This window comes from Lepisosteus oculatus, chromosome 14, assembly GCF_040954835.1.
Source record: "Lepisosteus oculatus isolate fLepOcu1 chromosome 14, fLepOcu1.hap2, whole genome shotgun sequence".
Taxonomy (NCBI): domain Eukaryota; kingdom Metazoa; phylum Chordata; class Actinopteri; order Semionotiformes; family Lepisosteidae; genus Lepisosteus; species Lepisosteus oculatus.
Window position 1 is genome coordinate 40,721,979 of NC_090709.1, and position 69,969 is coordinate 40,791,947.

General features: G+C 53.9%; 3 protein-coding genes across 5 annotated transcripts; 2 read left to right on the top strand and 1 right to left on the bottom strand.

Annotated features, from left to right (window-relative positions):
- Positions 1-24,318: 24,318 nt before the first annotated feature.
- Positions 24,319-29,199, top strand: LOC138242436 (macrophage mannose receptor 1-like). Of its 2 annotated transcripts, XM_069197932.1 has the most exons (7): positions 24,319-24,409; positions 24,733-25,077; positions 25,226-25,579; positions 25,825-26,157; positions 26,491-26,826; positions 27,347-27,700; positions 28,465-29,199. In XM_069197932.1, the coding sequence occupies exons 1-7, from the start codon at positions 24,367-24,369 to the stop codon at positions 28,467-28,469; spliced, it is 1,770 nt and encodes a 589-aa protein (XP_069054033.1). In that variant the 5' UTR covers positions 24,319-24,366; the 3' UTR covers positions 28,470-29,199. The 2 variants fall into 2 exon arrangements, with proteins under 2 accessions (XP_069054033.1, XP_069054032.1); XM_069197931.1 differs by lacking the exon at positions 28,465-29,199 and having other exon boundaries at positions 27,347-27,918.
- A 5,567-nt stretch (positions 29,200-34,766) lies between these two features.
- Positions 34,767-40,157, top strand: LOC138242445 (V-type proton ATPase subunit G 2-like). Of its 2 annotated transcripts, none has more exons than XM_069197979.1 (4): positions 34,767-35,105; positions 35,977-36,077; positions 37,178-37,374; positions 37,520-40,157. In XM_069197979.1, the coding sequence occupies exons 1-3, from the start codon at positions 35,024-35,026 to the stop codon at positions 37,349-37,351; spliced, it is 357 nt and encodes a 118-aa protein (XP_069054080.1). In that variant the 5' UTR covers positions 34,767-35,023; the 3' UTR covers positions 37,352-37,374; positions 37,520-40,157. The 2 variants fall into 2 exon arrangements, 1 of the variants encoding a protein (XP_069054080.1); XR_011191572.1 differs by having other exon boundaries at positions 34,768-35,105; positions 37,178-37,503; positions 37,612-40,157.
- Positions 40,158-40,164: 7 nt separating this feature from the next.
- Positions 40,165-49,151, bottom strand: LOC102691581 (sialidase-1-like). Its single transcript, XM_069197954.1, has 6 exons — positions 48,896-49,151; positions 47,644-47,833; positions 45,699-45,961; positions 43,836-44,018; positions 42,584-42,803; positions 40,165-41,657 (listed from the first exon to the last, which is right to left on the bottom strand). The coding sequence occupies exons 1-6, from the start codon at positions 48,998-49,000 to the stop codon at positions 41,440-41,442; spliced, it is 1,179 nt and encodes a 392-aa protein (XP_069054055.1). The 5' UTR covers positions 49,001-49,151; the 3' UTR covers positions 40,165-41,439.
- Positions 49,152-69,969: the final 20,818 nt, after the last annotated feature.

Below are 69,969 nucleotides of genomic sequence, written 5' to 3' on the forward strand. Positions count from 1 at the left end.
CTGCAGTTAGAGGACAAGGGGCTGTGCTTGACTGGTCAGCGCAGGAGGGGACAGGGGACCCCATCAGCACCACAGGTGAGGGCAGACCAGGTGAGTCTCTCCTTCACTGGCTGTCCCTCGCTGGTCTGTGGTTGGTCTCGTCAGTCCAGTGTCAAACCCAGGACTGGAGTCCAGAACCATACTGGTGAGAGGGGAGCGCTGGTAGTATTTTATCACTGTTGATATCGCTACTTGACGAAGCATGGTTATTGTTTTATTAACAGTTACTATAAGTAGATAGTTATGATATTAGCAGCTCTAGCATTAGATGCAGTCGTGTTATTTTCAGCTGCAGGACTGGAATTGTTAATATACAGTAAGTAGGAGCAGTCGTACCCAAAGTAACTTTGTTCTTATCGGTACTAAATATGTGCAAACCACCATCAGGAGTGTAAGAGAGCATTCGGACGTCTCTGCTTTGTCAGCTGTGAAAGAATCGACACAGCTCCTCTGTGCCGAGTGATGATATAGTTATTCTCAGTTGTAATAGTTATCGTACAGTTTAAATCGTTGTGGCCATTTTCTCTCTCAAAAATGTGAGCAACCTCACAGTCTTTAATAGACGAGTGAAGATGGGGTTCAGTCTCAGACAAGGTGCAGAGATGAGTCAGAGGCAGACTGCAGTCTTCAGGCTCAGGAGACAGTTGAGCTGTGCACAGTGGCTGACAGTGGTGTAGGAGCCAAGAGATTCGAGCCTGAGGTGTCCGTTCGTCAAGCCAAGCTGTATTGTAGGCGTACAAGGGACCACACATTTCAGGCTTGTTGTTGTATTGCTCAGAGGGGACGTGGCTCTACATCGCTTATATATACATGTTTCTCTACACCCTCCCCCTCCTGTCTTTGAGGTAGCTTTCTCAGGACACTCCAGGACTCGGGAAGCACTTGAAACACTCCTTCCTTATCAGGGAGTTTGGTATAAACATTCCCTCACTGTCAGGGCGTTCGGTACAGAGGATGGCAGTTCAGTCCAGGGAGGGAGGAGCGTCTGAGCTCAAGCCAGCGTGGAGGTTAGTTTAGCATGTGGATGTGCTCCTACACCACTACACACACGTGTAAGCCGAAACTGTACTGTCCCCTCGATAGCCCAGTAAAACTGTACCGGTCGTAATAATATTTAATATTTATTAACCATACTATTTTTGCACTGTTCCAAGAATTACCTTACACTGTTTCTGTCCTGTTGTATTTTCTCTGTTTGTGGAATTTTGCACAGTTTTGATGACTTTATAACATGTTATTACATGTTACCGTTATTGCTATTGTGTTACTGTCTATTGTCTTATCTTCTGTCCTATTTATATACTGCACCTGAGTGACTCATGAGAAACACTTTTCATTATACTATGCACCTGTGTAAGTTTAATGACAATAAAGTTGAATTGAATACAGCAGGAGTTCACAGCTCCTGCCACTATATGGGTACAGAGTAACACACAGATTCTGCTAGCAGACTCCATCGGTGGGGAGACGTGATAGACATCGGACACTCTCTAGTAACTCTTTTCCCTAATTTTCCAGGAAGCCCAGAGTCTGACAGTGAAAAGTCAGGTGTGGATCGGGAGTTGTGATAGACGTGGGATACTTTCTTTTCCTTTATTTTCCAGGATATTCCAGTGGCTGACAGTGGGAAGACAGGTATGGATCGGGAGTTGTGCTAGAGATTGGATACTCTCTCCCAACTTTCTTTTCCCTGATTTTCCAGGATATTCCAGTGGGAAGACAGGTATGGATGGGGAGTTGAGATAGAGGTAAGATACTCTTTCCTAACTTTCTTTTCCTTTATTTTCCAGGATATTCCATTGGCTGACAGTAGGAAGACAGATCTGAATGGGGAGTTGAGGTAGAGGTGGGATACTCTCTCCCAACTTTTCCCTGATTTCCCAGGAAGTCCCGAGGCTGACAGTGAGAAGACTGATCTGAAGGAACAATTTGGAATGAGGTAGGACACTGTCTCCTGTCTTTATTTCTTCCTCCTTGTGTCAGTCTCTGCGGTGTCTCTCTCAGTCCAGCTGCCTGTGGGCTGGGACACCCCTCAGTTTCACAGTGCTTACCTGGGCTTAGTACCTGTAGGTTGCAGGTTTGATTCCTGAGGAAGGGGACACAGCTCACTGTGCTCAGATACTGTTCTGATATAATGGTCCTCATTGAGGCTGTACTGTAGAGTGTGGTGCTGACAGTGGTGTGCAGAATTTTCACAAGTACTGTACCTGAACACTCACACTGACACACCTGTGTGCTGAGCCGTCACCTGGACTGTGCTTTAGTATTTGAACAAGCGCTGAACTCTCATCTCTTTTGAGCTTTTATACTCAAACCTGTGTACTGAACTCACATGTACTGCAGTGTAATACTCAAACACGTCTGTGTACTGAACTCTCGACTGGACTGTTCTTTAATCCTCCATGTGCTGGGCTCTCACCTGTACTGTGCTGTAATAGTGACACTGACACACCTGTGTGCTGAGCTCTCACCTGTACTGTTCTTTAGTATTAAACTCTCACCTCTATTGAGCTTTAAACTCAAACCTGTGTGCTGAACTTTTGCCTGTACTGCATTATTATACTTAACAGTGGTGTGCTGAATTCTCACAAATACTGTACCTTAATACTCTGTCCGCCATACACTGACACACCAGTCTACTGAATTCTCAACTGTACTGAGCTTTAATACTCACACTGACACACGTGTAATGAATTCTGCTGTTGACTGTTGTTATACTGAAACCTGTATACTGATCTCTCACCGGTACTGCACTGTAATACTCAAGGACACATCTGTGTACTGTATTGTTGACTGTACTGTGCTGTAATAGTGACACACCGACACACCTGTGTGCTGAACTCACCTGTACTTTAATACACCAACACACCTGTGTACTGAAATCTTGACTGGAACGTGCTTTAATAACCTCTGTATTGTACTGTAGTATTCGACCCAGTGCGCTGAACTCGAATCTCAATTGAGCTTTAATACTCAAACCTGTGTGTTGAACTCACATGCCCTGCAGTGTGATACTCAAACTGAACCCACCTGTACTGTACTATTATACTCAAACACATCTGTGTACTGAACTCTCACCGGTACTGTGCCATAATACTGATACACCTTTTGTGCTGAACGTCTGCCTTTATTGAGCTTTAATCCTCATACTTTTGTCCGGACCACGCATGTACTGTGTACTGAAATCTCGACTGTACTGTGCTTTAATAATCCATGACAAATCATTGTGCTGAACTCTCCTGTGTGCTGACCTTTTGCCTGAACTGTTGGAATACTGAACCCTCAGCTGTACTGAGGTTTCATTCTCAAGAACACATCTGTGTGCTGAGCTCTCACCTGTACTGTGCTTTAGTATTGAACTCTCACCTCTGTTGAGCTTTAAAACTCAAACCTGTGTGCTGAACGTTTGCCTGTACTGCATTATTATACTCAACAGTGGTGTGCTGAATTCTCACAAATACTGTATCTACAATACACTGACACACCAGTCGACTGAATTCTCAACTGTACTGTGCTGTAACTTTACCCTAATTTTCCAGGAAGTCCAGAGGCTAACAGTGGGAAGAGAGGTATGGATCGGGAGTTGAGATAGAGGTGGGATACTCTCTCCTAACTTTCTTTTCCCTGATTTTCCAGGATATTCCAGAGGCTGACAGTGGGAAGACGGATATGGATCGGGAGTTGTGCTAGAGATCGGATACTCTCTCCTTTCTTTTCCCTGATTTTCCAGGATATTCTAGTGGGTGACAGTGGGAAGACAAGTATGGATCGGGAGATGGATAGACATGGGATACTCTCTCCTAACTTTCTTTTCCCTGATTTTCCAGGATATTCCAGTGGCTGACAGTAGGAAGACAGGTATGAATGGGAAGTTGAGATAGAGGTGGGATACTCTCTCCTTTCTTTTCCCTGATTTTCTGGAAGGACTAGAGGCTGACAGTGGGAAGCCAGGTATGGATTGGGAGTTGGGCTAGAGATCGGATACTCTCTCCTAATTTTCTTTTCCTTTATTTTCCAGGATATTCCAGTGGCTGACTGTGGGAAGACAGGTGTGGATCGGGAGTTGTGATAGAGGTGGGATACTCTTTCCTAACTTTCTTTTCCCTGATTTTCCAGGATATTCCAGTGGCCGACAGTGGGAAGATGGGTCTGGATGGATTGTGAAAGAGGTGAGAAGATCTCTCCAGACTTTATTTTCCCTCTTTTTCCAGGATTCAGAGTCTTAACAGTGGGAAGATGGGTATGGATCAGGACATGTGATAGAGCTGGGAAGTTCTCTTCCAACCCTCTTTTCCCTTGTTTTCCAGGATGTCCAGATGTTGAGAGAGGGAAGACAGGTGTGGATGAGGAATTTGGATTGAGGTACGAGACCCTCCTGTCCTCTCCTTGATTTCTTTCCCTTTGCTTGTCTCTGTGGAGTCTCTCTCTCTCAGTCCAGCTGCCTGTGGGCTGGGACACCCCTCAGTTTCACAGTGCTTACCTGGGCTTAGTACCTGTAGGTTGCAGGTTTGATTCCTGAGGAAGGGGACACAGCTCACTGTGCTCAGATACTGTTCTGATATAATGGTCCTCATCGAGGCTGTACTTTAGAGAGTGTGGTGTTGACAGTGGTGTGCAGAATTCTCACAAGTACTGTACCTGAACACTCACACTGACATACCTGTGCGCTGAGCCGTCACCTGGACTGTCCTTTAGTATTTGAACAAGTGCTGAACTCTCATCTCTTTTGAGCTTTTATACTCAAACCTGTGTACTGAACTCACATGTACTGCAGTTTAATACTCAAACACATCTGTGTACTGAGCTCTCGACTGGACTGTTCTTTAATCCTCAATGTGCTGAAGTCTCACCTGTACTGTGCCGTAATAGTGACACTGACACACCTGTGTGCTGAGCTCTCACCTGTACTGTGCTTTAGTATACAACCCTGAGTATTGAGCTTTAAAACTCAAACCTGTGTGCTGAACGTTTGCCTGTACTGCATTGTTATACTCAACAGTGGTGTGCTGAATTCTCACAAATACTGTATCTACAATACACTGACACACCAGTCTACTGAATTCTCAACTTTACTGAGCTTTAATACTCACAGTGACACACGTGTAATGAACTCTGCTGTTGACTGTTGTTATACTGAAACCCATAAACTGATCTCTCACCGGTACTGCACTGTAATACTCAAGGACACATCTGTGTTCTGAATTCTTGACTGTACTGTGCTTTAATAATCAGTGACAGATCAGCTGAAGTCTCACTTGTACTGTGCTGTAATAGTGATGCACCTGTGCACTGAACTCACCAGTGCTGTACTATAATACACCAACACATCTGTTCTGTATCTGTTAAGCCCTGACTGTAATGGGCTTTAATACTCAAACCCGTGTACTGGACCCACCTGCACTGTAGTATAATACTCAAACTTATGTGTGTACTGAAATCTCAACTGGACTGACCTTTAATCAATGACAGATCGTTGTGCCCAACTCTCACCTGTACTGTAGCAGCGATACTGACACACCTGTGTACAGAAGTCTCACCTGTATCTGTGCTTTAATATTCAGTGACACCCTTGTGTGAGAAACTTCCTTGTACTGTAGTAATACTCCAACCTGGGTGCTTAACTCTTGACTGTACTGTGCTTTAGTACTTCAAATCTGGGTGCTGAGCTCTTGCCTGCTCTGTGCTTTACTAACCCACAACAGATGAGCTGACAGATCATCTCAAGTCTCACCTGTACTGTGCCATAGAAGTGACCCCCTGACACACCTGTGTGCTGAAGTCTCTTCGGTACTGTGCTTTAGTACTCAAACCTGTGTATTGAACCCGCCTGCGCTGCACTTTAACACTCAAACACACCTGTGTACTGAAGTCTTGACTGTGATCTGTTTTAGTAATCAGACATATCATTGTGCTGAGCTCTCACCTGTACTGTGCTGTAATAGAACAGCCTTTACTTTAATACTTAGATCTGTGTCCTGAAGTATTACCTGTACTGTAGTATAACACTCAAACACACCTGTGTCCTGCAATCTTGACTGGACTGCTCTTTAGTAGTCATGACAGACCACTGGGCTGAGCTCTGAGCTGTACTGTGCTTTAATAGTGACTCACTGAGACACCCATGTGTTGAACCTCTGCCTTTACTGTGCTTTACTGCCTTTACAAACCAGGGTGCGTAATTCCTGCCTGTACTGTGCTGCAATACACAGTGACACTCCTGCATAAAGAACTCTCACCCCTTACTCTTGTAATACTCAAACCTGTGTAGTGAATTCTTGCCTGTACTGTGCTGTAATATTTACACACTGACTCTCCTCTGTACTGAACTCTCGTCTTGTGTGCTGATACTCAAACCTGTGTACTGAACCCACCTGTACTGGAATACTCAAACCCATCTGTGTTCTGTAATCTCGACTGTAATGTGCTTTAATAATCACTGACTGATCTTTGTGCTGAAGTCTCACCTGTATTGTGCTGTAATACTGACACTTGTGTGCTGAACTGTTTTGTACTGTTTTATATTCAAACCTGTGTATAGAATTTTTGCTGTAATATCTACACCCTGACACACCTCTGTGCTGAACTCTGTTCTGTTTTGTTTTAATACTCAAACCTGTCTGCTGAACCCACCTGTAGTGTAATACTCAAACACATCTGTGTACTGAAATCTCGACTGTAATCTGCTTTAATAATCACTGACTGATCTTTGTGCTGAAGTCTCACCTGTATTGTGCTGTAATACTGACACTTGTGTGCTGAACTGTTTTGTACTGTTTTATATTCAAACCTGTGTATAGAATTTTTGCTGTAATATCTACACACTGACACATCTCTGTGCTGAACTCTGTTCTGTTTTGTGTTTTAATACTCAAACCTGTGTACTGAAACCTGTACTGTAATACTCAAACACATCTGTGTACTGAAATCTCAACTGTATTGCTGTTTAATAATCAGACAGATTTTTGTACTGAAGTCTGTTGTACTGTACTGTAATAGTGACACTGCCACACCTATGTACTGAACCTTACCTGTATTGTACTGTAATACTGAAATCTTGACTGTTATGCTCTGTACTAATCAGTGACTGATCATTGTGCTAAAGAAACTGTACTGTAATAGTCACATACCTACCTGTGCTGAACCTCTGTCTGTACTGTGCTTTACTATGGAGTGACACTGCTCGGTGAAGAACTCTCACCCCTTACTCTTGTAATACTCCAACTTGTGTATGAATTGTTGCCTGTACGGGGCTGTGATATTTGCACACTGACACACTCCTGTCCTGAACTCTTCTCTGTATATTTTTAATACTTCAACCTGTACTGTACTGTAATACTGAAACACATCTGTCCTGAAATTGTGACTGTAATGCGCTGTACTAATTGATGACAGATCATTGTGTTGAAATGTCACCTATACTGTAATGATGACACTGACAGCTGTGTGCTGAACTCTTCTGTACTGTAATACTCCACCCCTCTGTGTACTGAGATCTCGACTGTACTTTAGGAGTCAGTGACTGACATTGGGCCAAAGTCTCACCTGTCCTGTCCTGTAATATTGACACAACTGTGTGCTGAACTTCTGTCTGTACTGTGCTTTACTACTCAGTGATACTGTGAAAAACTCCTGCCTCTACCCTTGTTATACTCACCCTGTGTATGAATTGACCGTTACTATGCTGTGGTATTTACACTGTTGTATCAGACCTGCCTGTTTCCTGAATGACCTGCTCTCCTCTGGGGTCGGGTTAGTGAATCCCCTGTGTCTGTGTGTTAATCCTCCTCCGTCTCTGTGCTCCAGGACAGAGCTGCTGTTCTTGGTGTCTCTGTGGAGAAGCAGACTGCAGGGACCAGGAGCTGCGTACAAACACGCCGAGCGTGAGAGGCACACGCGTCTGGAGCACAGCAGCACCTCCCGCGCTGTGAGGACAGTGAGAGAGAGAGAGAGACTACTCCGCTGTCGCCTGGCCGCTGTCACTCAGGCCAGAGTCTGAGCTGCACCTGTGAGCCGATAAAGAGCAAAGAGCTGGACTCTGTCACCCGGGATCCCAACACCCTGCCTGGAGAGGAGGAGTCTCCATTTGCCTGAGGTCCGCGGCCTTCTGCTCTGCTGTTGGTATAACCTCCTGGCAGCTTGTCTTGGTTTAAGAGTGTTTGTTTGTTTGTTTATCATTTTCCCAGCGACTGGTGTCCCTGTTTCAGGTTTAATTTTCTCAAGAAGGGTTGTGGTGGGGGTGGGAGGGGAGGTGCAGTACTGGCCTTTCTCCGCCAGAGGGCGGGGTGGGAGATCCTCTCTCTTCCTGTCACCCCTGATCCTCTCCTTGTGCTGCAGGGGCTGTACCCCATTACCAATACCCTGTCCTTCTACTGCCATAGCACTTCTCTACACCCTCCATGAGCAGCTGGAGCTGGGGTCTGTGTCTCCTCTGTTTATCAGTGTCCCCTCTTCCTATAAGGGAGGGTGAGTAGTATCCCCCCCCCCCCCCCAGCAATAGCCTCTGCTGTCCCAGGAGTCTCTCCTCCAGGTACAGGTCAGGCTCACAGTTGTGGTGCTCTGGTGGGGCTGCAGTCCAGCTCCTCTTCATTTGTATCGCCCGGTGGGGTTCAGTCTCCACCCTCTGGGCCTTCCTCACTGGAGCTGGCCTGCTGCAGGGCCACAGGAACTACATTTCCCAGCATGCCATGGGGGAGACCAGGGGCCAATAGGCTGCCTCCCCTGGGTTAATGAGGCTCAGCTGCTGTATATAAGGAGGCTGGCAGCTCTCAGCTTCTGCAGAGGGGTGGAGGGGGGAGGCAGTAGGAGATGGCTTGTTTTGGGGAAGGAAACATCTTCCCTGCAGGGAAACTGGCAGCAGCTGTAAGAAAGGAAGAGAAAGGGGGTGGGGACAAGCGGGGTGGTTCTTCCTGAGTCAGGAGCCGTCGTGCTGGGGTCCAGATTTGATTTCTCTTCCTTATTCAGAGCTCTCCAGGGGGAGCAGGATCTGTGTTCCTGCTGCTTGATAGCCCAGCAGGGAGGGGGGCTCTGGTGTGAACTGCAGGGCCAGTGTCTCTTTCCTCTCCCAGGAGGCTCAGCAGGAGCCCTCCTGAACCTCCAGAACTAGACTGGGCAGGGGCCCTTATTTCTTCCTGGGCTTGTTTGTCAGGGACCTGCCGTGGACGTGTGCTGGTGCCCCCCTATCACTTGACACCCCTCCTACTTAGACCCTTAGCAACAGGGATCAGCCAGAGACTCATCACTGGTTTTTCTCCCCATCTTTTTTAGCTGGGAGGGGTCGAGGTTCTCCAGTGCAGGAGGCCCAGCGGGGCAGCTCTGGGCACAAACACTCACAGCCACAAGGTAAGGGATCGCAGTGCTCTTTATTCACAGCGAGGGACCCAGCAGGCCAGAAGCCACAAGACAGACCCTCGCTCTTACCTGGAGCCACCCCCAGCTTCAAACCAGGCCTGTGGCAAGAAAGCCAGCACTCCCAGTTCAGACCTTCTCCTCTTCCGACACAGCAACAGCAGCAGAGCTCTGAAGCTCCTCTCTCCTGCTCTGCTCAGCACAACCACTCTCTTCCCCAGCCAAGGCCGGACTGAAGGGCTCTGCTGCCTGCTTTTTAAATGTCTCCCGACCAATGGGCTTCCACCAGTTAGCCAGGTAATTGTGCTTCGGCACGGCCTGCTGGGAAATGGAGTTGACATCTTGCTGCCTAAACCTGCTGCCCCTCACAGCGTCCAGAGCGAGTGGCACAGAAGCTGTTCCTGAAGTAGCCGAGCCCGTCGGCGAGGGAAATAAATCCAATTCAAATAAAAAAGAGCAAGTAGTCTTCTGGGATGAGTAAAATAATCATTGTTCACGTTTGTGAGAATTCAATGTAAAACACTTGTCCCTTGGAGGATTTGAACCTGCAGGCTGGAGGGGAGCAGGCGAGAGCTCTTCCACAGAGCCACCGTGTCTCTCTGCAGGCTGGGGCTCCTGTGGGCTCTTGCTCTTCCCGGCTCAGGGTTCCAGACTGAGCAGTAAAAGGCAGAGCGATGGCGTCTCCTCTCAGGGCAGGAGCAGGTGGAGGAGTGGAGATGGTGCTGTGCTTGTGACTGGGAGGTTGCGAGTTCAAATCCCAGGTGGGACCTGAGGTTGATGAGAAAAGTACATGATCTCAGTGTCTCTATTTATCAACCTGTCTCTGTTTTCAAGAATTAAATTGAAGAAACAAGCAGCTAGTTTCTCCCTGGACTTGAACCCACAACCTCTCTGGTACAGAGGCAGAGCTCTTCCACAGAGCCACCGTGTCCCTGTTGGTCTGGGGCTCCTGTGGGCTCTTGGTCTTCTTCCCAGGTCAGGGCTGAAACGGAGGGATAAGAGCCGGACCGAATCCCTCTCCCCTTGGGCCTGGAGCAGGTGGAGGAGTGGAGACGGTGCTGCGCTCATGACCAGGAGGTTGTGGGTTCAAGGCCTGGCTGATCCCTGGTAAGTAAACCAAGGTGAGTATCAGAGGTGAGTATGTGGGCAGGATGATGGGGAGGGGCTATTACTGGGGGGTAGTGGGGGGGTGGAGGAGGCAGAGCAGGGCCAGGAACAGGTAGTGGGGTGGGCTAGGAAGGGAGGGGTGGAGGAGGCAGAGCAGGGCTAGGGGGAGAGGCAGGTAGTGGGGTGGGCTAGGTAGGGCAGGGCAGTTACTGGGTTAGATTAGAGGGGTGGAGGAGTGGGCTAGGGGGAGCTGTAGAGTAGGGCTAGGTTAGACAGGGGTAGTGGTGGGGTGGAGGAGGCAGGGGTAGGGGTAGGGCTAGGGTGAGGTGGGGTGGAGGAGGCAGGTAGTGGGGTGGGCTAGGTAGGGCAGAGCAGTTACTGGGTTAGATGGAGGAGTGGGCTAGGGGGAGCTGTAGAGTAGAGTAGGGCTAGGTTAGACAGGGGTAGGGTGAGGTGGAGGTGAGAGGAGAGGAGGAGTGGCAGGTGGCCTGGGCCTGAGGGGCAGCAAGAGGAGTTGGGAGGGGGGCCCAGGCCAAGGTGGGGGGTGGAGGCAGGGCTAGGAGGAGATGTGGGGGGGGCAGAGTGCAGGGGAGGAGAATAGGAGGGTGGAGTGCAGAGGGGGGGCAGGAGCCAGAAGGGAGGAGAGTAGGGGGGCAGAGTGCAGGGGGGAGGCAGGGTGAGGTGGAGGTGTAGGGTAGACAGGGAGCAAGGAGGAGGGGGGGGGGTGCCAGGCACCTCCACTTTTGCTATCTCCCCCTCCCCAATGAGTCTGAGTCTCTGAGACTACATGGGGGGGGAGATAGCAAAAGTGGAGGTGCCTGGCACCCCCCCCCCTCCTCCTTGCTCCCTGTCTACCCTACACCTCCACCTCACCCTGCCTCCCTACTCTCCTCCCTTCTGGCTCCTGCCCCCCCCCCCCTCTGCACTCCACCCTCCTATTCTCCTCCCCTGCACTCTGCCCCCCCCACATCTCCTCCTAGCCCTGCCTCCACCCCCCACCTTGGCCTGGGCCCCCCTCCCAACTCCTCTTGCTGCCCCTCAGGCCCAGGCCACCTGCCACTCCTCCTCTCCTCTCACCTCCACCTAGCCCTACCCCTGCCTCCTCCACCCCACCACTACCACTACCCCTGTCTAACCTAGCCCTACTCTACTCTACAGCTCCCCCTACCCCACTCCTCCACCCCTCTAATCTAACCCAGTAACTGCTCTGCCCTACCTAGCCCACCCCACTACCTGCCTCCTCCACCCCACCTCACCCTAGCCCTACCCCTGTCTACCCTACACCCCACCCCACCACTACCCCTGCCCCTGCCTCCTCCACCCCACCACTACCCCTGTCTAACCTAGCCCTACTCTACAGCTCCCCCTAGCCCACTCCTCCACCCCTCTAATCTAACCCAGTAACTGCTCTGCCCTACCTAGCCCACCCCACTACCTGCCTCTCCCACTAGCCCTGCTCTGCCTCCTCCACCACCCCTCCCTTCCTTCCTAGCCCACCCCACTACCTGTTCCTGGCCCTGCTCTGCCTCCTCCACCCCCCCACTAATAGCCCCTCCCCATCATCCTGCCCACATACTCACCTCCAATACTCACCTTGGTTTACTTACCAGGGATCAGCCAGGCCTTGAACCCACAACCTCCTGGTCATGAGCGCAGCACCATCTCCACTCCTCCACCTGCTCCAGGCCCAAGGGGAGAGGGATTCGGTCCGGCTCTTATCCCTCCGTTTCAGCCCTGAACTGGGAAGAAGACCAAGAGCCCACAGGAGCCCCAGACCAACAGAGACACGGTGGCTCAGTGGAAGAGCTCTGCCTCTGTACCAGTGAGGTTGTGGGTTCAAATCCAGGGAGAAACTAGCTGCTTGTTTTATTCAATTTAATTCTTGAAAACAGAGACATGTTAATAAATAGAGACACTGAGATCATGTACTTTTCTTACCAACCTCAGGTCTCACCTGGGATTCGAACTCACAACCTCCCAGTCACGAGCACAGCACCATCTCCACTCCTCCACCTGCTCCTGCCCTGAGAGGAGACGCCATCGCTCTGCCTTTTACTGCTCAGTCTGGAACCCTGAGCCGGGAAGAGCAAGAGCCCACAGGAGCCCCAGCCTGCAGAGAGACATGGTGGCTCTGTGGAAGAGCTCTTGCCTGCTCCCCTCCAGCCTGCAGGTTCAAATCCTCCAAGGGACAAGTGTTTTACATTGAATTCTCACAAACGTTAACAATTATTATTTTACTCATCCCAGAAGACTACTTGCTCTTTTTTATTTGAATTGGATTTATTTCCCTCGCCGACGGGCTCAGCTACTTCAGGAACAGCTTCTGTGCCACTCGCTCTGGACGCTGTGAGGGGCAGCAGGTTCAGGCAGCAAGATGTCAACTCCATTTCCCAGCAGGCCACGCCAAACAATTACCTGGCTAACTGGTGGAAGCCCATTGGTCGGGAGACATTTAAAAAGCAGGCAGCAGAGCCCTTCAGTCCGGCCTTGGCTGGGGAAGAGAGTGGTTGTGCTGAGCAGAGCAGGAGAAAAGAGCTTCAGAGCTCTGCTGCTGTCAGAAGAGGAGAAGGTCTGAACTGGGAGTGCTGGCTTTCTTGCCACAGGCCTGGTTTGAAGCTGGTGGTGGCTCCAGGTAAGAGCGAGGGTCTGTCTTGTGGCTTCTGGCCTGCTGGGTCCCTCGCTGTGAATAAAGAGCACTGCCATCCCTTACCTTGTGGCTGTGAGTGTTTGTGCCCAGAGCTGCCCCGCTGGGCCTCCTGCACTGGAGAGCCTCGACCCCTCCCAGCTAAAAAAGATGGGGAGAAAAACCAGTGATGAGTCTCTGGCTGATCCCTGTTGCTAAGGGTCTAAGTAGGAGGGGTGTCAAGTGATAGGGGGGCACCAGCACACGTCCACGCCAGGTCCCTGACAAACAAGCCCAGGAAGAAATAAGGGCCCCTGCCCAGTCTAGTTCTGGAGGTTCAGGAGGGCTCCTGCTGAGCCTCCTGGGAGAGGAAAGAGACACTGGCCCTGCAGTTCACACCAGAGCCCCCCTCCCTGCTGGTCTATCAAGCAGCAGGAACACAGATCCTGCTCCCCCTGGAGAGCTCTCAATAAGGAAGAGAAATCAAATCTGGACCCCAGCAGGACGGCTCCTGACTCAGGGAGAACCACCCCGCTTGTCCCCACCCCCATTCTCTTCCTTTCTTACAGCTGCTGCCAGTTTCCCTGCAGGGAAGATGTTTCCTTCCCCAAAACAAGCCATCTCCTACTGCCTCCCCCCTCCACCCCTCTGCAGAAGCTGAGAGCTGAGCCTCATTAACCCAGGGGAGGCAGCCCATTGGCCCCTGGTCTCCCCCATGGCATGCTGGGAAATGTAGTTCCTGTGGCCCTGCAGCAGGCCAGCTCCAGTGAGGAAGGCCCAGAGGGTGGAGACTGAACCCCACCGGGCGATATAAATGAAGAGGAGCTGGACTGCAGCCCCACAACTGTGAGCCTGACCTGTACCTGAAGGAGAGACTCCTGGGACAGCAGAGGCTATTGCTGGGGGGGGGGGGATACTACTCACCCTCCCTTATAGGAAGAGGGGACACTGATAAACAGAGGAGACACAGACCCCAGCTCCAGCTGCTCATGGAGGGTGTAGAGAAGTGCTATGGCAGTAGAAGGACAGGGTATTGGTAATGGGGTACAGCCCCTGCAGCACAAGGAGAGGATCAGGGGTGAGGGTAAGAGAGAGGATCTCCCACCCTGCCCTCTGGCGGAGAAAGGCCAGTACTGCACCTCCCCTCCCACCCCCACCACAACCCTTCTTGAGAAAATTAAACCTGAAACAGGGACATCAGTCACAGGGAAAATGATAAACAAACAAACAAACACTCTTACACCAAGACAAGCTGCCAGGAGGTTATACCAACAGCAGAGCAGAAGGCCGCGGACCTCAGGCAAATGGAGACTCCTCCTCTCCAGGCAGGGTGTTGGGATCCCGGGTGACAGAGTCCAGCTCTTTGCTCTTTATCGGCTCACAGGTGCAGCTCAGACTCTGGCCTGAGTGACAGCGGCCAGGCGACAGCGGAGTAGTCTCTCTCTCTCTCTCACTGTCCTCACAGCGCGGGAGGTGCTGCTGTGCTCCAGACGCGTGTGCCTCTCACGCTCGGCGTGTTTGTACGCAGCTCCTGGTCCCTGCAGTCTGCTTCTCCACGGAGACACCAAGAACAGCAGCTCTGTCCTGGAGCACAGAGACGGAGGAGGATTAACTCACAGACACAGGGGATTCACTAACCCGACCCCAGAGGAGAGCAGGTCAATCAGGAAACAGGCAGGTCTGATACAACAGTGTAAATACCACAGCACAGTAACGGTCAATTCATACACAGGTCTGAGTATAACAAGGGTAGAGGCAGGAGTTTTTCCACAGTATCACTGAGTAGTAAAGCACAGTACAGACAGAAGTTCAGCACACAGTTGTGTCAATATTACAGGACAGGACAGGTGAGACTTTGGCCCAATGTCAGTCACTGACTCCTAAAGTACAGTCGAGATCTCAGTACACAGAGGGGTTGAGTATTACAGTACAGAAGAGTTCAGCACACAGCTGTCAGTGTCATCATTACAGTATAGGTGACATTTCAACACAATGATCTGTCATCAATTAGTACAGCACATTACAGTCACAATTTCAGGACAGATGTGTTTCAGTAGTACAGTACAGTACAGGTTGGAGTATTAAAAATATACAGAGGAGAGTTCAGCACAGGAGTGTGTCAGTGTGCAAATATCACAGCCCCGTACAGGCAACAATTCATACACAAGTTGGAGTATTACAAGAGTAAGGGGTGAGAGTTCTTCAGCGAGCAGTGTCACTCCAAAGTAAAGCACAGGTGTGTGACTATTACAGTACAGTTCCTTCTACACAATGATCAGTCATTGATTAGTACAGAGCATAACAGTCAAGATGTCAGTATTACAGTACAATACAGGTAAGGTTCAGCACACAGGTGGGGCAGTGTCACTATTACAGTACAGTACAACTGAGACTTCAGTACAAAAATCTGTCTGATTATTAAACAGCAATACAGTTGAGATTTCAGTACATAGAATTGTTTGAGAATGAGTACAGGTGAGTTCAGCAGACAGGTGTGTGACTATTACAGTACAGTTCATTTAACACAATGATCAGTCATTGATTAGTACAGAGCATTACAGTCGAGATTTCAGTACACAGATGTGTTTGAGTATTACAGTACAGGTGGGTTCAGTACACAGGTTTGAGTATTGGAACACAAAACAGAACAGAGTTCAGCACACAGGTGTGTCAGTGTGTAGATATTACAGCAAAAATTCTATACACAGGTTTAAATATAAAACAGTACAAAACAGTTCAGCACACAAGTGTCAGTATTACAGCACAATACAGGTGAGACTTCAGCACAAAGATCAGTCAGTGATTATTAAAGCACATTACAGTTGAGATTTCAGTACACAGATGTGTAACAATATTACAGTACAGGTGGGTTCAGTACACAGGTTTGAGTATTGGAACACAAAACAAGAGAGTTCAGCAACCAGGAGTGTCAGTGTGTAGATAGTAGAGCAAGAATTCGGTACACAGGTTTGAGTATTAAGAGTATGGGTGAGAGTTCTTCACACGAGTATCACCGAGTAATACAGTACAGACGCCTGGATTGAATGTTATAGCACAGTAAAAGAGGTTCAGCACACAGGTGCGTCACTATTACAGAACAGTACAGCCGAGAGCTCAGCACAATGATCAGTCATTGATTATTAAAACATTACAGTTGAGATTTCAGAACACAGATGTGTTGCAGTATTATACTTCAGCACAGGTGGGTTCAGCACACAGGACTGAGTATTAAAACAATACAGAAGAGTTCAGCACACACGTGTGTCACTTTAATAGCACAGCAGATGTGAGACTTAAGATGATCTGTCAGCAGATCTGTCATTGATTAGTAAAGCACAGAGCAGGAAAGAGCACAGTAAAGAGGGGAGTTCAGCACACAGGTGTGTCTGTGTCACTACTTCTGTACAGGTGAGACTTCAGCACAATGGTCTGTCATTGATTAAAGGTCAGTACTGTTGACATTTCAGCACACGCGTTTGAGTATTATACTGCAGTGCAGGTGGGTTCAGTACACAGGTATGCAAATTAAAGCACATTACAGTCAAGAGTTCAGCACAATGATGTGTCAGTGGTTATTAAAGCACGTTCCAGTCAAGATCTCAGTACACAGGTGTGTTGGTGTATTAAAGTACAGGCGAGTTCAGTACACAGGTGTGTTGGTGTATTAAAGTACAGGCGAGTTCAGTACACAGGTGTGATGGTGTATTAAAGTACAGGCGAGTTCAGTACACAGGTGTGTTGGTGTATTAAAGTACAGGTGAGTTCAGCACACAGGTGTGTCAGTGTGCCACTATTACAGCACAGTACAGGTGAGAGATCAGTATATGGGTTTCAGTATAACAACAGTATAACAGTCAACAGCAGAGTTCATTACACGTGTGTCACTGTGAGTATTAAAGCTCAGTACAGTTGAGAATTCAGTAGACTGGTGTGTCAGTGTATTGTAGATACAGTATTTGTGAGAATTCAGCACACCACTGTTGAGTAGAACAACACAGTACAGGCAAACGTTCAGCACACAGGTTTGAGTTTAAAGCTCAATAGAGATGACAGTTCAATACTCAGGGTTGTATACTAAAGCACAGTACAGGTGAGAGCTCAGCACACAGGTGTGTCAGTGTGAGTATTGCAGCACAGTACAGGTGAGACTTGACCACAATGATGTGTCACTGATTATTAAAGCACAGTACAGTCAAGATTTCAGTACACTGATGTGTGGAGTATTATAGTACAGTACAGGTGAGTTCAGTGCACATGTTTGAGTATTACAGAGTACAGTAGAGAGTTCAGCAGACTGATGTGTCACTGAAGATTAAATTGCAGTACAATCGCAAAGTCAGCACACTGGAGTGTCAGTGTGAGTATTCAAGTGCAATACAACCATACCGGTTTGTCGTCGAGAATTCAGTACAGGTGAGAGATCAGTATACAGGTTTCAGTATAACAACAGTACACAGCAGAGTTCATTACACGTGTGTCAGTGTGAGTATTAAAGCTCAGTACAGCCGAGAGTTCAGCACACAGGTGTGTCGCTGTGAGTATTAAAGCTCAGGACAGCCGAGAGTTCAGTATGCATGTTAGAGTATTGTAGCGCAGTTGAAAAGATCAGCACGCAGGTTTCAGTATTAAAGTTCAACAGATGTGAGAGTTCAATACTCAGGTTTCAATACTAAAGCACAGTAGAGATGAGAGCTCAGCACACAGGTGTGCCAGTGTGAGTATTAAGTTACAGTATATGTGAGAATGCAGCACACCAGTGTCAACACCACACTCCCTACAGTACAGTCACTGTGATGACCACTGTATCAGAACAGTCTATCTGTCACAGTAGACACAGCCCACAGGCAGCTGGAGAGACAGGCACACAGACTGACACAAGGAGGAAGAAATCAAGACAGGAGAGTCTCCTACCTCCAACCAAACTCCTCATCCACTCCGGTCTTTCCATTGCCGGCGTTTCCTGGACTTCCTGGAAAACAAGGGAACAGAAAGTTAAGAGAGAGGATCCCACCTCTATCACAACTCCCCATCCCTACCTGTCTTCCCACTGTCAGCCTCTGGAATATCCTGGACAATCAGGGAAAAGAAAGTTAGGAGAGAGTATCCCACCTCTAGCACAACTCCCGATCCCTACCTGTCTTCCCACTGTCAGCCTCTGGAATATCCTGGAAAATCAGGGAAAAGAAAGGAGAGAGCTTCCCACCTCTAGCACAACTCCCTGTTCATACCCATCTTCCCACTGTCAGCCTCTGGAATATCCTGGAAAATCAGGGAAAAGAAAGGAGAGAGCTTCCCACCTCTAGCACAACCCCCTGTTCATACCTGTCTTCCCACTGTCAGCCACTGGAATATCCTGGAAAATCAGGGAAAAGAAAGGAGAGAGCTTCCCACCTCTAGCACAACCCCCGATCCACACCTGTCTTCCCACTGTCAGCCACTGGAATATCCTGGACAATCAGGGAAAAGAAAGTTAGGAGAGAGTATCCCACCTCTAGCACAACTCCCGATCCCTACCTGTCTTCCCACTGTCAGCCTCTGGAATATCCTGGACAATCAGGGAAAAGAAAGTCAGGAGAGAGTATCCCACCTCTAGCACAACTCCCGATCCCTACCTGTCTTCCCACTGTCAGCCTCTGGAATATCCTGGACAATCAGGGAAAAGAAAGTTAGGAGAGAGTATCCCACCTCCAGCACAACTCCCGATCCCTACCTGTCTTCCCACTGTCAGCCTCTGGAATATCCTGGACAATCAGGGAAAAGAGAGTTAGGAGAGAGTATCCCACCTCTATCTCAACTCCCCATCCATACCCACCTTCCCACTGTCGGCCATTTGAATATCCTGTAAAATCAGGGAACAGAAGGTTATGGCAGAGCGTCTCACCTCTATCACTACTCCCCATCTGGTCCTGTCATCCCACTGTCAGCCTCTGGAATATCCTGGAAAACAAGGGAAAAGAAAGGTAGGAGAGAGCTTCACATCTCTAGAACAACTCCCTGTTCATACTTGTCTTCCCACTGTCAGCCACTGGAATATCCTGGAAAATCAGGGAAAAGAAAGGAGAGAGCTTCCCACCTCTAGCACAACCCCCTGTTCATACCTGTCTTCCCACTGTCAGCCACTGGAATATCCTGGACAATCAGGGAAAAGAAAGGAGAGAGCTTCCCACCTCTAGCACAACCCCCTGTTCATACCTGTCTTCCCACTGTCAGCCTCTGGAATATCCTGGACAATCAGGGAAAAGAAAGTTAGGAGAGAGTATCCCACCTCTAGCACAACTCCCGATCCCTACCTGTCTTCCCACTGTCAGCCTCTGGAATATCCTGGAAAATCAGGGAAAAGAAAGGAGAGAGCTTCCCACCTCTAGCACAACTCCCTGTTCATACCCATCTTCCCACTGTCAGCCTCTGGAATATCCTGGAAAATCAGGGAAAAGAAAGGAGAGAGCTTCCCACCTCTAGCACAACCCCCTGTTCATACCTGTCTTCCCACTGTCAGCCACTGGAATATCCTGGAAAATCAGGGAAAAGAAAGGAGAGAGCTTCCCACCTCTAGCACAACCCCCGATCCACACCTGTCTTCCCACTGTCAGCCACTGGAATATCCTGGACAATCAGGGAAAAGAAAGTTAGGAGAGAGTATCCCACCTCTAGCACAACTCCCGATCCCTACCTGTCTTCCCACTGTCAGCCTCTGGAATATCCTGGACAATCAGGGAAAAGAAAGTTAGGAGAGAGTATCCCACCTCCAGCACAACTCCCGATCCCTACCTGTCTTCCCACTGTCAGCCTCTGGAATATCCTGGACAATCAGGGAAAAGAAAGTTAGGAGAGAGTATCCCACCTCCAGCACAACTCCCGATCCCTACCTGTCTTCCCACTGTCAGCCTCTGGAATATCCTGGACAATCAGGGAAAAGAGAGTATCCCACCTCCAGCACAACTCCCGATCCCTACCTGTCTTCCCACTGTCAGCCACTGGAATATCCTGGACAATCAGGGAAAAGAAAGTTAGGAGAGAGTATCCCACCTCCAGCACAACTCCCGATCCCTACCTGTCTTCCCACTGTCAGCCTCTGGAATATCCTGGACAATCAGGGAAAAGAAAGTTAGGAGAGAGTATCCCACCTCCAGCACAACTCCCGATCCCTACCTGTCTTCCCACTGTCAGCCTCTGGAATATCCTGGACAATCAGGGAAAAGAAAGTTAGGAGAGAGTATCCCACCTCTAGCACACCTCCCGATCCCTACCTGTGACACTGAAGGTTTCCTGGGCCCGAAGGCCGCAGTCTGCCTCTGCCATCGCTCTCAGACTGAAGCTGGTCTTCTCTCGTCTCTTCCAGACTGTGATGTTGTTCACCTTACTGAGAGAGAAACTGACCACAGCTTTTAAAACTGTATTTACAGCTGAGAACGACGAGATCATCACTCGGCACAGAGGCGCTGTGCGGATTCTCTCACAGCCAACAAAGCAGAGAAGTCCGAACTCTCTCACTATTGTAATAGATTAATGTGCAATGTTTTTTTTTTCTCTTTCTTTGATCTGCATTCTATTTAAATGTACAGGAATGCTGGGTGTCCATAACAAAATTTCCCTCAGAGGACAATAACATCCTATAATCTTCTCTCACTCCTGATGGTGTTTCGCACATGTTTAGTACCGGTAACAACAATATGACTTCAGTTACTCTTGCTGCTCCTTACAGTAACAGTACTGCTGCTTCTATTAATAGTGCTGCTACTGAAAACAAGTTTATTAGCAACCTGAGTAACAGTAATGCTTCTGTTACTAAGCCTGCCAATAAAAGCACCCTGTCAGTAGTCTCACTGTTCTACACTATATCATACCAGCGCTCCTCTTTTTTGTGAAGGAGAGACTCACCTGGTCTGCCCTCACCTGCGGTGCTGATGGGGTCCCCTGTCCCCTCCTGCGCTGACCAGTCAAGCACAGCCCCTTGTCCTCTAACTGCAGGTCTGGGGGCGCCCTCTCCAGTCCTGGTACAGTGTTACCCCCACTTCACCCCTGGCTGCCTGGCCCTGTTTCCAAACACGGGGGGCAGCTCCCACATTCCCATTCCCGCCCCACCTGTCCCGGAGCTTCCCGGAGGTCCCACAGCCTCCCTGCCCTCTCCCTGTCCTCCTGCAGGAGCTGCGTCTGGGGGAAATGAAAACGCCCGAATAATCAGATCAGACTGGCAGCCAGATCGAAAACATAAAACAAAAAGGCTGGAGATGCGATCTGTACTGGGGGGTCTGTTCTGTCACCCCTGGGTGTCTACGCGCTGGGCTCCCCCTCCAGCCACCATCACCAGTGTTTGTGAGGCTGAGACGTTTATTCTGCTGCTCCTCAGTGAACACAGTGACCAGGTCTGTGTGATTGTCCCGGCAGTATTCCTGAGCTCGAACCCATGACAGTTTATAGTGTATGAAGTATGAAGTGGTATGGAGCTGGGGTAGAGGGGCTGAGCTCTGGAGCTGGGGTAGAGGGGGCTGAGCTCTGGAGCTGGGGTAGAGGGGGCTGAGCTCTGGAGCTGGGGTAGAGGGGGCTGAGCTCTGGAGCTGGGGTAGAGGGGGCTGAGCTCTGGAGCTGGGGTAGAGGGGGCTGAGCTCTGGAGCTGGGGTAGAGGGGCTGAGCTCTGGAGCTGGGGTAGAGGGGCTGGGCTCTGGAGCTGGGGTAGAGGGGCTGGGCTCTGGAGCTGGGGTAGAGGGGCTGAGCCTTGGAGCTGGGGTAGAGGGTAGAGGGGGCTGAGCTCTGGAGCTGGGGTAGAGGGGCTGAGCTCTGGAGCTGGGGTAGAGGGGCTGAGCTCTGGAGCTGGGGTAGAGGGGCTGAGCCCTAGAGCTGGGGTAGAGGGGCTGAGCTCTGGAGCTGGGGTAGAGGGGCTGAGCTCTGGAGCTGGGGTAGAGGGGCTGAGCCCTGGAGCTGGGGTAGAGGGGCTGAGCTCTGGAGCTGGGGTAGAGGGGCTGAGCTCTGGAGCTGGGGTAGAGGGGCTGAGCTCTGGAGCTGGAGTAGAGGGGGCTGAGCTCTGGAGCTGGAGTAGAGGGGGCTGAGCTCTGGAGCTGGAGTAGAGGGGGCTGAGCTCTGGAGCTGGGGTAGAGGGGCTGAGCTCTGGAGCTGGGGTAGAGGGCTGAGCTCTGGAGCTGGGGTAGAGGGATGCAACAGTTTCTGCCCCTGTGGGGCTCCAGAGCAGGAGGGATCTGTGTCAGTCCTGTGTTTTCTATGGGCTTCACAGACACACCCTTGTCCGAGCTGTGAGCTGGGGCCACGTGATCGAGCTCTATTTCCATACCGGCTGCGTCAGCGAGGCAGAGAGCGATACCAGCGCAGGCAGACAGACAGAGAGCTCGTCTCCCACCCAGCCAGGCGCCGAGACAGAGGGACACCCCGAGGAGCAGAGGTAAGTGTGGGAGAGCAGTGTCCCAGGGCCCTGCACTCACCCCTGAGGGGCAATTAAAACACAGGGAGAGCACCAGTTAATACAGAAAGAGCACATCCATGAATACAGGGAGAGCACCAGTTAATACAGCATACAGTGAGCGCACCAGTTAACACAGGGAGAGCACCAGTTAACACAGAGATCTAATGTGTTTAAATGTGACTGTTTGAACCCTGTGCTCCTGGTGGGGCGCTGGAAGAGTCTGGGGCGCAGGACCAGGGGCGATGACAGACTCAGTGACTCTGTGTTTAAACCCTGTGCTCTTGGTGGGGCTCTGGAAGAGTCTGGGGCGCAGGACCAGGGGCGATGACAGACTCAGTGACTCTGTGTTTAAACCCTGTGCTCCTGGTGGGGCTCTGGAAGAGTCTGGGGCGCAGGACCAGGGGCGATGACAGACTCAGTGACTCTGTGTTTGAACCCTGTGCTCCTGGTGGGGCTCTGGAAGAGTCCGGGGCGCAGGACCGGGGGCGATGACACACTCAGTGACTCTGTGTTTGAACCCTGTGCTCCCGGTGGGGCTCTGGAAGAGTCCGGGGCGCAGGACCGGGGGCGATGACAGACTCAGTGACTCTGTGTTTGAACCCTGTGCTCCTGGTGGGGCTCTGGAAGAGTCCGGGGCGCAGGACCGGGGGCGATGACACACTCAGTGACTCTGTGTTTGAACCCTGTGCTCCTGGTGGGGCTCTGGAAGAGTCCGGGGCGCAGGACCGGGGGCGATGACAGACTCAGTGACTCTGTGTTTAAACCCTGTGCTCCTGGTGGGGCTCTGGAAGAGTCCGGGGCGCAGGACCGGGGGCGATGACACACTCAGTGACTCTGTGTTTGAACCCTGTGCTCCTGGTGGGGCTCTGGAAGAGTCCGGGGCGCAGGACCGGGGGCGATGACAGACTCAGTGACTCTGTGTTTGAACCCTGTGCTCCTGGTGGGGCTCTGGAAGAGTCCGGGGCGCAGGACCGGGGGCGATGACAGACTCAGTGACTCTGTGTTTGAACCCTGTGCTCCTGGTGGGGCTTTGGCCTGTGTCAGGCTCTCCTCTCACCTGACGGACTCTCCCTCTTGCGCAGGAGTCTGAAGGGGGGGTTTCATGACAACAGGTCTCAGTGTCCTGCTCCTGCTTTGTTTAGAACACAATCCGTAGCTGATGCCCCAGAAGGAGACTGTTTTGCCTAGTTATTAAATAACTGGTATTTTATTGTAACTGCACCACGAACACAGGGAACTGAGACAAAGAGACAATGAAAATTGGGACAGGTCAGTTTTTCCTTCTTTACAGACTTAACTTACTGTACAGTGTGCTATTCAGAGTTCTGGACAGATAGGAGCTGTCCTCATTTGCCTAGTTAATCAATAGCTGGTATTTTATTCTAACTGGTACCAGGGAGACAGGTAGAGAGGGAGAGAGAGGAGAGGAGAGAAAGGGACAGGGTCAGGTACAGAGAGGAGAGAAAGAGAGACAGTTACAGAGAGAGAGGGGAGAAGGAGAGATAGAGGGACAGAGACCGGTACAGAGAGAGAGGGGAGAAGGAGAGATAGAGTGACAGAGACCGGTACAGAGAGAGAGGGGAGAAGGAGAGACAGTGAGAGACAAGTACAGAGTGAATGAGAGGAAAGACAGAGGGAGAGAAACAGCTGTCCCTTCTGCTGCTGCTCCTGATGTCTGTCTGACACGCTGACCGACGGCGCACCCAGCTGATCACCTGCGTGACTTCCTGTCCGGCTCCCAGCTCTGCTGTCTGAGGGGCTGGCCAGCGGACTGACCCCACTGCCTGTCCAGGGAAGGGCTTGGACACGCGCTGCCTGACCTCCCAGCGGCGCCGCGGAGATGGAGAGGGAGGGGCTGGCCTGTCTGCTGCTGGCCGTGGCCGGTGAGTGACCTCTGACCTCTGTCTCAACCTCGTTCCAGCACTCGGGCCGCAGGTATCGGTGTTGGGCGATACCCGGCGAATCCTGGACACGACAGGCAAGGTTACAGGTGACTCCCTGGGCCCCAGTTTCTCTGGAAAAGAGGGAGAGGAGGAGGGAGGGGAGCTCTGTCTCCTGTGTATCTGTACAGACCCCCCTCCCCAGTGATATCCTTCTCTCTCAGGGGACTGGGCTCGCGGGGAGTAGCCTGAGGTTATTAACTACTTTCTAAAGCACAGCTGCTGCTGCTCGCCAGAACTCCACCTGCTTGGTTTTCTGTCCCCAGTGCTCTGTCCTCCTGAATCCGGCCTCATCAGGAAGTTCTACTTTGTGGACTCACCCCTGAACTGGACCGACGCTCAGAGACACTGCAGAGACAACTACACTGACCTGGCCTCCATCAACAGCACAGCAGACATGGACACAGTCCTCAACACCACTAACCTGCCCAATGTCGCAGCCTGGATAGGCCTGTACCGAGACTGCAGAGAGAGCTGGCGGTGGTCTGGCGGAGAGGTCGTGACCTTCACCCACTGGAGGAGTCGGCTCCCCTGCGCTGTTCTCAACGCAGCGGGATTCTGGGAGGAGAGAAACTGCAGTGAGGAGAACTACTTCATATGTGAGAGTCAAGGTGAGACAACACTCAATCTGAGAGTGAGTGCCGAGTTCAACTTTAGACAGGAATGAACAGGAAACAGGAAACGGTGGTGTGCAAAGCACTGTGGGATTTGTAGTCTCACAGCTGTACACACCGTCACTCCTGATCTTTGTCTTCGCAGGTGGGGGACAGCAGTACAGGCTGATCAGGGAAAACAAGACCTTCGCTGACGCCCAGAGACACTGCAGAGAGAGCTGCTCCGACCTGCCCCGGGTGGACAGTGTGGGAGAGTCCGAACAGATCAGGACGACGGCGCAGGGACACGCTGTCTGGATCGCTCTGCTCCAGGACGGCTGGGAGTGGTCTGACGGGAGGCGCTCTGGGTTTCGCAACTGGAGTCCTGGGGACCCCAATGGAGGAAAAGAACCCCAGTCCACTGAGATCTATTTACAGGATGGTGTATATAATAATAATAAAAGAGGTGGCTGGAACGATGCAGGTGGAACACATCCCAGCCCCTTCTTCTGCTACACTGGTGAGTCACAACCTGACAGAGTGTCCCAGAGCCCCAGGCAGTAGCTCAGGGGGCTGAGTTTGTCTCAGGAGAATCCAGCTTGAGAGAACAGCAGCAGAGAGCTGTATCTCCCTCGTCTGACCTCAGTCTCCCAGCAGCAGCACAGAACTACATCAAGAGCCAATAATGAATTTAGAGACAGAACATCAAGTAAACGACAGTTTCAGAATGTACAGAAATCTTATTTCTATCTATTTTATTTACAGCAACAAACTCCTCCGAGCAGTACCACTTCATACGCTATAAACTGTCATGGGTTGAAGCTCAGAAATACTGCCGGTACAATCACACAGACCTGGTCACTGTGTTCACTGAGGAGCAGCAGAGACAACTTCTCAACCTCACAAACACTGGTGATAAAGGAGGAGCCTGGATTGGTCTGTATAACAACACACAGAGAGTCCCGGGGTCTGGGGGAGCTGCAGGGAGCCCCTACACTCAAACCCAGGGGCGCGTCTGTGTGCTGATGGACTCTGAGGGAGGATGGGAAGAGAGAGACTGTCAGGAGAGAAACTACTTCATGTGTCTCAACAAGACAGGTAAGAGGACAGTCCATCACACCGGTGTCTCACTGACGTCTCTCTGCTCTGAATCAGAGACACACTTCACCACTGTTACTCAACACAGGTAAGAGGACAGTCCATCACACCAGTGTCTCACTGACGTCTCTCTGCTCTGAATCAGAGACACACCTCACCACTGTCACTCAACACAGGTAAGAGGACAGTCCATCACACCAGTGTCTCACTGACGTCTCTCTGCTCTGAATCAGAGACACACCTCACCACTGTCACTCAACACAGGTAAGAAGACAGTCCATCACTCCAGTATCTCACTGACATTTTGACTGATACATTGTCTTGTCTGCTCAGAGCGCAGTAACGTCACCCTGATTGAACTCAACCAGACCTGGACTGAAGCCCAGAGTCTCTGCAGACAGAATCACACAGAGCTGGTCAGTGTGAGGAACCAGAGTGAGAATGAGGAGGTTCAGAGGTCAGCGCGAGGTCACAGAGTGTGGATCGGCCTGTACAACGAGCCCTGGAAGTGGTCAGACCAGGGGGCGTCCAGCTTCAGGAACTGGGCAGGAGGGCAGCCTGGGTCAGCAGGTGGTCAGAGATGTGCGCAGGTGGACCTGCAGGGCAGCCCGAGAGGCAGATGGACAGAGACAGACTGCAGTGAGATCAGACCCTTCTTCTGTCACTGGGGTGAGGACGGCTCGTTTTCCACTTGGGTTCGTGTCTTGAAGGGAAATAATATCAGTCAGGAGACTCCTGGTGTAGAAACTGGCCAGGACAGCTCACAGACGCTGCACTAACATCAATCAGGAGAGTCCTGGTGTAGAAACTGGCCAGGACAGCTCACAGACGCTGCACTAACATCAGTCAGGAGACTCCTGGTGTAGAAACTGGCCAGGACAGCTCACAGACGCTGCACTAACATCAGTCAGGAGACTCCTGGTGTAGAAACTGGAGAGGACAGCTCACAGACGCTGCACTAACATCAGTCAGGAGACTCCTGGTGTAGAAACTGGAGAGGACAGCTCACAGACGCTGCACTAACATCAGTCAGGAGACTCCTGGTGTAGAAACTGATTGATCGGTCTGGGGTTAAGTGATTTAATGATTTTTGCTGGCATTGCCTATCTGATCTGAGCTGCGATCGACTGATTGAACTCAGACCTACTCGGCTGCCACGTCTCTGACAGTCTCTCCTGCTCTCTTGCAGACAGAAGAGAGCTCGTCCTGGTGAGAGAGGAGAAGTCCTGGGCTGAGGCCCTGGATCACTGTCAGACTCACCACACTGGCCTGGCGGATATCCAGTCACACCAGGAGCAGAGCTACGCTGCTGAAGAGGCCCAGTCTGCTGAGTCCAGCCTGGTCTGGCTGGGCCTGCGACAGAGTCGGGTCTTCGGGTTCTGGTTCTGGGTGAATGGACAACCGCTTAATTATCAGAACTGGGGTACAGGGGGAGACCATCAGTGCACAACTAACAGCTACTGTGGAGCCCTGGACAGAGACAAAGGGGGGAACTGGACCAACCGTGACTGTGAGGAGAAGCTCAGCTTCATCTGCTACAGAGGTACTGAGACTCCTTTACTGCCCCTGTCTGACTCTCAGAGTGAGTCCTGACTGTCACACACCAGCGACAGGCCCCTGTCTGACTCTCAGAGTGAGTCCTGACTGTCACACACCAGCGACACGCCCCTGTCTGACTCTCAGCGTGAGTCCTGACTGTCACACACCAGCGACACGCCTGTCTGACTCTCAGTGTGAGTCCTGACTGTCACACACCAGCGACACGCCCCTGTCTGATTCTCAGAGTGAGTCCTGACTGTCACACACCAGCGACACGCCCCTGTCTGACTCTCAGTGTGAGTCCTGACCGTCACACACCAGCGACACGCCCCTGTCTGACTCTCAGAGTGAGTCCTGACCGTCACACACCAGCGACACGCCCCTGTCTGACTCTCAGCGTGAGTCCTGACTGTCACACACCAGCGACACGCCCCTGTCTGACTCTCAGTGTGAGTCCTGACTGTCACACACCAGCGACACGCCCCTGTCTGACTCTCAGCGTGAGTCCTGACTGTCACACACCAGCGACACGCCCCTGTCTGACTCTCAGAGTGAGTCCTGACTGTCACACACCAGCGACACGCCCCTGTCTGACTCTCAGTGTGAGTCCTGACTGTCACACACCAGCGACACGCCCCTGTCTGACTCTCAGAGTGAGTCCTGACTGTCACACACCAGCGACACGCCCCTGTCTGACTCTCAGAGTGAGTCCTGACTGTCACACACCAGCGACACGCCCCTGTTTGACTCTCAGTGTGTCTCTTGTAGGGTGAACAGTGTGAGTCCTGTCCGTCACACCAGCGAAATGCAGCTGCAGGATGGACACCATGCTTTTGACTGAGCAGATCTCTCCTCCTGCAAAACCACATTTCCCACTCACAGATGATGTCTGCGTCCTTTCACGTCTTGGCAAAGACTCACCAGATATCCAGCATTCTTCAGTCTTGATCTCTGTGCTTCTGTGCTGCATTTCTTACTATGAAAGTAAGGTACTGCTGTAAAACGTAAATTCATTTCTATTCACAACTTTAATTTAAACGACGCTGTACACAAGACGGGTTTATCCACAAGCACTACTTGTTAACTCTGCGTGCATCACGTTGGAACATCTCTGTGGTGAAATATCTGCTGCACAACCTCTACTTACCTGCTTGTCCATCCCAGGACATTAGTCATCACAGGGACTAGTGAGCAGGAAGGGCCGCCTCACCTCGCAGGTCATGGAATCGAACTGTGACTAACAGCATGGCGACTTACTTACTTACACAGTTCACATTTTTGTGCTCAATTCAGAATTTATACAAGCTTTACATTCAGTAAAAATGAATTTATTTTCTTACCAAGATTTAATAACTGAGAAATTGGGATCGCAGTAAAAATATATTAAAAACTTTGGGACTGATAATTAAATTTAAATATAAACTTAAATAGTATTTCCTATACTATTTGTTTTTAATTCAGGAGAAACAATACGTAGATAATAAATAATGATTTTGTCATTGAACTTTTATCAGAAATTAAAGAGCTTTGCATCTTGATTGTGTTGTCTTTTCATTTCCCGAAACAAATGAAAGTTCACTGTTGGTTTGCAACACAAGTTATTTTAGTGTAGCCACAGACCAGCACAGCGAGTAGATCCCAGAGCAGTCGCAGACCAGCACAGCGAGTAGATCCCATCGTAGTCACTGAACATCACCGTGAATAGATCCCAGCGTAATCACAGACATGCACAGCAAATAGATCACAGTGCAGACACAGACCAGCACAGTGAGTAGATCACAGTGCAGACACAGACCAGCACAGTGAGTAGATCACAGTGCAGACACAGACCAGCACAGTGAGTAGATCACAGTGCAGACACAGACCAGCACAGTGAGTAGATCACAGTGCAGACACAGACCAGCACAGTGAGTAGATCACAGTGCAGACACAGACCAGCACAGTGAGTAGATCACAGTGCAGACACAGACCAGCACAGTGAGTAGATCACAATGCAGACACAGACCAGCACAGTGAGTAGATCCCAGAGTAATCATAGACCAGCATGGCGAATAGATCACAGTGCAGTCACAGAACAGCACAGCGAATAGATCCAAGTGGTCACAGACCAGCACAGCAAATAGATCCCATAGTAGTCACTGAACATCACCGTGAATAGATCCCATCGTAGTCACTGAACATCACCGTGAATAGATCCCAGCGTCATCACAGACATGCACAGCAAATAGATCGTAGTATAGCCACAGATCAGCACAGCAAATAGATTACAGTGCATACACAATCCAGAACAGCAAAAAGAGATCACAGTGCAGTCACAGACCAACACAGTAAATAGATCCCAGTGCAGTCACAGACCAGCACAGCGAGTAGATCACAGTGCAGTCAAAGACCAGCCCGGCGAGTAGATCCCAGAGTAATCATAGACCAGCACGGTGAATAGATCCCAGTGCAGTCACAGACCAGCACAGCGAGTAGATCCCAGTGCAGTCACAGACCAGCACAGCGAGTAGATCCCAGAGTAATCACAGACCAGCACAGCGAGTAGATCACAGTGCAGTCACAGAACAGCACAGCAAATAGATCCCAACATAGTCACAGAAAATCACAGTGAATAGATCCCATCGTAGTCACTGAACATCACCGTGATAATAAATAATCATTTTGTCATTGAACTTTTATCAGAAATTAAAGAGCTTTGCATCTTGATTGTGTTGTCTTTTCATTTCCCGAAACAAATGAAGGTTCACTTTTGGTTTGCAACACAAGTTATTTTAGTGTAGTCACAGACCAGCACAGCGAGTAGATCCCAGAGTAGTCACAGACCAGCACAGCGAGTAGATCCCAGAGTAGTCACAGACCAGCACAGCGAGTAGATCCCAGAGTAGTCACAGACCAGCACAGCGAGTAGATCCCAGAGTAGTCACAGACCAGCACAGCGAGTAGATCCCAGAGTAGTCACAGACCAGCACAGCGAGTAGATCCCAGAGTAGTCACAGACCAGCACAGCGAGTAGATCCCAGAGTAGTCACAGACCAGCACAGCGAGTAGATCCCAGAGTAGTCACAGACCAGCACAGCGAGTAGATCACAGAGTAGTCACAGACCAGCACCGTGAGTAGATCCCAGAGTAGTCACAGACCAGCACAGCGAGTAGATCCCAGAGTAGTCACAGACCAGCACAGTGAGTAGATCCCAGAGTAGTCACAGACCAAGACAGTGAGTAGATCCCAGAGTAGTCACAGACCAGCACAGCCAATATATTCCAGTGTGGTCACAGACCAGCACAGTGAGTAGATCCCAGAGTAGTCACAGACCAAGACAGTGAGTAGATCCCAGAGAAGTCACAGACCAGCACAGCGAGTAGATCCCAGAGAAGTCACAGACCAGCACAGCTAATAGATCCCAGTGTAGTCACAGACAAGCACAGCTAATAGATCCCTGTGTAATCACAGACTAGCACAGCAAATAGATCCCAGCATAGTCACTGAACATCACCGTGAATAGATCCCAGTGTAATCACAGACATGCACAGCAAATAGATTGTAGTAGAGCCACAGACCAGAACAGCAAAAAGAGATCACAGTGCAGTCACAGACCAGCCCAGTGAGTAGATCCCAGTGCAGACACAGACCAGCCCAGTGAGTAGATCACAGTGCAGTCACAGACCAGCCCAGTGAGTAGATCACAGTGCAGACACAGACCAGCCCAGTGAGTAGATCACAGTGCAGACACAGACCAGCACAGCGAGTAGATCACAGTGCAGTCACAGACCAGCACAGCGAGTAGATCACAGTGCAGTCACTGAACATCACCATGAATAGATCCCATCGTAGTCACTGAACATCACTGTGAATAGATCCCAGTGTAATCACAGACATGGACAGCAAATAGATCGTAGTATAGCCACAGATCAGCACAGCAAATAAATCCCAGTGCAGTCAAAGACCAGCACAGTGAGTATATCACAGTGCAGTCACAGACCAGCACAGTGAGTAGATCACAGGGCAGTCACAGACCAACAAAGCTAATAGATCACAGGGCAGTCACAGGCCAGCACAGTGAATAAGCTTCAATCACAGAGGACCACGAGCACCTCAGATTATTCAATCTCCTCAAACATCCACACACAGTCCTCCGTACACCTCCGATCTTCCTCATGAGCAGCGCTCTCAAGACACCAGCCTTGACTTACCAGGTCCACAACTCTCACCTCCCTCGGATCTTCTTGGGATTCTCCCAGGCTTTCCCAGATCCCTGGCCACATCGTCCTCTCCATAGGGACACAACTACCATCTCCACCATCTGCAGCGTCCAGTGTGTGAACGTCAGGACCTGTGGGCGTCGTGTCCAGTGGGCTGCTGTCTTATCAAGGCTGTAGTGTCCAGTGTGTGAACGTCAGGACCTGAGGGCGTCGTGTCCAGTGGGCTGCTGTCTAATCGAGGCAGTAGTGTCCAGTGTGTGAACGTCAGGACCTGTGGGCGTCGTGTCCAGTGGGCTGCTGTCTTATCGAGGCTGTAGTGTCCAGTCCAGTGTGTGAACGTCAGGACCTGTGGGTGTCGTGTCCAGTGGGCTGCTGTCTTATCGAGGCTGTAGTGTCCAGTCCAGTGTGTGAACGTCAGGACCTGTGGGCGTCGTGTCCAGTGGGCTGCTGTCTTATCAAGGCTGTAGTGTCCAGTGTGTGAACGTCAGGACCTGTGGGCGTCGTGTCCAGTGGGCTGCTGTCTTATCGAGGCTGTAGTGTCCAGTGTGTGAATGTCAGGACCTGTGGGCGTCGTGTCCAGTGGGCTGCTGTCTTATCGAGGCTGTAGTGTCCAGTCCAGTGTGTGAGCGTCAGGACCTGTGGGCGTCGTGTCCAGTGGGCTGCTGTCTTATCGAGGCTGTAGTGTCCAGTGTGTGAACGTCAGGACCTGAGGGCGTCGTGTCCAGTGGGCTGCTGTCTTATCGAGGCTGTAGTGTCCAGTCCAGTGTGTGAACGTCAGGACCTGTGGGCGTCGTGTCCAGTGGGCTGCTGTCTTATCGAGGCTGTAGTGTCCAGTCCAGTGTGTGAACGTCAGGACCTGTGGGCGTCGTGTCCAGTGGGCTGCTGTCTTATCGAGGCTGTAGTGTCCAGTGTGTGAACGTCAGGACCTGTGGGCGTCGTGTCCAGTGGGCTGCTGTCTTATCGAGGCTGTAGTGTCCAGTCCAGTGTGTGAACGTCAGGACCTGTGGGCGTCGTGTCCAGTGGGCTGCTGTCTTATCGAGGCTGTACAGTCCAGTGTGAACGACAGGACCTTTAAAAGCGATGTCCCCGGAGTCTCTGTCCTGTGGCGGCCCATTCCTGAGCTGTCCACGGAGCTGCTCCTGCTGCTTGGACGTCGTGACCGTCTGTGTCCATCGTCTCCTCCGTCCACAGCCGGCTGCTCTCGCTGCGTTTCTCCGTGTTGTTGCTGAACGCGGAAATTTCTGACTCAGCAAAGTCCGCCCTTGACCTCTTAAACCCGGACAAACGTTTTCGTGGCGCGTTGAGACCTCAGGGGAGGTCCCTCCGCCATCTTTTATTAGTTCTCTAGAATTTTTTTTAAGCCGCGGGTAAAAAGCGAAACGACACGTCGTCTTTTTTCCGCTTCGGAAACGTTCCTCTCCTACAGCTCCGCTCCCGCCCCTTCCCGCCACCGGCGACACTTCCTGTTTCCGGGGAGGAGCCGGGAAGTGCGTGCGCGCGCGACCCCGCGGGGCGGGTTTTGAATTCGGGCGGCCGTTAGAGCTGCGCGCTCCCGGAGGACCGACCCGCCTCAGACACCTTCAGCCGCAAACCCCCCGTCCCCGCATCGGCCTCAGGCCGCAAACTCCGGTCCCGGGCTGGAAACAGCCGCCTTTACCGCGGTTTATCCTTAGTTTTGAGTTCCCTTCGGTCCTCCGACTCCGTTTGGGCTTCGCCATCAACAGCCGCTACACTACCGCCGCCTGACGGCGAAGCGTCTCTTTCGTGAACGGTTACTGGTCAGTTTGCATAATGTCCTTCCCGACAGCCTTGGCGGACGGTGCATTCTGGGACATGTAGTTTTTATTCGTGTCCCCGCTACGCTTTGGAACTACATTCCAGTTATTGAGCCCGCTGGGGATATCAACATAATCCGATAACACTGTATGGGTATGGTATGCAGACAGACATCAGATAAGCTCAGTGACTACAGATCACAAAATCCTAAATGGACAAAATACACTACCAGAACATCGGATCAGAGTAAGAGACAGCAGAGAGAAACAGATCTTGACGAAGTACAGGCTCAGTGACCACAGCCTGGACACACACACTGGACACAGGCAGACCTGGCTATCCAGAGAGGACAGCCAGTGACCACAGCCTGGACACAAACACTGGACACAGACAGACCTGGATGTCCAGAGATGACAGGCTCAGTTACCACAGCCTGGACACAGACACTGGACACAGGCAGATCTGGCTGTCCAGCCTTGACACAGGCACTGGACACAGGCAGACCTGGCTGTCCAGAGAGGACAGGCTCAGAGTGACCACAGCCTGGACACAGGCACTGGACACAGGCAGACCTGGCTGTCCAGAGAGGACAGGCTCAGAGTGACCACAGCCTGGACACAGACACTGGACACAGGCAGACCTGGCTGTCCAGAGAAGAGACGGCTGAGCAGCTTGTTCCCCACCCCCACCACCCTCTGTGTACAGAAGAGCCTCCTGTCCTGACCTTATCATGATTTCTCGATATTATTATTATTGTTATTTCTGATCTCTATATTGATATGGATTGCGTCACACACAGTCTTGCGAGACCAAGCCGCCTGTAAGAGGGGTCGGCCTGAAAACCGGATGGTTTTAGTTGTAGAATCCCATCTTTACCGTTTGAAAATGACGCAAGCTGAAGGTTGTGCCGTTTCCAGCCGCACGGGCACGGACCCGCGATCGCGCAGAATAAAGGCGACTAACGCCTGCGCTCCCGTCCAGAGCCGCCGGTGACGGCCGCAGGTACAGCAGGCCCGCTCAAAACAATTCAAAACGAGAAGACGACGAGGGGAAAAAAAAGTCCAAATAATAAAACAAAAAAAAAAAGACACCGACCGGCGCCGGGCGAGTGACGTCACAGGAGACGCGCGTCACCCGCGTTCGGGAGGCGAGGCGGATCAAAGCGGCGCCGCCACCGCAGAGTGGCGTCACCGGGCCGCGGGCACGCGCGGGCGGCCGGGCTTGCGCGCTCACGCTCGCCGGTGCCGCAGAGGCAGAGAGAGAGAGAGACAGACGGGAAAGCGCTCAGCGGCGATAAACAGGACCACCATCCTCCTCCTCCTCCTCATCCTCGGAGCAGGACCCGGGCGCGATGGCGAGCCAGTCGCAGGGCATCCAGCAGCTCCTGCAGGCGGAGAAGCGGGCGGCCGAAAAGGTGGCCGAGGCGCGAAAGCGTAAGCGGACCGGGGCTGGATCTGGGGGGGTGGGTACCCCGTGTGGCGGCGATCGCCGTCAGTCCGCCGGGACCGGTCAGCGCACGACCCGGTTCCGAGCAGCGAGGGCCGGTGATCAAGATCACTGAGACACGGACAGAGCTGCTGACGCAGCCCGATCTTTGGTTTCACGCTGCACAAGCCCTCGTTTCGATGTTGTTTGCAAAACGCGTCATAAAAGCGGACAGGACAGGAGGCTCTTCTGTACGCAGAGGGGGGTGGGGGTGGGGAACAGGCTGCCCAGTCCTGTGGTTGAAGCCGATACCCTGGCTCCTCTCCAGGCACAGCTGGGTGAGCTCCTCCAGTCAGGACAGGGGGCTCTTCTGTACGCAGAGGGGGGTGGGGGTGGGGAACAGGCTGCCCAGTCCTGTGGCTGAAGCCGATACCCTGGCTTCTCTCCAGACACAGCTGGGTGAGCTCCTCCAGTCAGGACAGGAGGCTCTTCTGTACACAGAGGGGGGTGGGGGTGGGGAACAAGCTGCCCAGCCATGTGGTTGAAGCCGATACCCTGGCTCCTCTCCAGACACAGCTGGGTGAGCTCCTCCAGTCAGGACAGGAGGCTCTTCTGTACGCAGAGGGGAGCGGGGGTGGGGAACAAGCTGCCCAGCCTTGTCCCGGTCTGCACAGCCAGGTCTCCCTGTGTCCAGTCTCTACTAGCTCACATAGCTACCCAATGGGCTCCTCAGTGACCTTTCTGAAGAGAAACGTAACCTGTCCAACGCCAGAGTGTTGCTTACCCAGCTGGCTGTCAGTTCTGGGGTTCCACAGGGTCCCCCACGCCCGGGTCTCCCTGAACGCCCCTTCTCGTTTTCCTCTCTCCCCGTCCGCTCAGGAAAGACCCGCAGGCTGAAACAGGCGAAAGAGGAGGCCCAGTTAGAGATCGACCAGTACAGGGCCGACAGAGAGAAGCTCTTCTCACAGAAACAGCACATGGTGAGAGAACACGCACACGCACACACACACACTCTCTGCTGTCTTTCTGTATGAACCCCTCTCTCTCTCTCAGAGCAGTGTTCATGTACTGGAGTGTCCAGTCAGTGTGTCTGTATGAACCCCTCTCTCTCTCAGTGCAGTGTTCATGTACTGGAGTGTCCAGTCAGGGTGTGTGTATGAACCCCTCTCTCTCTCAGTGCAGTGTTCATGTACTGGAGTGTCCAGTCAGTGTGTCTGTATGAACCCCTCTCTCTCTCAGTGCAGTGTTCATGTACTGGAGTGTCCAGTCAGTGTGTGTGTATGAACCCCTCTCTCTCTCAGTGCAGTGTTCATGTACTGGAGTGTCCAGTCAGTGTGTCTGTGTGAACCCCTCTCTCTCTCAGTGCAGTGTTCATGTACTGGAGTGTCCAGTCAGTGTGTCTGTATGAGCCCCTCTCTCTCTCTCAGTGCAGTGTTCATGTACTGGAGTGTCCAGTCAGTGTGTCTGTATTAACCCCTCTCTCTCTCAGTGCAGTGTTCATGTACTGGAGTGTCCAGTGTGTGTGTGTGTGTGAACCCCTCTCTCTCTCAGTGCAGTGTTCATGTACTGGAGTGTCCAGTCAGTGTGTGTGTATGAACCCCTCTCTCTCTCAGTGCAGTGTTCATGTACTGGAGTGTCCAGTCAGTGTGTGTGTATGAACCCCTCTCTCTCTCAGTGCAGTGTTCATGTACTGGAGTGTCCAGTCAGTGTGTCTGTATGAACCCCTCTCTCTCTCAGTGCAGTGTTCATGTCCTGGAGTGTCCAGTCAGTGTGTCTGTATGAACCCCTCTCTCTCTCAGTGCAGTGTTCATGTACTGGAGTGTCCAGTCAGTGTGTCTGTATGAACCCCTCTCTCTCTCAGTGCAGTGTTCATGTCCTGGAGTGTCCAGTCAGTGTGTGTGTGTGAACCCCTCTCTCTCAGTGCAGTGTTCATGTACTGGAGTGTCCAGTCAGTGTGTGTGTGTGAACCCCTCTCTCTCTCAGTGCAGTGTTCATGTCCTGGAGTGTCCAGTCAGTGTGTGTGTGTGTGAGCCCCTCTCTCTCTCAGTGCAGTGCTGCTGGACTGTGTCTCTGTCCTCAGGTCCTGGGCTCTCAGGGGAACCTGTCCTCGGAGGTGGAGCAGCAGACCCGTCAGAAGATCCAGTCCATGCAGGGCAGCTACCAGCGCAACCGGGAGAGGGTGCTGAGGCAGATGCTGAGCCTGAGCTGCCAGATCTCCCCGCAGATCCACCCCAACTACCAGCTCCCCGCCTAGAGACAGCGGGGGGCCGGGGGGGGACAGAGAGAGACAGAGAGAGAGAGAGAGAGAGAGAGAGAGAGAGAGAGAGAGAGAGAGAGAGAGACGCCTAGAGACAGTGGGGGGGGGGGGCAGATAGATAGAGAGACAGGAAGAGAGATTCGGGGGGAGTGAGAGAGAGATACAGACAGAGAGAGAGAGAGACAGGAAGAGAGATTCGGGGGGAGTGAGAGAGAGATACAGACAGAGAGAGAGACAGGAAGAGAGATTCGGGGGAGAGTGAGAGACAGATACAGACAGACAGAGAGAGAGACAGGAAGAGAGATACGGGGGGGAGTGAGAGAGATACAGACAGAGAGAGAGAGAGGCAGGAAGAGAGATACGGGGGAGAGTGAGAGACAGATACAGACAGAGAGAGAGACAGGAAGAGAGATACGGGGGGGAGTGAGAGACAGATACAGACAGAGAGACAGATACAGACAGACAGAGAGAGAGACAGGAAGAGAGATTCGGGGGAGAGTGAGAGACAGATACAGACAGAGAGAGAGAGGCAGGAGGGAGACAGACGGGGGAGGACAGACACAGACAGTGCCACAGTGCCAGGCTCTCTCACTCACCTTTATAGCTGGGGGGGTCGGGGTCCTGCAGACTCGGGGGTCCACACCGCTGGGGCAGGAGGCAGGCCGGAGGACCTGCAGTGACCGGCCGCCGCCACTAGAGGCCGCCAAATCCCACACCGCCGTGCCTCTGCTCCCTCTGCTTCGACACAACACCACCACCACCACCACCGGGGCGGCAGCGCGGAGCAGCTGGGGACCCCAGTCCAGCGAGCCCTACAGCTCAGGGGGTCCCCAATCCCAGTCCTTGCAGCGCTGGGGCCCTGGGTTCCGTTTTGAGCCTGGGGGACGCCGTCTGTGTGGGGTCTGCATGAGCTCCACATATTCGCCAGCGCTGCAGGCTCGGAACATGGCGGCGGGTTTCACTGGATTCTGGGAAAATTGGCCCTGGTGTGAGTGTGTGTGTGTCCTGTGATGGACTGGTGTCCTGCCCAGGGTGTGTGAGTGTGTGTGTGTATCCTGTGATGGACTGGTGTCCTGTCCAGGGTGTGTGTGAGTGTGTGTGTGTCCTGTGATGGACTGGTGTCCTGTCCAGGGTGTGTGTGAGTGTGTGTGTGTCCTGTGATGGACTGGTGTCCTGTCCAGGGTGTGTGAGTGTGTGTCCTGTGATGGACTGGTGTCCTGTCCAGGGTGTGTGAGTGTGTGTCCTGTGATGGACTGGTGTCCTGTCCAGGGTGTGTGACTGGTGTGTGTGTCCTGTGATGGACTGGTGTCCTGTCCAGGGTGTGTGAGTGTGTGTCCTGTGATGGACTGGTGTCCTGTCCAGGGTGTGTGAGTGTGTGTGTGTGACTGTCCTGTGATGGACTGGTGTCCTGTCCAGGGTGTGTGAGTGTGTGTGTGTGACTGTCCTGTGATGGACTGGTGTCCTGTCCAGGGTGTGTGTGTGTGTGTGTGTCCTGTGATGGACTGGTGTCCTGTCCAGGGTGTGTGTGTGTGTCCTGTGATGGACTGGTGTCCTGTCCAGGGTGTGTGTGTGTGTGTCCTGTGATGGACTGGTGTCCTGTCCAGGGTGTGTGTGTGTGTGTCCTGTGATGGACTGGTGTCCTGTCCAGGGTGTGTGTGTGTGTGTCCTGTGATGGACTGGTGTCCTGTCCAGGGTGTGTGTGTGTGTGTCCTGTGATGGACTGGTGTCCTGTCCAGGGTGTGTGAGTGAGTGTGTGTGTCCTGTGATGGACTGGTGTCCTGTCCAGGGTGTGTGAGTGAGTGTGTGTGTCCTGTGATGGACTGGTGTCCTGACCAGGGTGTGTGAGTGTGTGTGTGTCCTGTGATGGACTGGTGTCCTGTCCAGGGTGTGTGTGTGTGTCCTGTGATGGACTGGTGTCCTGTCCAGGGTGTGTGTGTGTGTGTCCTGTGATGGACTGGTGTCCTGTCCAGGGTGTGTGTGTGTGTGTCCTGTGATGGACTGGTGTCCTGTCCAGGGTGTATGAGTGTGTGTGTGTGTCCTGTGATGGACTGGTGTCCTGTCCAGGGTGTATGAGTGTGTGTGTGAGTCCTGTGATGGACTGGTGTCCTGTCCAGGGTGTGTGAGTGTGTGTGTGTCCTGTGAGGGACTGGTGTCCTGTCCAGGGTGTGTGTGTGTGTGTGTCCTGTGATGGACTGGTGTCCTGTCCAGGGTGTGTGAGTGTGTGTGTGTGTCCTGTGATGGACTGGTGTCCTGTCCAGGGTGTGTGTGTCCTGTGATGGACTGGTGTCCTGTCCAGGGTGTGTGAGTGTGTGTGTGTCCTGTGATGGACTGGGGTCCTGTCCAGGGTGTGTGTGTGTGCGCCCCGTCGTCCACGATGATGAGGAAGATGATGAGGAAGATGGCTGGACAAACCCTCAGGAGACCAGCGGGCTGCAGTACACATCCGCTCCACAAGGGGGAGACAGAGATCTCTGAGCATTCAGACGCCCCTCGCTGCTCTCCTGATGCCCTGCACCTCCTGTCCTGCCAAGCGCAGGGGAGTTTGAACCCTGAGCCTTCCGGTTCACGAGCCCAGATCTCCCGATTCCTGCTCTGCTCTGCCCTGCGGCCCACAGGGAGAAACACAGTCTGTTCCGGGTCGGTGCCGGCTTGGGAAAAACCTTATGCGGAATGTATCTGGAAAGAAACGTCTCGGGAAAACGTCCAGTCCGCGTCCCTGTGATTCAGTGACCATCTGCATGACCTGTAAGCGTGTACGTGTTCGTCGGTGAAACCAATAAACGCAATTCAGTGGAGAAAAAACTATCGTGTGTAGAAGAGCTCCAGACCGTTTATTATTTTCTTTCGGGCCAGTTTATGAAACACAGTACGACGATCGGTACAGAAGATCAGGTATGTCCCCCCTAGCGTTGTTTCAGACACGCGGAAGGTGGAGATGAGTTTGGAGACGCTATTGTGTGTGTGTGTTTGGGGGGTGTAAACGCGTGGTATGGCAGAAATGTCGTCCCTTTTCAAATCTCCTTCGTGTAGAATCTTCTGTGTTCCTTTTCTTGGAAGACGCATCAGCTCTTAAGCGCAGGATGCAGTTCGACGCCTCTGCCCATCGATCCGACAAAATAACTGAGCAGTGGGCCTGTGGGACACAGCGCTGTCCTCTGATTCCTTGCTCTGCGCACACACACACTACAAACTCCCCCCTGAGCTGTGAGCCTGTTGGACACAGCACAGCTGGACAGGGCATCTCTCCTCGCTACAAGTGATCCCTCTGAGAGACATCACGAGAGGCGATGACGGAACGAGGGACAAGATCACTAACAGGCCCTCGCTCCTAAACACAACATGTCTTCATTGGAATCTCCCCCAGCGATTCAGGTGTTAGTGATCTAAAGAGACTTTTCTGTAAAAACTGACCCCTCCAGGACCAGGACTGGACAGCCCTGCTTTAAAGACCCCTGGAGACTCTGCAGACACACACACACACTGACCCCTCCAGGACCAGGACTGGACAGCCCTGCTTTAAAGACCCCTGGAGACTCTGCAGACACACACACACTGACCCCTCCAGGACCAGGACTGGACAGCCCTGCTTTAAAGACCCCTGGAGACTGCAGACACACACACACTGACCCCTCCAGGAGCAGGACTGGACAGCCCTGCTTTAAAGACCCCTGGAGACTCTGCAGACACACACACTGACCCCTCCAGGACCAGGACTGGACAGCCCTGCTTTAAAGACCCCTGGAGACTCTGCAGACACGCACACACACTGACCCCTCCAGGACCAGGACTGGACAGCCCTGCTTTAAAGACCCCTGGAGACTCTGCAGACACACACACACACTGACCCCTCCAGGACCAGGACTGGACAGCCCTGCTTTAAAGACCCCTGGAGACTCTGCAGACACACACACACACTGACCCCTCCAGGACCAGGACTGGACGGCCCAGAAATCGTCGAAGGAGAGAGGTACGCAAAGCTGGTCCTAGAGATGCCAAACCTTCACCTTCTCATTAATTGGACTAATCGGATCAAATTCAGGACCAGAACCAGTCAGAATCACACACACACACACTCTCTCGCCCTGCTACAGCCCACCGTACAGGTGGATCTTGGCGATGGAGATGGACTCGTAGGCGCTCTGGTGTCCCTTCTCGTAAATGACGTAGACGTACTTCCTGTCCTCCACCGTCCTGTCCAGCGAGGTCATGGAGGAGTAGGCGCTGGGGCCGTCCCACACCCTCACCGTCTCGGGCTCCCAGGACGTGCCGTTGGTGAAGGACCAGCGTAGAGTCAGGTTGACCCCTGAGGCAGAGGAGAGAGGAGGGAGGAACAAGTGAGAGGACGGATGTCTGTCCCCATGTCCCCGTGTCTGTCCATATGTCCAAATGTCCCCGTGTCCATATGTCCACTTGTCCCCATGTCCAAATGTCCACTTGTCCCCATGTCCACTTGTCCCCATGTCCCCGTGTCCAAATGTCTGTCCACATGTCCCCGTGTCCACATGTCCACTTGTCCAAATGTCTGTCCCCATGTCCAAATGTCCACCTGTCCAAATGTCCCCGTGTCCCCATGTCCAAATGTCCCCGTGTCCACATGTCCACATGTCTGTCCAAATGTCCACATGTCCAAATGTCTGTCCCCATGTCCAAATGTCCACATGTCCACCTGTCCAAATGTCCCCGTGTCCCCATGTCCAAATGTCCACATGTCCAAATGTCTGTCCCCATGTCCAAATGTCCACATGTCCACCTGTCCAAATGTCCCCGTGTCCCCATGTCCAAATGTCCACATGTCCAAATGTCTGTCCCCATGTCCAAATGTCCACATGTCCAAATGTCTGTCCCTATGTCCAAATGTCCACTTGTCCAAATGTCTGTCCCCATGTCCAAATGTCCAAATGTCCACTTGTCCCCATGTCCCCGTGTCCAAATGTCTGTCCACATGTCCCCGTGTCCACATGTCCACTTGTCCAAATGTCTGTCCCCATGTCCACCTGTCCAAATGTCCCCGTGTCCACATGTCCAAATGTCTGTCCACATGTCCAAATGTCCCCGTGTCCACATGTCCAAATGTCCCCGTGTCCACATGTCCAAATGTCCACATGTCCGTCCACATGTCCCCGTGTCCACATATCGGGGACAAATGGACATGTGGACGGACGAGGGGACGAGGGGATGGACGCGGGGATAAGTGGACAAGTGAGTGGACACCCCCGCCCCGTGACTCACGGTCCTTCCTGTCGGCGGGGTTGACGAAGAACACCACCCCGTCCTTCTCCAGCGCCCCGGCCGCCACCGTGGGGTCCACCAGCGCCTCGTCGAAGCGCAGCGTCTCCAGGGGCAGCGTCTCACACCCGTCGCCGCTCGTCACCACCATGCGGCACTCGCAGTGGTACCGGTTCTGGTTGCGGGCGTTGACCACGACCGAGCCGTCCGGCAGCTCGAAGGGCTGGAGAGAGAGAGACAATACGCACAATACACACTGGCTGAATATCTGACCACAATAAGACACAACAAACAGAAACAGACCCTGACGAAGCACAGGCTCAGTGACCACAGCCTGGACACACACACACTGGACACAGACAGACCCGGCTGTCCAGAGAGGACAGGCTCAGAGTGACCACAGCCTGGACACAGACACTGGACACAGGCAGACCTGGCTGTCCAGAGAGGACAGGCTCAGAGTGACCACAGCCTGGACACAGACACTGGACACAGGCAGACCTGGCTGTCCGGAGAGGACAGGCTCAGAGTGACCACAGCCTGGACACACACACTGGACACAGGCAGACCTTGCTGTCCAGAGAGGACAGGCTCAGTGACCACAGCCTGGACACACACACTGGACACAGACAGACCCGGCTGTCCAGAGAGGACAGGCTCAGTGACCACAGCCTGGACACACACACTGGACACAGGCAGACCTGGCTGTCCAGAGAGGACAGGCTCAGAGTGACCACAGCCTGGACACACACACTGGACACAGGCAGACCTGGCTGTCCGGAGAGGACAGGCTCAGAGTGACCACAGCCTGGACACAGGCAGACCTGGCTGTCCAGAGAGGACAGGCTCAGAGTGACCACAGCCTGGACACAGACACTGGACACAGACAGACCCGGCTGTCCAGAGAGGACAGGCTCAGAGTGGCCACAGCCTGGACACACACACACTGGACACAGACAGACCCGGCTGTCCAGAGAGGACAGGCTCAGAGTGATCACAGCCTGGACAGAGACACTGGACACAGGCAGACCTGGCTGTCCAGAGAGGACAAACATAGTGACTACAGCCTGGACACACACACTGGACACAGGCAGACCTGGCTGTCCAGAGAGGACAGGCTCAGTGACCACAGCCTGGACACACACACTGGACACAGGCAGACCCGGCTGTCCAGAGAGGACAGGCTCAGTGCCCACAGCCTGGACGCAGACAGACCCCCCGGGGGCGGGCGGCGGGTCCGAGCCCTGGCCCTCACCTGGCACTCGTCGGGGATGAAGTCCCCCGGCCTCTTGGGCTGGCCGTAGGGGATGCTCTTCAGCGCCCCCCCGCTCCTCCAGGTGGCGCCGTGGTCGTCGCTCAGCACGCAGAAGACGCCGTCCCCGACGATGGTGCCGTGTCCACAGACCACCAGCCGGCCCCGCGCCGGGGGGAGACGCTTCTGCACCGGGGGGGGGTCGGTACAGACACTGGAGTGAGATCAACACTCCCCCTGCCTCTCTTCCAGTACAGCCCCCTGCCTCTCTCCCAGTCCAGCCCCCCGCCTCTCTTCCAGTCCAGCCCCTCTCCCCCTGCCTCTCTCCCAGTCCAGCCCCTCTCCCCCAGCCCCTCTCCCAGTCAAGCCCCCAGCCTCTCTCCCAGTCCAGCCCCTCTCCCAGTCCGGCCCCTCTCCCCCAGCCCCTCTCCCAGTCCAGCCCCCTGTCTCTTTCCCAGTCCAGCCCCCAGCCTCTCTCCCAGTCCGGCCCCCTCTCCCCCAGCCCCTCTCCCAGTCCAGCCCCCTGCCTCTCTCCCAGTCCAGCCCCTCTCCCCCTGCCTCTCTCCCAGTCCAGCCCCTCTCCCCCTGCCTCTCTCCCAGTCTAGCCCCTCTCCCCCAGCCCCTCTCCCAGTCAAGCCCCCAGCCTCTCTCCCAGTCCAGCCCCTCTCCCAGTCCAGCCCCTCTCCCCCAGCCCCTCTCCCAGTCCAGCCCCCTCTCCCCCAGCCTCTCTCCCAGTCCAGCCCCCTGTCTCTCTCCCAGTCCAGCCCCCAGCCTCTCTCCCAGTCCGGCCCCCTCTCCCCCAGCCCCTCTCCCAGTCCAGCCCCCTGCCTCTCTCCCAGTCCAGCCCCTCTCCCCCTGTCTCTCTCCCAGTCCAGCCCCCTCTCCCCCTGCCTCTCTCCCAGTCCAGCCCCCAGCCCCTCTCCCAGTCCGGCCCCTCTCCCCCTGCCTCTCTCCCAGTCCAGCCCCTCTCCCCCTGTCTCTCTCCCAGTCCAGCCCCTCTCCCCCAGCCTCTCTCCCAGTCCAGCCCCTCTCCCCCAGCCCCTCTCCCAGTCAAGCCCCTCTCCCCCTGCCTCTCTCCCAGTCCAGCCTCTCTCCCAGTCCAGCCCCTCTCCCCCAGCCCCTCTCCCAGTCCAGCCCCTCTCCCCCAGACTCTCTCCCAGTCCAGCCCCCCGCCTCTCTTCCAGTACAGCCCCTCTCCCAGTCCAGCCCCCTCTCCGCCAGACTCTCTCCCAGTCCAGCCCCTCTCTCCCAGTCCAGCCCCCCTCCCCCTACTTCTCTCCCAGTCCAGCCCCCTGCCTCTCTCCCAGTCCAGCCCCTCTCCCCCAGCCTCTCTCCCAGTCCAGCCCCTCTCCCCCAGCCTCTCTCCCAGTCCAGCCCCTCTCCCCCAGCCTCTCTCCCAGTCCGGCCCCTCTCCCCCAGCCTCTCTCCCAGTCCAGCCCCTCTCCCCCTGCCTCTCTCCCAGTCCAGCCTCTCTCCCAGTCTAGCCCCTCACCCCCTGTCTCTCTCCCAGTCCGGCCCCTTGTCTCTCTCCCAGTCCGGCCCCCTGTCTCTCTCCCAGTCCAGCCCCTCACCCCCTGTCTCTCTCCCAGTCCAGCCCCTCTCTCCCAGTCCAGCCCCCAGCCTCTCTCCCAGTCCGGCCCCCTGTCTCTCTCCCAGTCCGGCCCCTCTCCCCCTGTCTCTCTCCCAGTCCAGCCCCTCTCCCCAGCCTCTCTCCCAGTCCAGCCCCTCTCTCCTAGTCCGGCCCCTCTCCCCCTGTCTCTCTCCCAGTCCGGCCCCTCTCCCAGTCCAGCCCCTCTCTCCCAGTCCGGCCCCTCTCCCCCTGTCTCTCTCCCAGTCCGGCCCCTCTCCCAGTCCCCCCCCCCTCACCTGGATGCCGTAGCCCGGCCCGGGGGCGAAGGCCCGGACCCCCAGCTGCGCGGTGATGTTGCGCGGGCGGCTCCAGCTGAGCCCGTCGTCGCCACTGCGCACCACCATGGTGCCGGTGTCCCGGCAGCCGTTGCCGTGGAAGCACAGGGAGTAGAGCAGGAAGACCAGGCCGCGCTCGCGGTCCGCCACGGCCGCGCCCAGGTTCAGCCCGTCCGCCCGCGCCCCGTCGTCCACGATGAAGGAGGAGGGGCTCCAGGTGGCGCCTGGGGGCAGGGGGAGTATTCCAGCACCAGGAAAGAGCACCAGGGAATGACAGGGAAAGGGGAGTATTCCAGCACCAGGGAAGAGTGTTGGGAATGACAGGGAAAGAGGAGTATTCCAGCACCAGGGAAGAGTATTGGGAATGACAGGGAAAGGGGAGTATTCCAGCACGAGGGAAGAGCACCGGGAATGACAGGGAAAGAGGAGTATTCCAGCACCAGGGAAGAGTGTTGGGAATGACAGGGAAAGAGGAGTATTCCAGCACCAGGGAAGAGTGTTGGGAATGACAGGGAAAGGGGAGGATTCCAGCACCAGGGAAGAGTGTTGGGAATGACAGGGAAAGAGGAGTATTCCAGCACTAGGGAAGAGTGTTGGGAATGACAGGGAAAGAGGAGTATTCCAGCACTAGGGAAGAGTGTTGGGAATGACAGGGAAAGGGGAGGATTCCAGCACGAGGGAAGAGTGTTGGGAATGACAGGGAAAGGGGAGGATTCCAGCACGAGGGAAGAGCGTTGGGAATGACAGGGAAAGAGGAGTATTCCAGCACGAGGGAAGAGTGTTGGGAATGACAGGGAAAGAGGAGTATTCCAGCACCAGGGAAGAGTGTTGGGAATGACAGGGAAAGGGGAGGATTCCAGCACGAGGGAAGAGTGTTGGGAATGACAGGGAAAGGGGAGGATTCCAGCACGAGGGAAGAGCGTTGGGAATGACAGGGAAAGGGGAGAATTCCAGCACGAGGGAAGAGTGTTGGGAATGACAGGGAAAGGGGAGTATTCCAGCACAAGGGAAGAGTGTTGGGAATGACAGGGAAAGGGGAGGATTCCAGCACTAGGGAAGAGTGTTGGGAATGACAGGGAAAGGGGAGTATTCCAGCACTAGGGAAGAGTGTTGGGAATGACAGGGAAAGGGGAGTATTCCAGCACTAGGGAAGAGTGTTGGGAATGACAGGGAAAGAGGAGTATTCCAGCACGAGGGAAGAGCACCAGGGAATGACAGGGAAAGGGGAGTATTCCAGCACGAGGGAAGAGCAAGACGGACCAGGGGGAGGATTCCAGCACGAGGGAAGAGCAAGACGGACCAGGGGGAGGATTCCAGCACGAGGGAAGAGCAAGACGGACCGGGGGGAGGATTCCAGCACGAGGGAAGAGCAAGACGGACCGGGGGGAGGATTCCAGCACGAGGGAAGAGCAAGACGGACCGGGGGGGAGGATTCCAGCACGAGGGAAGAGCAAGACGGACCGGGGGGAGGATTCCAGCACGAGGGAAGAGCAAGACGGACCGGGGGGGAGGATTCCAGCACGAGGGAAGAGCAAGACGGACCGGGGGGAGGATTCCAGCACGAGGGAAGAGCAAGACGGACCGGGGGGAGGATTCCAGCACGAGGGAAGAGCAAGACGGACCGGGGGGAGGATTCCAGCACGAGGGAAGAGCAAGACGGACTTGGGGGAGGATTCCAGCACGAGGGAAGAGCAAGACGGACCAGGGGGGAGGATTCCAGCACGAGGGAAGAGCAAGACGGACCGGGGGGAGGATTCCAGCACGAGGGAAGAGCAAGAACCATTGACAGGGACGGGACAGGAGCTACAGAAACGCACTCACACCCCCCCGGCCCGCCATGAGGCCCGATCCACACACAACACTCATCCCACATCCGCACGGCTCCCAGCGCTCCCGGCGCCCTCACCCCGGTCCGTGGAGCGCCGCACGGCGATGAACTTGGCGCCGCTGTCGGAGGGGGAGTCCTTCCGCGCCTCGGCGAAGGCCAGCAGGCTGCCCGCGGGCGTGGAGATCACGATGGGGACGCGGTAGGTATTGACCGAGCCTGCCCCCCCGCTGACCCACAGCAGCTGCTCCTCAAACACCAGGGGGCGGACCTGAGGGGCACAGAGAGAGAGAGGGGTTCACACACACTGACTGGACACTCCAGGACATGAACACTGCACTGAGAGAGAGAGGGGTTCACACACACACACTGACTGGACACTCCAGTACATGAACACTGCACTGAGAGAGAGAGGGGTTCATACAGACACACTGACTGGACACTCCAGTACATGAACACTGCACTGAGAGAGAGAGAGGGGTTCACACAGACACACTGACTGGACACTCCAGGACATGAACACTGCACTGAGAGAGAGAGGGGTTCATACACACACACTGACTGGACACTCCAGTACATGAACACTGCACTGAGAGAGAGAGGGGTTCATACACACACACTGACTGGACACTCCAGTACATGAACACTGCACTGAGAGAGAGAGGGGTTCATACAGACACACTGACTGGACACTCCAGGACATGAACACTGCACTGAGAGAGAGAGGGGTTCATACAGACACACTGACTGGACACTCCAGTACATGAACACTGCACTGAGAGAGAGAGGGGTTCATACAGACACACTGACTGGACACTCCAGTACATGAACACTGCACTGAGAGAGAGAGAGGGGTTCATACACACACACTGACTGGACACTCCAGTACATGAACACTGCACTGAGAGAGAGAGGGGTTCATACACACACACTGACTGGACACTCCAGTACATGAACACTGCACTGAGAGAGAGAGGGGTTAATACAGACACACTGACTGGACACTCCAGGACATGAACACTGCACTGAGAGAGAGAGAGGGGTTCATACACACACACTGACTGGACACTCCAGTACATGAACACTGCACTGAGAGAGAGAGGGGTTCACACACACACACACTGACTGGACACTCCAGTACATTAACCTCGCCCCCCAAAAGAGTGTCCTAAACTCTTGTATCTGTGAATCGCAGTATTAACACGTCAGGCTACCGTTTCCCAAGCACAGTGAAGCTTCAGCTAACGCCAAGCGATCATCTTTGCGCACACATAAACAACAACAACAACAATAGCAGAAGCAAGACAATACTGCAATCATAAGTATTTTCCACCTTTCCGAGCTGGGCACAGACTGCCGGAACCAGACACAACACCAGCGCAAGTGTCCCGGGAGAAAAGCTGAGCGCTTCCCGTCTCCTGCCCACCGAAGCGTCCATCTCTCGCCGCTCGGACACGGAGGAAAACTCAGGAAATAGTTCCGTTTCAGCACTTGTCGGGGGTAGAAAACAGGACAGCGCAGCCCCTGAGGCACCAAGCGGCAGTCATATGACCGCGGCTGTCGCCTTGTGACTCCCGGGTCATGTGAGGCCGAGCAGGAAGCCGGATACGCTAAAGGCCGGCGCCGCCATTGCGGCTCAAATCGCGGAAGCCCGCCGTAGGAACTGCAGGAGACCGCAGAGCCAAGATGGCGGCCGCCCCAGGCGCAGTTTCACCGCCGGGACCAACGAATGGCGTCGACGGGAGCCGAGTGGGTTAACCAATCAACGACGGCTATGGTCACGATCTACTGGGATGCCGGCGCTCACGAGCTACTGATTTGTCTGACGTCAGACACCCCCACAACTCCTGAGACAACACCATCTACTGACACCCCCACAACCCCTGAGACAACACCATCTACTGACACCCCCACAACCCCTGAGACAACACCATCTACTGACACCCCCACAACTCCTGAGACAACACCATCTACTGACACCCTCACAACTCCTGAGACAACACCATCTACTGACACCCCCACAACCCCTGAGACAGCACCATCTACTGACACCCCCACAACCCCTGAGACAGCACCATCTACTGACACCCCCACAACCCCTGAGACAACACCATCTACTGACACCCCCACAACCCCTGAGACAACACCATCTACTGACACCCCCACAACCCCTGAGACAACACCATCTACTGACACCCCCACAACCCCTGAGACAACACCATCTACTGACACCCCCACAACCCCTGAGACAACACCATCTACTGACACCCCCACAACCCCTGAGACAACACCATCTACTGACACCCCCACACTCCCTGAGACACCATCTACTGACACCCCCACACTCCCTGAGACAACACCATCTACTGACACCCCCACAAGCCACCATTAGTGTTGAGGGTCCTGGAAGCAGGAATCTGGAGGTACTTCATGATTAAACTGTACTTTAAAAATGATTGATTACCAGCGGAGTCATGGAACTCCAGTTTGAGAGCTGTCAAGGTTCTCAAAAGCCTTGATGCAGCTTTTTACTCTTTACTCTTTTACATCTTTTTTTCAAAATCCACAGAGATGATTAAAAAGCCATCGGAGCGGACTTGTGACCCTAGACTGACTGGACCGGAGTCACAGACCCCTGGACCGACTGGACCCCTGGACTGACTGGACCGGGGACACAGACCCCTGGACTGACTGGACACTGTTCTACTTTAATCTTATAAAGGAACATATTTATTGTATCTTTTCACCTGTAGCAAAATGATAAAGAATCACTGGCTCAAGACTGAGCGTCTCTGTCCATTTTACTTTGACACTAGGAACACCACCATGCTGAAGAAATGCTTGAACTAACTTGAACAAGTTTCAGTTCACGACGTGTGTGAGTGTGAGTGTGAGTGTCCTGTGAGGGACTGGTGTCCTGTCCAGGGTGTGTGTGAGTGTGTGTGTGTGTCCTGTGATGGACTGGTGTCCTGTCCAGGGTGTGTGAGTGTGTGTGTGTCTGTGATGGACTGGTGTCCTGTCCAGGGTGTGTGAGTGTGTGTGTGTCTGTGATGGACTGGTGTCCTGTCCAGGGTGTGTGAGTGTGAGTGTGTCCTGTGATGGACTAGTGTATTGTCCAGGGTGTGTGAGTGTGAGTGTGTGTCCTGTGATGGACTGGTGTCCTGTCCAGGGTGTGTGAGTGTGTGTGTGTCTGTGATGGACTGGTGTCCTGTCCAGGGTGTGTGAGTGTGTGTGTCTGTGATGGACTGGTGTCCTGTCCAGGGTGTGTGAGTGTGTGTGTGTCTGTGATGGACTGGTGTCCTGTCCAGGGTGTGTGAGTGTGAGTGTCCTGTGAGGGACTGGTGTCCTGTCCAGGGTGTGTGAGTGTGAGTGTCCTGTGATGAACTGGTGTCCTGTCCAGGGTGTGTGAGTGTCTGTGAGTGTGTCCTGTGATGAACTGGTGTCCTGTCCAGGGTGTGTGAGTGTGTGGTGTCCTGTCCAGGGTGTGTGAGTGTGTGTGTGTGTCCTGTGATGGACTGGTGTCCTGTCCAGGGTCCGTGAGTGTGTGTGTGTGTCCTGTGATGGACTGGTGTCCTGTCCAGGGTCCGTGAGTGTGTGTCCTGTGATGGACTGGTTTCCTGTCCAGGGTGTGTGAGTGTGTGTGTGTGTGTGTGTGTGTGTGTGTGTGTCCTGTGATGGACTGGTGTCCTGTCCAGGGTGTGTGTGTGTGTCCTGTGATGGACTGGTTTCCTGTCCAGGGTGTGTGTGTGTCCTGTGATGGACTGGTGTCCTGTCCAGGGTGTGTGAGTGTGTGTCCTGTGATGGACTGGTTTCCTGTCCAGGGTGTGTGAGTGTGTCCTGTGATGGAGAGAGAGCTGTGAGGAAGATGGCTGGACAAACCCTCAGGAGACCAGCGGGCTGCAGTACACATCCGCTCCACAAGGGGGAGACAGAGATCTCTGAGCATTCAGACGCCCCTTGCTGCTCTCCTGATGCCCTGCACCTCCTGTCCTGCCAAGTGTCGGGTGTCAGTAATGACACTTGTCTCGATACGCCTGCTCAAACACAACAGCTTAGCACTGACCCTGTGTCGCCACACCCCATACACGCGCACACACGCTGGGAGGGATTCACCTGGGTGTGTAGGGGCAACAGCAGGTACACAGCCGGTCCCCACACACACACACACTGTTGTTTTTCTTTTTTCATTCCAGTCAGGCTCGTTAGTTAATTTGACTCCTTAACTGAACTCATGAGTCGGTTGCCTGCAGACGTCGCAAACCGGCTCTCTTCTTTCTTCCTGCTGTTGGAGGTTGAGAATTATCTTAGGTCAGGGGGTGGAGGATAGCACCTCTTTACACAGCGAGTGGCAGGGGTGGGTGACAAGCCGCCCAGTCCTGTGGTTGAAGCCGATACCCTGGCCTCTCTCCAGACACAGCTGGGTGAGCTCCTCCAGTCAGGACAGGAGGCTCTACTGTACACAGAGGGTGGTGGGGGTGGGGAACAAGCTGCCCAGCCCTGTGGTTGAAGCCGATACCCTGGCTTCTCTCCAGACACAGCTGGGTGAGCTCCTCCAGTCAGGACAGGGGGCTCTTCTGTCTCCTGTGCACAAGTCCACATCATCACGCTACTGCTGGAGACACCACACACACACACACACACACACACAGCTGCACAAGGCCCGAGTGAGTCCCGTGTGATGCTGGGGCTCGAGATGGGAGAGCAGGCCAGTGTCCTGGACGGCCCGGTGAGGGGGGAGACACCAGGCTCGTACCCGCGCAGACAGGGAGCGGGGTTTTAACGACACTGTGGAAAATCCACTGAGCCCACCCCCACAGGCAAGACTGGTAAACAAGACGAGGATCGCTGCGCTGGTAAACAGGCCCAAACCACGCACTGACGCACTAGCTCTGACACACACACAGCACAACCTCACACACGGCACAGCATCACACACACAGCACAGTACCACACACACAGCACAGTATCCTCTCACACACAGCACAACCTCCCGCACAGCACAGCATCACACACACAGCACAGTATCTCACACACAACACAGCATCACACACACAGCACAATATCTCACACACAGCACAGCATCACACACACAGCACAGCATCACACACACAGCACAGCATCTCACACATAGCATGGTATCACACAGCACAGTATCTCACACAGCACAGAATCACACACAAGGCACAACCTCACACACAGCACAGTATCACACACACACGGCACAGTATCCCACACACAGCACAGTATCCTACACAGCATCACAAACACAGCACAACCTCACACAAGGCACAGTATCATACACACACAGCACAGTATCACACACAGCATCTCACACACAGCACAACCTCACAGTATCCTCTCACACACAGCACAGTATCACACACACAGCACAGTATAACACAGCAAAATCTCACACACACAGCACAGTATCTCATACAGCTCGATCTCACACACAGCACAGTATCACACACACAGCACAATAACACACACATAGCACAATCTCAGTCCCAATCTCACACACACAGCACAGTATAACACACAGCACAATATCTTACACACACAGCACAGTATCATACACATAGCACACTCTCACACGCAGCACAGTATCATACACAGCGCACACACACACACACAGCACAATCTCAGTCACAATATCACACAAACAGCACAGTCTCAGTCCAAATCTAACACACACAGCACAATTGCACAGGCGAGTGTGTCCGGTAAGAGTCTGGACAGGTGAGTGTGTACAGTGTGTCCAGTGAGAGTCAGGACAGGTAAGACTCTACAGTGTGTCCGGTAAGAGTGTGGACAGGCGAGTGTGTCCAGCGTGTCCAATAAGAGTCTGGACAGGCGAGTGTGTACAGTGTGTCCAGTAAGAGTCTGGACAGGTGAGTGTGTACAGTGTGTCCAGTGAGAGTCTGGACAGGCGAGTGTGTACAGTGTGTCCAGTAAGAGTCTGGACAGGCGAGTGTGTACAGTGTGTCCAGTGAGAGTGTGGACAGGCGAGTGTGTACAGTGTGTCCAGTAAGAGTCTGGACAGGTGAGTGTGTACAGTGTGTCCAGTGAGAGTCAGGACAGGTAAGACTCTACAGTGTGTCCAGTAAGAGTCTGGACAGGTGAGTGTGTACAGTGTGTCCGGTAAGAGTCTGGACAGGTGAGTGTGTACAGTGTGTCCAGTGAGAGTGTGGACAGGTGAGTGTGTACAGTGTGTCCAGTGAGAGTCTGGACAGGCGAGTGTGTACTGTGTGTCCGGTAAGAGTCTGGACAGGTGAGTGTGTACAGTGTGTCCAGTGAGAGTCTGGACAGGCGAGTGTGTCCAGTAAGAGTCTGGACAGGTGAGTGTGTACTGTGTGTCCAGTGAGAGTCTGGACAGGCGAGTGTGTCCAGTAAGAGTCTGGACAGGTGAGTGTGTACTGTGTGTCCAGTGAGAGTCTGGACAGGCGAGTGTGTACAGTGTGTCCAGTAAGAGTCTGGACAGGTGAGTGTGTACAGTGTGTCCAGTGAGAGTCTGGACAGGCGAGTGTGTCCAGTAAGAGTCTGGACAGGTGAGTGTGTACTGTGTGTCCAGTGAGAGTCTGGACAGGTGAGTGTGTACAGTGTGTCCAGTGAGAGTCTGGACAGGCGAGTGTGTACAGTGTGTCCAGTAAGAGTCTGGACAGGCGAGTGTGTCCAGTGTGTCCAGTAAGAGTCTGGACAGGCGAGTGTGTCCAGTGTGTCCAGTAAGAGTCTGGACAGGCGAGTGTGTCCAGTGTGTCCAGTAAGAGTCTGGACAGGCGGGTCTGATGCAGATGTACTCTACTCTACTCTACAGAGTTCCAGTGTATCAGCAGCTCTGAGGGAGAGCTGCCATGCAGGAACACAGAAGGCGTGCAAGGGCACAGCTGTCATCTGTCTGCACATCCAGGCAGCGCACTGACGACATCACCCAGAAATCCCCCCCCACACAGCCCGGCCATGACGCCACGCCGCCCCACGCGCCGCCGGCTGTGACGCAGGCTCGCAGAGAGCGCCGCACCGCGCCGCCATGTCCCCCGGGCGCCTCTCGGAACACAGGCCGGGCCGGGCACTTACACACAGAGTGGCGGGGGTGGGGAACAAGCCGCCCAGTGATGGTGTTGAAGCCGATACCCCGGCTTCTCTCCAGACACAGCTGGGTGAGCTCCTCCAGTCAGGACAGGGGGCTCTTCTGTACACAGAGGGGGGTGGGGGTGGGGAACAAGCCGCCCAGCCCTGTGGTTGAAGCCGATACCCTGGCTTCTCTCCAGACACAGCTGGGTGAGCTCCTCCAGTCAGGACAGGAGGCTCTTCTGTACACAGAGGGGGGTGGGGGTGGGGAACAGGCTGCCCAGCCCTGTGGTTGAAGCCGATACCCTGGCTTCTCTCCAGACACAGCTGGGTGAGCTCCTCCAGTCAGGACAGGAGGCTCTTCTGTACACAGAGGGTGGTGGGGGTGGGGAACAAGCTGCCCAGCCCTGTGGTTGAAGCCGATACCCTGGCTTCTCTCCAGACACAGCTGGGTGAGCTCCTCCAGTCAGGACAGGGGGCTCTACTGTACACAGAGGGGCTCAGTGACAGCAGCCTGGACACAGACACTGGACGCAGGCAGACCTGGCTGTCCAGAGAGCCAGCCTCTCTACAGCCAACTGTGCTCCTACAGCCAACTGGGAGATGCAGAGACAACGATGCCCTTCCTCCTGCACTGGGATAGATAACTCTGGGATGAGACCACCGTTCTTCCATCATATAAGAAATCTAATCCCAGAATTCCCACACCTGCCAGAAACGATCCGTGACCTCCTGTCGCAGCCCAGGTAAAAGGCAGACAGTGAATAAAGAGCAAGAATACTGTTCTTGTCGTGAAAGGCTGCTGAGCTGTGAGTGGGAGAGTAACAGGAGAGAGCAGTGAGAGTGAAAGTGCAGATCGAGAGTGAAACGGGGAGGGAGGTGTGAGTTTCAGGGGAAGGAGTTTCCACAGTGTGAGAGTAGGGGAAAGGCAAGACGCCAGGCCTGCACACTCACACTGCTCCTGCTGCGGCACCAGGACTGCACACTCACACTCACACTGCTCCTGCTGCGGCACCAGGACTGCACACTCACACTGCTCCTGCTGCGGCACCAGGACTGCACACTCACACTCACACTGCTCCTGCTGCGGCACCAGGACTGCACACTCACACTCACACTGCTCCTGCTGCGGCACCAGGACTGCACACTCACACTCACACTGCTCCTGCTGCGGCACCAGGACTGCACACTCACACTGCTCCTGCTGCGGCACCAGGACTGCACACTCACACTCACACTGCTCCTGCTGCGGCACCAGGACTGCACACTCACACTCACACTGCTCCTGCTGCAGCACCAGGACTGCACACTCACACTGCTCCTGCTGCGGCACCAGGACTGCACACTCACACTCACACTGCTCCTGCTGCGGCACCAGGACTGCACACTCACAATCACACTGCTCCTGCTGCGGCACCAGGACTGCACACTCACACTCACACTGCTCCTGCTGCGGCACCAGGACTGCACACTCACACTCACACTGCTCCTGCTGCAGCACCAGGACTGCACACTCACACTCACACTGCTCCTGCTGCGGCACCAGGACTGCACACTCACACTGCTCCTGCTGCGGCACCAGGACTGCACACTCACACTGCTCCTGCTGCGGCACCAGGACTGCACACTCACACTGCTCCTGCTGCGGCACCAGGACTGCACACTCACACTCACACTGCTCCTGCTGCGGCACCAGGACTGCACACTCACACTCACACTGCTCCTGCTGCGGCACCAGGACTGCACACTCACACTCACACTGCTCCTGCTGCGGCACCAGGACTGCACACTCACACTCACACTGCTCCTGCTGCGGCACCAGGACTGCACACTCACACTCACACTGCTCCTGCTGCGGCACCAGGACTGCACACTCACACTGCTCCTGCTGCAGCACCAGGACTGCACACGCACAATCACACTGCTCCTGCTGCGGCACCAGGACTGCACACTCACACTCACACTGCTCCTGCTGCGGCACCAGGACTGCACACTCACACTCACACTGCTCCTGCTGCAGCACCAGGACTGCACACTCACACTGCTCCTGCTGCGGCACCAGGACTGCACACTCACACTCACACTGCTCCTGCTGCGGCACCAGGACTGCACACTCACACTCACACTACTCCTGCTGCGGCACCAGGCCTGCACACTCACCCTGCTCCTGCTGCGGCACCAGGACTGCACACTCACACTGCTCCTGCTGCGGCACCAGGACTGCACACTCACACTCACACTGCTCCTGCTGCGGCACCAGGACTGCACACTCACACTGCTCCTGCTGCGGCACCAGGACTGCACACTCACACTCACACTGCTCCTGCTGCGGCACCAGGACTGCACACTCACACTGCTCCTGCTGCGGCACCAGGACTGCACACTCACACTCACACTGCTCCTGCTGCGGCACCAGGACTGCACACTCACACTGCTCCTGCTGCGGCACCAGGACTGCACACTCACACTGCTCCTGCTGCGGCACCAGGACTGCACACTCACACTGCTCCTGCTGCGGCACCAGGACTGCACACTCACACTGCTCCTGCTGCGGCACCGGGACTGCACACTCACACTCACACTGCTCCTGCTGCGGCACCAGGATTGCACACTCACACTCACACTGCTCCTGCTGCGGCACCAGGACTGCACACTCAAACTCACACTGCTCCTGCTGCGGCACCAGGACTGCACACTCACACTCACACTGCTCCTGCTGCGGCACCAGGACTGCACACTCACACTGCTCCTGCTGCGGCACCAGGACTGCACACTCACACTCACACTGCTCCTGCTGCGGCACCAGGACTGCACACTCACACTGCTCCTGCTGCAGCACCAGGACTGCACACTCACACTCACACTGCTCCTGCTGCGGCACCAGGACTGCACACTCACACTCACACTGCTCCTGCTGCGAGTGTACTGATGTGTGCGAAATAGTTTGTGTTTATATGTCTGTGTGGCTTGGGCTATCACTGGTGACCTTTGAGGATACAGGAGGTGAGAAGGAACAGGGAGCAGGGAGAGCCCCAGACAACAGGGGAGTCCCAGCGAGCACAGACTCTCACAGAGAGAGAGACAGGGGACAGACTCTCACAGAGAGAGACAGGGGACACAGACTCTCACAGGGAGAGAGACTATCATTAGTATCATCAGTAGTATTTGCAATTGCCGTAACAGTAGTATCATGAGTACTATTTGCACCAGCAGAAACAGTTGTAACAGCAGTAGTATCATCAGTAGCAATGGTAGTATCATTAATTTCAGGAACAGTAGTTTCCTCAGTAGTATTTGCACCAACAATAGCAGTAGTAACAGCAATAGTATTTGCTCCAACAATGACAGCAGTATCATCAGTAGTATTTGCACCAGCAATAGCAGTAGCATCTTCAGTAGTGTTTACACCAGCAGTAACAGCAGTATCATCAGTAGTATATGCACCACCAATAGCAGTAGTAACAGCAGTAGTATTTGCACCAGAAGTAATAGCAGTACCATTAGTAACATCACTAGTATTTGCACCAGGAGTAACAGGAGTATCATCACTAGTTTGTGCACCAGCAATAGCAGTGGTATCATCAGTAGTATTTGCACCAGCAGTGCCTTCAGTAGTATTTGCACCAGAAGTAACAGCAGTACCAGTAGTATCATAAGTAGTATTTACACCTGCAATAGCAGTAGTATTTGCACAAGCCGTAACAGTAGTATCATCAGTAGTATTTGCACCAACAGTAACAGCAGTGTCATCAGTAGTATATGCACCAGCAATACCAGTAGTAACAGCAGTACTATTTGCACCAACAGTAACAGCAATACCAATAGTAACATCAGTAGTATTTACACCAGCAGTAACAGTAGTATTATCAGTAGTATTTGCACCAGCAGTACCAGTGGTGACAGCAGCAGTATCTGCACCATCAGTACCAGTGGTAACAGCAGTAGTATTTACACTAGCAGTAACAGCAGTATCATCACTAGTATTTGCACCAGCAATAGCAGTACTATCATCAGTAGTATTAACACCAGCAGTAACATAAGTATAATCAGTAGTATTTGCAACAGCAATAGCAGTAGTAATAGCTGTATTTACAACAGAAGTAACATAAGTAGTATTTACACCAGCAGTACAAGCAGTATCATCAGTAGTATTTGCACAAACAGTAACAGTAGTATCATAAGTAATATTTGAACCAGCAATAGCAGTAGTATTTGCACCAGCGGTAACAAAAGTATCATCAGTAGTATTTACACCAGCAGTAACAGTAGTACCTTCAGTAGAATTTGCACCAGCAATAGCAGTAGCACTAGCAGTAGTATTTGCACCAGCAGTAACAGTAATATAATCAGTAGTATATACACCTGTAGTACCAGTGGTGACAGTGGTAGTATCTGCACCAGTAGTACCAGTGGTAACAGCAGTAGTATCTGCACCTGTAATATCAGTAGTATTTACACCAGCAGTAACAGTAGTATCATCAGTAGTATCTGCACCAGCAGTACCAGTGGTGACAGCAGCAGTATCTGCACCAGCAGTACCAGTGGTAACAGCAGTAGTACAGTATCTGCACCTGTAGTGTCAGCAGTACCATCAGTAGTATCTGCACCAGCAGTACCAGTGGTAACAGCAGTAGTATCTGTAACAGCAGTAGTATCTGCACCAGCAGTACCAGTGGTAACAGCAGTAGTACAGTATCTGCACCTGTAGTGTCAGCAGTACCATCAGTAGTATCTGCACCAGCAGTACCAGTGGTAACAGCAGTAGTATCTGTAACAGCAGTAGTATCTGCACCAGCAGTACGAGTGGTGACAGCAGTAGTACAGTACCTGCACCTGTAGTGTCAGCAGTATCATCAGCAGTATCTGCACCAGCAGTACCAGTGGTGACAGCAGTAGTACAGTACCTGCACCTGTAGTGTCAGCAGTATCATCAGTAGTATCTGCACCAGCAGTACCAGTGGTGACAGCAGCAGTATCTGCACCAGCAGTACCAGTGGTGACAGCAGCAGTATCTGCACCAGCAGTACCAGTGGTAACAGCAGTAGTACAGTACCTGCACCTGTAGTGTCAGCAGTATCATCAGCAGTATCTGCACCAGCAGTACCAGTGGTAACAGCAGTAGTACAGTACCTGCACCTGTAGTGTCAGCAGTATCATCAGTAGTATCTGCACCAGCAGTACCAGTGGTGACAGCAGTAGTACAGTATCTGCACCTGTAGTGTCAGCAGTATCATCAGTAGTATCTGCACCAGCAGTACCAGTGGTAACAGCAGTAGTACAGTATCTGCACCTGTAGTGTCAGCAGTATCATCAGCAGTATCTGCACCAGCAGTACCAGTGGTAACATTAGTAGTATTTACACCAGCAGTAACAGTAGTATCATCAGTAGTATCTGCACCAGCAGTACCACTGGTAACAGCAGTAGAATCTGCACCAGCAGTACCAGTGGTAACAGCAGTAGTACAGTATCTGCACCTGTAGTGTCAGCAGTACCATCAGCAGTATCTGCACCAGCAGTACCAGTGGTAACAGCAGTAGTATCTGCACCAGCAGTACCAGTGGTAACAGCAGTAGTACAGTATCTGCACCTGTAGTGTCAGCAGTACCATCAGTAGTATCTGCACCAGCAGTACCAGTGGTGACAGCAGTAGTACAGTACCTGCACCTGTAGTGTCAGCAGTATCATCAGTAGTATCTGCACCAGCAGTACCAGTGGTGACAGCAGTAGTACAGTACCTGCACCTGTAGTGTCAGCAGTATCATCAGTAGTATCTGCACCAGCAGTACCAGTGGTGACAGCAGCAGTATCTGCACCAGCAGTACCAGTGGTGACAGCAGCAGTATCTGCACCAGCAGTACCAGTGGTGACAGCAGTAGTACAGTATCTGCACCAGCAGTACCAGTGGTAACAGCAGTAGTACAGTATCTGCACCTGTAGTGTCAGCAGTATCATCAGTAGTATCTGCACCAGCAGTACCAGTGGTGACAGCAGTAGTACAGTACCTGCACCTGTAGTGTCAGCAGTACCATCAGTAGTATCTGCACCAGCAGTACCAGTGGTGACAGCAGTAGTACAGTATCTGCACCTGTAGTGTCAGCAGTATCATCAGTAGTATCTGCACCAGCAGTACCAGTGGTGACAGCAGCAGTATCTGCACCAGCAGTACCAGTGGTGACAGCAGCAGTATCTGCACCAGCAGTACGAGTGGTGACAGCAGTAGTACAGTACCTGCACCTGTAGTGTCAGCAGTATCATCAGTAGTATCTGCACCAGCAGTACCAGTGGTGACAGCAGTAGTACAGTATCTGCACCTGTAGTGTCAGCAGTATCATCAGTAGTATCTGCACCAGCAGTACCAGTGGTAACAGCAGTAGTACAGTACCTGCACCTGTAGTGTCAGCAGTATCATCAGTAGTATCTGCACCAGCAGTACCAGTGGTGACAGCAGTAGTACAGTACCTGCACCTGTAGTGTCAGCAGTATCATCAGTAGTATCTGCACCAGCAGTACCAGTGGTGACAGCAGTAGTACAGTATCTGCACCTGTAGTGTCAGCAGTATCATCAGTAGAATCTGCACCAGCAGTACCAGTGGTGACAGCAGTAGTACAGTATCTGCACCTGTAGTGTCAGCAGTATCATCAGTAGTATCTGCACCAGCAGTACCAGTGGTGACAGCAGTAGTACAGTACCTGCACCTGTAGTGTCAGCAGTACCATCAGTAGTATCTGCACCAGCAGTACCAGAGGTAACAGCAGCAGTACAGTATCGGCACCAGCAGTACCAGTGGTAACAGCAGTAGTATCTGCACCAGCAGTACCAGTGGTAACAGCAGTAGAATCTGCACCAGCAGTACCAGTGGTGACAGCAGTAGTACAGTATCTGCACCTGTAGTGTCAGCAGTATCATCAGTAGTATCTGCACCAGCAGTACCAGTGGTGACAGCAGTAGTATCTGCACCAGCAGTACCAGTGGTGACAGCAGTAGTACAGTACCTGCACCTGTAGTGTCAGCAGTAACAGGAGCTGCAGTGTCTGGGGGAGACAGCAGAACTGCTCGTGTCTCTCTGCCGGGGGGGGGGGAGGGGGTGTGAAGAGATCTCAGCCGAGTCAGACCCTGGGACTGAGTGAAATCGCGAACGGGCCGTTTCGCTGTCGCTCTTGCTGGGGTTTTGTTTTTTGTTTTTCCCCACAAAGCCGAACCAGTAAAAGGGAGGAAGGAACAAAAAAAAAACAACAGAGAAGGGTGAGAGTTGAAGTGAGAGTGAGAGGCTAGAGAATAAACCCCCTTCCTTCCAGACGGAAAGCCGCGCTGCTGGGGTTTTTGTTTTTCCACCCCCTCGTGGCAAGAAATCCCTCCTCCCTCCGACTGGCAAGAGACCCGCTCGAAGAGACAAACAACCCGCCGCCTTTCCAAAGCTCGAAAACCCCCCCGAGTCTGAAGCGCCCGGCGGCCCTTCCAACCCGTTCCGACGCGTCACGACGCGACAATAACAGCAGTAACCCGGCTAAATCATTTTCATCTCCACCGGGGGACGCCTACAAACATTCCCGAAAGCGTTCCGGCGAAGTCCCGGCGGGTTCAGCCGCCTTACAGCCGGGACGACCCGATGACGACCCGGGGATCAGACCGGTCAGACAGGCAGGACAGGGTCACTGCAGGCGGAAACCTTTTCCCCGGCTCGTCTGTTTTGTTGGGTTTTGTTTTGTTTTTGTTTTTTTATCGCGCCGCTTTCTCCTTCCCGACAGGTGGGAATTTTGCCGACTGTCACCTGCGGGTTCTTTCCCAACCCCACCCTGTGCGTCTGTGCTGCGCGTGTTCAGCTCAACCCTGTGTACCGGCCCTGGGCAGACGGCGATCGCCCCGGTTTTATGGCAGGGGGTGCGAGCACTCGGGTATTTCAGACAGGAGACAGTCCGCAAACCGGATCTCATCCACCGGCGTCGTCAAGATGGCGTTCTGACGCGTTTCACTCATCTCCCACCCCTGGTGAACTATCTTAAAGCCGAGACGTCGTGCTTCTCCCATGGGACCCCCCTGTTCGGACGGAAAGATGAAAGGTCAGAGACGACGGCGGGGGCATTCGGACCGCCTAGCTAGTCCGAAAGCCAGAAGCGAGCTCGTCTGGGGATCTGCAGCGGCCACGGCTGGGGAAAAGGCTTGTTCCCCACCCCCGCCGCTCTCTGTGTACAGAAGAGCCCCCCCTGTCCTGACTGGAGGAGCTCACCCAGCTGTGTCCTGAGAGAAGCCAGGGTATCGGCTTCAACCACAGGGCTGGGCGGCCTGTTCCCCACCCCCGCCACCCTCTGTGTACAGAAGAGCCCCCCGTCCTGACTGGAGGAGCTCACCCAGCTGTGTCTGGAGAGAGGAGCCGGGGTATCGGCTTCAACCACAGGGCTGGGCGGCCTGTTCCCCACCCCCGCCACCCTCTGTGTACAGAAGAGCCTCCTGTCCTGACTGGAGGAGCTCACCCAGCTGTGTCTGGAGAGGAGCCAGGGTATCGGCTTCAACCACAGGGCTTTGCGGCTTGTCCCCCACCCCCGCCACTCTCAGCGTAAAAAGAGGTACCCAAAGAGAACTGCCCCTACAGAGAGGAGGCTCTTCTGCCTGCTCAGCCGCCTGAGCGGACCGATCCGACAGGAACGGAAGCAGCAGCAGCAGGAGGAGAAAGGAGACACAGCAGGAGCGCGGGCCCACGCTTCTCCACTTCACACGCACAGTTTCCAACATCCCCGCGCTGCTGCGGCGGCTGCGGCTGCGAAGCTCTCAGTCAGCAAGAAAGTCCAGTCTGGGTGTTTCGGTAAAAGAAATACTGCAGGATTGCAGGCCTGCAGAACGAGGGCCGAGGATGGTGGGGGGGCGGATTCTGAGACGGAGAGACGCGACGCGAACAAGATACTCAGGTTTTTAGCTGTGGGGCCTCATTCCACGCCTCCGGAAACTACAGCTCTAGCTGTTGTTTTTTTTGGGGACAGTCACTTGTTTGATGTTTGTGTGACATAAACTTTGTTTCTTGTCCATTTTTCTGAAATAAGGTGAACTGAGTGTCTCTCCAGTCCTGTACAGATCTGAGGAGGAGGAGGAGTGTGAGGGTGAGGCTGGAGGTGATCGGACTGAGTGTCTCTCCAGTCCTGTACAGATCTGAGGAGGAGGAGGAGTGTGAGGGTGAGGCTGGAGGTGATCAGACTGAGTGTCTCTCCAGTCCTGTACAGACCTGAGGAGGAGGAGGAGTGTGAGGGTGAAGCTGGAGGCGATCAGACTGAGTGTCTCTCCAGTCCTGTACAGATCTGAGGAGGAGGAGTGTGAGGGTGAAGCTGGAGGCGATCAGACTGAGTGTCTCTCCAGTCCTGTACAGATCTGAGGAGGAGGAGGAGTGTGAGGGTGAAGCTGGAGGCGATCAGACTGAGTGTCTCTCCAGTCCTGTACAGATCTGAGGAGGAGGAGGAGTGTGAGGGTGAAGCTGGAGGTGATCAGACTGAGTGTCTCTCCAGTCCTGTACAGATCTGAGGAGGAGGAGGAGTGTGAGGGTGAAGCTGGAGGTGATCAGACTGAGTGTCTCTCCAGTCCTGTACAGATCTGAGAAGGAGGAGTGTGAGGGTGAAGCTGGAGGTGATCAGACTGTGTCTTTACAGTCTTGTACAGATCTTCCGAACTTGTCAATTAGTCAAATCCAGTGGGTCTACAATCTTTCACAGTGCCCTGAGCCTCGTATACAAAGTGTCTTCAGCAATTTACTCCAATCAAGTCAGTCAACGGTTAACAACAAAATAGAAGAGGCTCAGGAGTTATTTCAGGACCATAAACCGACTCATTTGGCACATCTGACAAAATTTCCCTGCGTATCTGTCAACTCAAAACCACTGTCGCCTTTTTGTTTCTGGGCCAGCGTGCAAAATAGAAAAAAAAAAAACCACCCACCCACTCAGCGTGAACCCACCAGCAGCGCAGTTTAGCAGAACAGCCACCTCCAACCAGCCGGGACAGGAGAGCGCCTGAACTTCACAAGAGCAGCTGCACCAGCAGGGCTGCTCAGGCGCGTTCATGACGGGAAGAGAGACTCAACCCCTCAGGGGTCTCACCCAGCTGTGTCCAGAGGGAAGGCAGGGTATCGGCTTCAACCACAGGGCTGGGGCAGCCTGTTCCCCACCCCCACCCCTCTCTGTGTACAGTAGAGCCTCCTGTCCTGACTGGAGGAGCTCACCCAGCTGTGTCCAGAGGGAAGGCAGGGTATCGGCTTCAACCACAGGGCTGGGGCAGCCTGTTCCCCACCCCCGCCCCCCTCTGTGTACAGAAGAGCCTCCTGTCCTGACTGGAGGAGCTCACCCAGCTGTGTCTGGAGAGAAGCCAGGGTATCGGCTTCAACCACAGGGCTGGGCAGCCTGTTCCACACCCCCACCCCCCTCTGTGTACAGAAGAGCCCCCTGTCCTGACTGGAGGAGCTCACCCAGCTGTGTCTGGAGAGAAGCCAGGGTATCGGCTTCAACCACAGGGCTGGGCAGCCTGTTCCCCACCCCCACCCCCCTCTGTGTACAGAGGAGCCCCCTGTCCTGACTGGAGGAGCTCACCCAGCTGTGTCTGGAGAGAAGCCAGGGTATCAGCTTCAACCACAGGGCTGGGCAGCCTGTTCCCCACCCCCACCCCCCTCTGTGTACAGAAGAGCCTCCTGTCCTGACTGGTGGAGCTCACCCAGCTGTGTCTGGAGAGAAGCCAGGGTATCGGCTTCAACCACAGGGCTGGGCAGCCTGTTCCACACCCCCGCCCCCCTCTGTGTGGATCGGTGTGTCAAGGGAAGGTGTTATGGGGAAGGGTGCTGTGGTATCATTCCCACCCGGCGGCGGGCGGAGACGGGGGTGAGGACGTGCGACCGGACGGACCGCGGAGCAGAATCCCAGTCCCGTTCTCCAGGAAAAGCCCACTGCCTCTCACACAACACCGGCTCTACCACTGATACCGCTACACAAAACACCACACGGTACACGCAGTACAGCACAACGCCATACAGTACCACCACACAAAACACACACGGTACACGCAGTACAGCACAACGCCATACAGTACCACCACACAAAACACACACGGTACACGCAGTACAGCACAACGCCATAGAGTACCACCACACAAAACACACACGGTACACGCAGTACAGCACAACGCCATACAGTACCACCACACAAAACACACACGGTACACGCAGTACAGCACAACGCCATACAGTACCACCACACAAAACACACACGGTACACGCAGTACAGCACAACGCCATACAGTACCACCACACAAAACACACATTGTACGCCCAATACAGCACAACACCATACAGTACAACACAATACAATTGTGTTATTTACCAATTACAATTTACCACACAACACCCTACAATACAGCACAACAGTACAACACAATATAATACAGTAGAGTACAATATGCGCACAATAACCATGTTTTAAACACCCAACCCCCTTCTCAGAAATTGGGGAAAAAAACAGACTTAAAAAAGTAATTTTCCGTCACCGAAACACGGTCACTCACGGTCCGTCGACGTCCCGCCCAAACCGCCTGAGGTACCTTGACCGGGAACGTTAAGCGGAAGTGACGCGTGAGGTCGCGCGCGCGCCCCCCCCATTACCGGAAGCCTCCTCGTTCGCACTGACGTCACCCGCCTCCGAACGACCCCACCCGTCCCGTCAGAAACGGCGCCGCTCGACGGGGGGGTGGGCGGGGCCAGAGGGAGGCACGGCGATCCGGGCGGGGTCAGAGGGCGGCAGAAGTTGCGAAGGGGGCGTGGTTAGGGGCGTGGTTAGTACGGTACTATGATAGAGGCGGGGGTCAGGAGCGACTTATATGGGCGTGGTCAGAGTTCGTTCTTATATGGGGGGACGGGGGTCGGACGAGCCGCTCCGCCCCCCCTCCTATTCTTCGTGCAAAGACCCCTGGAGACTCTGCAGACACACACACACTGACCCCTCCAGGACCAGGACTGGACAGCCCTGCTTTAAAGACCCCTGGAGACTCTGCAGACACACACACACACTGACCCCTCCAGGACCAGGACTGGACAGCCCTGCTTTAAAGACCCCTGGAGACTCTGCAGACACACACACACTGACCCCTCCAGGACCAGGACTGGACAGCCCTGCTTTAAAGACCCCTGGAGACTCTGCAGACACACACACACACTGACCCCTCCAGGACCAGGACTGGACACCCTGCTTTAAAGACCCCTGGAGACTCTGCAGACACACACACACACACACACTGACCCCTCCAGGACCAGGACTGGACAGCCCTGCTTTAAAGACCCCTGGAGACTCTGCAGACACACACACACTGACCCCTCCAGGACCAGGACTGGACAGCCCTGCTTTAAAGACCCCTGGAGACTCTGCAGACACACACACACACTGACCCCTCCAGGACCAGGACTGGACAGCCCTGCTTTAAAGACCCCTGGAGACTCTGCAGACACACACACACACTGACCCCTCCAGGACCAGGACTGGACAGCCCTGGTCAGAAAGGACACAGCCCGGTGCAGATCTGTACTCAACCGGTCATCTGGTGCGTTAGCAACCTCTGTAGTTTGGATTTCGAGAAGACGGTGTTTTGATACTGTATGTCTGAGGTGGCTCTCTTTTTCCAAGCGACACTGGTCAGCGTGTGTGTCTCCAGTCTCCAGGGGTCTTTAAAGCAGGGCTGTCCAGTCCTGGTCCTGGAGGGGTCAGTGTGTGTGTGTCTGCAGAGTCTCCAGGGGTCTTTAAAGCAGGGCTGTCCAGTCCTGCTCCTGGAGGGGTCAGTGTGTGTGTGTGTCTGCAGAGTCTCCAGGGGTCTTTAAAGCAGGGCTGTCCAGTCCTGGTCCTGGAGGGGTCAGTGTGTGTTTGTCTGCAGAGTCTCCAGGGGTCTTTAAAGCAGGGCTGTCCAGTCCTGCTCCTGGAGGGGTCAGTGTGTGTGTCTGCAGAGTCTCCAGGGGTCTTTAAAGCAGGGCTGTCCAGTCCTGGTCCTGGAGGGGTCAGTGTGTGTGTGTCTGCAGAGTCTCCAGGGGTCTTTAAAGCAGGGCTGTCCAGTCCTGGTCCTGGAGGGGTCAGTGTGTGTGTGTGTCTGCAGAGTCTCCAGGGGTCTTTAAAGCAGGGCTGTCCAGTCCTGGTCCTGGAGGGGTCAGTGTGTGTGTGTCTGCAGAGTCTCCAGGGGTCTTTAAAGCAGGGCTGTCCAGTCCTGGTCCTGGAGGGGTCAGTGTGTGTGTGTCTGCAGAGTCTCCAGGGGTCTTTAAAGCAGGGCTGTCCAGTCCTGGTCCTGGAGGGGTCAGTGTGTGTGTGTCTGCAGAGTCTCCAGGGGTCTTTAAAGCAGGGCTGTCCAGTCCTGGTCCTGGAAGGGTCAGTGTGTGTCGTGGAGTCCTTCTCTAGCCCACTGGAGAGCGAGAAGGCATGTGGGAGTCCCAGCCGCTCTCAGAAATTCCCTCCGCTCGTCACCGTGACTCCGCACGGCGGCGGGACTGTTTTGGCGAGACCCGTGAGCAGCGCTATCACAAAGCGGGCGGTGTGTCCCTCACCCCTGCGCCGCGCCCGTGGGGGGGTTCACGACCTCGACCCGTGTCTCCCTCTTTTGGCGCGGGGGTCGCTGTTTATCGCGTCGCCCTCAGCCGTCCCGGCTCCTGTGGGAGACGCCGACAACGAGACACTTTCGATGGAACCGCGGGGTCGAGATGCTGTGTGTTTTTTTTTTCAATGTTATCTGATTTTTGGAGGGGCGGGGTGGGCTGATTTTATGACTCGGATCCGGGAGGGTTGTAAACACCAGTAACCGAAACGAGCGAAGGAGCGTCGGGAGGGGAACTGAACTAGGAGGCTGACTTTCACCAAGAGGATCCCCGTTGCACCGTCTCATGGCCCGAACACAAAAATCAATTAATTAATTAAGTTCTCTCTCTCTCTCTCTCTCACTGGTGCGAGGGACGACCCCCGGACCGCTGGCCACGGGAGAGAGAGAGAGAGAAAAAAAACTCCCCCCTCCCTCCTCTGCCAGCCGGAGCCTCGAGCTGTGGAAAACGCGGCCGGAGGGAATTCCCTGCGGGCGCGGGAGAGAGTCATCTCGCGGGGACCCCCCCCCTCGCGCCCGGCCTCTTCTTAACCCGCGAGCTCGTCAGGCGCGAGCGCACACACACACTCCGCTGGCGGAGCGCCGTCTCGCTGTCTCTCTCTCTCTCTCTCGCGCCGCACACGCGAACCGACCCGGTCCCCCGTGGGGTGGCCAGGACAGCACAGGAGAGGAGAGGAGACCGGGCGCCGGGGCGGGGGGGCAGGGCACGAGGAAGGATGCGGCTCGCCCCGCTGTCCCCGTGGACGAGCGCCCTGCTGGCGGCGTGGTGCGGCTGTCTCACCGTGGCCGTGGGGCTCCTGGCGGCTTTCGCGTTCGTGGGGAGACCGGCGGCGCCGGCGGGGGTAAGTGCGCGCGGAACCCGGGCTGGGGCTCTCGTGGTAGTGGGGCGGGGCGGGGGGGAGAAGGGGCTCTTGTCCCCCTCTCCTGGTCTCGCGTGGGAACTGGAGAGAAATCACGGGGAACCTTAGAACAGTCTGCCGCCGCGCTGCAGGGTGTCACACGTCCCGCGAGGAGAACTCCGTCTATGACTCTGACCGATACCCACCTCTCCGTCTGCTACAGCTCTCTCCAGTCCAGGGTCACAGACTGGGGCAGCTGGGGTCTGTCCCAGCAAGCAACAGGCACAAGGCAGGGCTCACCCTGGACAGGACACCAGTCCATCACAGGACACAGACACACACTCACACACCCTGGACAGGACAGCAGTCCATCACAGGACACACACACTCACACACCCTGGACAGGACACCAGTCCATCACAGGACACACACACACTCACACACCCTGGACAGGACACCAGTCCATCACAGGACACACACACTCACACACACCCTGGACAGGACAGCAGTCCATCACAGGACACACACACACTCACACACACACCCTGGAGAGGACACCAGTCCATCACAGGACACACACACACACACACTCACACACCCTGTACAGGACACCAGTCCATCACAGGACACACACACACACTCACACACCCTGGACAGGACACCAGTCCTTCACAGGACACACACACACACACTCACACACCCTGGACAGGACACCAGTCCATCACAGGACACACACACACACTCACACACCCTGTACAGGACACCAGTCCATCACAGACACACACACACTCACACACCCTGGACAGGACACCAGTCCTTCACAGGACACACACACACACACTCACACACCCTGGACAGGACACCAGTCCATCACAGGACACACACACACACCCTGTACAGGACACCAGTCC

What these genes read in the sequence shown, in the direction of transcription:
- LOC138242436 (XM_069197931.1), top strand. Translation starts at nt 24,367, where the DNA reads ATGGAGAGGGAGGGGCTGGCCTGTCTGCTGCTGGCCGTGGCCG. An exon ending in CTTCATATGTGAGAGTCAAG is followed by an intron (nt 25,078 to 25,225) that starts GTGAGACAACAC and finishes TTGTCTTCGCAG; the next exon opens with GTGGGGGACAGCAGTACAGG. An exon ending in CATGTGTCTCAACAAGACAG is followed by an intron (nt 26,158 to 26,490) that starts GTAAGAGGACAG and finishes TTGTCTGCTCAG; the next exon opens with AGCGCAGTAACGTCACCCTG.
- LOC138242445 (XM_069197979.1), top strand. Translation starts at nt 35,024, where the DNA reads ATGGCGAGCCAGTCGCAGGGCATCCAGCAGCTCCTGCAGGCGGAGAAG. An exon ending in GGTGGCCGAGGCGCGAAAGC is followed by an intron (nt 35,106 to 35,976) that starts GTAAGCGGACCG and finishes CCGTCCGCTCAG; the next exon opens with GAAAGACCCGCAGGCTGAAA. An exon ending in TCTCACAGAAACAGCACATG is followed by an intron (nt 36,078 to 37,177) that starts GTGAGAGAACAC and finishes CTCTGTCCTCAG; the next exon opens with GTCCTGGGCTCTCAGGGGAA.
- LOC102691581 (XM_069197954.1), bottom strand. Translation starts at nt 49,000, where the DNA reads ATGGACGCTTCGGTGGGCAGGAGACGGGAAGCGCTCAGCTTTTCTCCC. An exon ending in TCTGTGCCCAGCTCGGAAAG is followed by an intron (nt 47,834 to 48,895) that starts GTGGAAAATACT and finishes TGTGCCCCTCAG; the next exon opens with GTCCGCCCCCTGGTGTTTGA. An exon ending in TCATCCCCGACGAGTGCCAG is followed by an intron (nt 42,804 to 43,835) that starts GTGAGGGCCAGG and finishes CTCTCTCTCCAG; the next exon opens with CCCTTCGAGCTGCCGGACGG.